We start from the raw sequence: 72,089 nt of genomic DNA on the forward strand, positions 1-72,089 counted from the left end.
ATTTTCAAAATCAGAACACACTATTTCTTGTCTTCTTAGCTCTCCCTCATACTTGTTTTCATTCTCAGTGAGATGAGTAAGAGCTGAAGAGTGGTCAGGCTCTTTACTCTGTTATTAAATACCTGGTTCTGTTGTTTCATAGTTTATTTGATACAGTAGAGTCCATAAGCCTCTGTGGTGCTATTTTTTTGAGATATAAGAATCACTATGTTATAGGGTAGTGGTATTGAGCAAATAAGATGAGTGATATAAAAAGGTTCAGGTATAATCTGCCTCAGAGTACACCTTCAAATTCAAGGTTTTTTTTCCCCTTAAAATCAGCAATATGAATTAACTAGGTATACTTTTAATGTTAGCACTATAGCTTTAAAATTTAATTTTTTTTGTTTAAACTTGTCCTTATTTATTCTTTATGTTCTATATCTTCATCAAAGACTTATTTGCCCATTTTTGAAGTAAGGAAGCCTGTTATGTTAAATCCAGTAGTGCGTTGCTTAATGATAAGATGCATCCTGGGAATTCATGGTTAGGGGATTTCACTGTGGGGAAAACACTAAGGCATATGCTCTTACAGACTAAGCTGACTACAGTGAATGTCTGGGTGGCACATCCTGTGGGACCACTGTCATGAGTGCCACCCATCACTGATCACATGTCACTAGGCAGCGTATGACTGCATATAAATACAATTGTTTATTTAATGACAATTAATTTCTAGAATTTCTGTAAATATATATATTTACAGTTTGAAACTGTCATCCCAGTGAACATAATGGGCATATCTACCTTCTCCTTAATTTCTGAGTGCACCCCGCTGATTCCTTCCCCATATCTTCTCTTGCTCTCTTTGCTCACTTATCCACAACTGCCTCTCATCCCTTTAGTTTGGCTTACACTTTCTCTGAATTTTTAGAAATGGAATTATGCATCACATACATTTTTGTATATGTTTTTTCATTTGGTATAATTATTTTGAAATTCATCTATTTTATTGCATGGATCAATGAGCCACTTTTTTTCATTCTAGGTATAATTCCCTTTTATGGACATTCAATTTATATATGTGTTAATCTTCTAGTGGATAGCTGGGTTGTCTAGTGGTTTGGATAAAGCTTCTTTGAACATTCATAGACCCAAGTATAAGAGACAACACTAAGTAAAGTTTGAAAAAAATTATAGGGAAAAATTATGGATCTTTGGTAAATATTTCTTAATTATAAATCAGAAAGCAAGAACTATAAAAGAAAAGGAACAATGAAATGTACTTATAAAATACTAAAACCTTTCACTTTTCAGTGCACATTGGTAAGAAAATGAAAAGGCAAGCCAACAAGTAGAAAAATGTTCTTAAAAGATATCCAACAGAGGATTTATACCAAGACTATGCAAACAACAATGTCTCAACTCAAGAAGATGACACATGATTTGATTTGAACAAAGAGGAAGAGCAAAGACTTGAACCTCATCAAATAAAGGTACATGGATGACCTTTACCTTTGTATGACATAAGTATGTATGTGTTCCACGTATTTAAACATTATAGAAATACAAAATCAATCCAAAATAAAATACCTCTGCATGCCCACTACAATGGCAAAGAGCAAAGAGTGAAGTAATTGGAGCTCTCCTATTGTCATCTCTTGTCATCAGCTTTTCTCCATGCTGTGACTCACTGGATCTGACCAGCACAATTGTAGAGGAGAAAAGGTTTATTTAAGGGCTCATGGTTTTAGAGGTCTTAGTTCATAGAAGGCCAGCTTCATTTCTCAGGGCTGGAGGTGAGAAATGAACATCATGGCAGGAGAGTGGTAGAAGAAAGTAGCTCACATCAGGAAGGAGAGAGAGAGAGAGAGGTATCTCCATTTGTCAGACATAAATATATACTCCAACGCCACACCCAATCCCCACCTCCTCTGGCCACACCCTACCCCTTCAGTTACTACTTGGTTAATCCCCACCAAGGAGATTAGGCTGATTCACTGATTAGGTTAAGGCTATAACACAATCACTTCTCCTCCAAACGTTCTTGCATTGTTGTCGCGACCCCCTTGCCCGCAAGGAAGACGCAACAACAGGAATCTTCTTTCAGCCGTTTATTCAGGTCCTTGATATTTCTTCTTCTTCCTCTCGGATGCCTCTCCCAGCCTTAATAAAGCATCTCAAGCCCCAATGCGAAGCTGCCACGTGGAGCTTTCTCATAGGGTGTTAAAAAACCATGCGCCAACTCTCCCAAATAAGGAGTTGTTTGTTACAGACCACAGCGGAGCCAGCGCCATCTTGTAATGGCGACCACAGTCCGCAGAAACGGCTCACCACAGTTCCCCCTTTTGTTTTCCAAAAACAATACAGGCGAGAGTAGAGGTCCTATCCCACTGTGCAGAAGTGGCTGCATAGTATGGCTCAGCCCCAAGGAGGGCCCTTCCCCAGATCTGAGGCCATATCAGCCGACGCCTTTTTTCGTGGGACGGGGCGTGGACGCGTCTAACCCGCATGCAATAGGACATGCTCTCCTTGAGGTCCACTTCAAGGATCACTCAAGTGCAGTGCCTTGCCTCGCATCCTGTATCGTGATGATGGTGGACGAAGGGGGATGGCTGAGGCTGAACTGTGGCTGTATAGAAATACGACGACAAACAAGTTGGCAACACCCTAAAAGAAAGGCACGGGTCTTAAGGCGATAGAAAAGCACTAGTGTGGAAACCCATCTGCGTGCAATGGCAGTAAAGCCGGCAGAGTGCAAGGGCTTTCCAACACTAAGAGAATAACAAAGAAAGACATGTCGATCCCAGTGCAATGTTCATAAAACTTGGGGTGCAACGACCATGTCAAAGATTTACTGTTTAATCTGCGCAAGCCAGACTTGAGGTGAGATGCCATTTTCTAAAGCTGCAAGAGCTTGTATGATCATAGCTTTATCTGGACCAATTTCCGGCCAAATATTCGCCAATGATACGGGAGGCATTCCTGGAATCATTAAATCATGAACCGGCATCGGCATTGGCCAAGCCCGTGCCGCTGCCCACCACTGCATTGGTGTCGTCCATGTCATCGGCACCAGCACCAGAGCCAGAGCACTCAGCAGAATGAAGATCCTCATCACGGGATTGCTGTGGTATTTCTTGTTGCTGAGTAGCTGGCGTCAAGACTCTTCTTGTCAGGCGTTCAGGGACCCACAATGGTTCCGTGCGATCCTGGGGAAAAACACATACAGATCCTCGTGCCCATGTCAGCACGGGGTCGGGGCCGTTCCATTGGCCCGTAAGAACATCTTTCCACTTAACATAGCCAATCACAGAGGGCTGAGGGGACACATGTCTATCGGCCGCAGAGCGACCGTGAATATCCAAATTCAAAAAATTAATGGTAAAGAGAGCTAAGGACAGGCGTTCTTTAGGAGTATGTTCAGCTCCTATTCCCCCCTTTTGTTTTTGTAAAGTTTCCTTTAAGGTGCGATGAGCACGCTCAACAGTAGGCTGCCGCATAGTGGCAAGCACACATAATTGGAAAAGTTTATCACTCTGGAGCCTGCATAAAGTAGCATTGGGGAAACACAAGCCCGAACAAGGCTAGCCCAATCAGAGGGAGTCATACAGTATCTAGACAGACTCTCCACCTGAGTTAGTGTGAAGGCGGCATCCACCCCATAAGTGCGCACAGACTCCGCCAGGGTCTTCACAATTTTAAAATCTAAAGGCTCATGGAATCTTCCCCTATTATCGTCCTGAAAAACTGGATAAGCAAGACCCATCTCAGCGTGAACAGCCTTCCATGTTTGAGCATGGAAAGCTCTCCCCAAAACACCCCCACCATACGGCGGTGGATCCGGAGGATCACATTTCTTGAGCCCCTGCTTATCTTTGCTCCCTTCTCCTACAGCTAAACTCCCTAGCTGGCGAGACAGCCTCCCAAGCTCCTCCTCCTCATTCTCCTCTTCCTCTGACCCACTTTCACATGGAGGTGTGCGCAGCGCACTGAGATCTGGATACAATCGCCTCTTCCCCTGTTTCACGCTCCGCACACTTCCATCCTCCCGAGATACCTCACTTCCTGCCGTCTCTGATTTCTCCTCATGTAATTGTTCTAGAACTTCCTGTCCTTTAGTAAGTGCGTCATGACATCTGTCCTCTGTGAGGCAACTACGGACTATTCTCCAAAGGGGTATCACCCCGCCCTCTAATATGCCCTGCTCAGAAGCAAAGTCAAGATCTTTGCCTAATTTATCCCAACTAAGTATGGTAAGGCTGCCTGAAAATGCAAACCATGGTGCAGCAATATCTATCTTCTGTAAAAATCTCTGTAAAGTACGATGCTTCACTTCCAGGCCCTTGGAACGTAACAGGCCATCTAGGGCCAGGAGAAGCGGACTTGAAGATGCGGCACCCATGACACAACAACAAAAGAAACACAGAAAACAAAAGACACAGACAACAAAAGAAACACAGAAAACAAAAGTGAAAGTACACATTGCAGCTGCAATAAAATATGAGGCTCTCTCTTTCTTTGTAGAGGAGCTGACCCCGCTTTGGTCGCGGATCCCACTTACTGGGACTATCCCCGCTTTGGTCGCGGGTCCCACTTACCTGGGACTATCCGGTGCACCACCCCTGACGACTGAAAGTTCTGGTTCCCGGGTTTCGGCACCACTTGTCGCGACCCCCTTGCCCGCAAGGAAGACGCAACAACAGGAATCTTCTTTCAGCCGTTTATTCAGGTCCTTGATATTTCTTCTTCTTCCTCTCGGATGCCTCTCCCAGCCTTAATAAAGCATCTCAAGCCCCAATGCGAAGCTGCCACGTGGAGCTTTCTCATAGGGTGTTAAAAAACCATGCGCCAACTCTCCCAAATAAGGAGTTGTTTGTTACAGACCACAGCGGAGCCAGCGCCATCTTGTAATGGCGACCACAGTCCGCAGAAACGGCTCACCACACATTGTCTCACACTTGAGCTTTTGGGGGGCACCTCATATCCAAACCATAACATGTATGTTGCTAGAGGGCATGTAAAATGGTACCACCATCTTGGAAAAACATTTGGCAGTTTCTTAGGTATTAAATATAAATCTACCATATGCCTGAGCCATTCATCCCTAAGTGTTTACTCCCCAAAATGAAAGTGTATATTCATACTAAGATTTATAGTTTTAAGTTAGAAGAAATAAACCAAACACAAAATACAGAGTTTAAGTTAAAAGAAACTAAACCAAGCTCACTATATAGAAACTAATATCTCGGAATCATTTGTGCTACGTAACATAAAACAGTACCATAAAGGATCATTCAAATTCTGAAGTCAGATTCTCTGTAACAATAAAAAGTCATGGGTCATGTTCATGTTCATATATTATTTTCTAAAATGTTTTGGAAATTAATGCTTTTAGAAATTATGGTGTAAAGGCAAAAAGTGGTACTCAAATATAGGGGGTTAAAAAAATCTAAACCCACTACCATGCCTTAAAACATAAATCATGCATGATTAATAAAACATCAACAAATAAAATCATTTTAAGACAGATAAACTAAAAGCACATAGTGCTAGTTTACTGAGTAGTTCCCAAATATTCAGGATTGGGGCTGAGGTTATGGCTCAGCAGTAGACTGCTTGCCTAGCACATGCGAGGCGCTAGGTTCTATTCTTAGCACCACACAAAAATAAATAAAATATTCAGGATTAGTTTTCAGATGCATTTCATGGGGACAATGTTCTTTGGTAGACTAATAATTAGGCTGACAAGTGAGATCTAGGGTTTAGGTCTATGTGTAGGACCTTGGGCATCATTTGGCCCCACTGCCATTCATATTGATTTTAGACTTTCTGATCTCTAGAATTTTCTAACTTTAAAATAATGATTTTCTGATAATCCAGCACTCTCCCTTGTAAAATTCTCTTTTGAGATACATTCATGAAGGGTGAAATATAGCTTACTTCTCCTTCCCTCCCTCTTTTAATTTATATATATATTTTTTGGTACTGGGTATTGAACCCAGGAGTACTCAACACTGAGTGACATCTCAGCAATTTCATAAGTTTTTTTCCTTCCTTCCTTCCTTCCTTCCTTCCTTCCTTCCTTCCTTTCTTTTTTCCTTTCCTTTCCTTTTCTTTTCTTTTCTTTTCTTTGAGACAGTCTTGCTAAGTTGCCAGGGCTGGTCGTCTTCTTTTTTTTTTTTTTTTTTTTTTTTGCAAAACCCCAATCATATATCATTGTTCTCCACACACTGATACATAAAAAACATTCTGTTACAAATATGGTAGAAAGATTAGTGAATCAGAAAATAACATAAAATAAAATAAGTCTTGCTGGAAAGTCAAACTGTCTCTGTCAGTGTTCAACAGTTTCTCAGCCCTGTCTCTGATATCCCTTGGGATCACCAAACCCATATCAGGCCTTGAAACCCAAGTCTCTGTTCCACCAATCTGGGCTTTAGATACTTCAGGATTGGCCATACTGCAGTCCCAAGATCTCAATGCTGCTCTATTAAATTTCTATTAAATTTATAATTTGGTTTATTGATTTGCAGAGAGACCACCAGGATAAACTCATGCAAAGGAGTAATGCCAAGATGCAGCATCAGCAAAATAATGGCCACCAGCACTCTCAGTAGGAAGACTCCAGGCTCCTTCAAACCTACAGGCACCCCTACACTGGACCTGCAGGTACCAGCTGGAGTCCCCAGACAGAGGCTCTTGTGGTGGTAAACCTGCTGGCACCCAGGCCCCCCGGGCCTGGCTGGTGTCCCCAACATGGGTGCAGCCACGTGCAACCAAACCTGGAGTCTCCTCCAAAGCAGTCCTCTGGGCTGTGGTAGCAGCGGTAGTGGCAGTGGTTGTTGGCAGCAGGCAGCAGGTCAGCAGTAGCAGTGGCTGCACTGGCAGCTACAACTGCAGCGTGGGGGCATAGTCTCCAGGCCATCTCCGGGGGTCAGCAGCAGTGTTGGCTTCAGTTGCATCTAAGGCAGTGGTTTCTTCTGTGGCAGTAGCACCCAGAAAAAAGACCGCCAGGAGATCTCAGGCTGGCAGCAGTGGAATCAGAGGAAGCAGCAATGATGGTAGCAGTGCAGGCAGTGGTTGATTGACAGGAGACTTCCAGTTCAGCCACAGGGACCATGGAGCTAGTGCTGGAATTCACCTCCGAGGTAACAGAGGGCGTGCCCAGAGTAGAGACCTCCCAGCAGGGCAGTGGCATCTGCCTTTTTATTTCTTTATATATTTGGAATACTTATCTTGTTGGAAGGGTATCTGGCAAAATTTTTCTCTCATTCTGTAGGTTCTCTCTTCATGGTCTTACTGATTTCTGTTGCTGTGCAGAACCTTCTTACTTTGATGCCATCCCTTGTACTAGTTCTTGGTGTGGTTTCCTGAGCTTTAGGAATCCTATAGAGGAAATCATTCTCTTTGCTTATAGGGAGGAGTTTGACCTTATGTTTTCTTCTAGAAATTGCAAAGTTGTTGTTGTAATTCTTGGGCCTTATTTCCATTTCAAGTTGACTTTTGGACAGGTTGAGATATAAGAATTCAACTCTCTGGTGGGTCTTGTGGCCTCACAGAATCTCTCCATTCCACATGCCCTCTTCCCTCAGCCTCTGTATTCCATCCTCCATTGTCTTCTTGTGCATCTAAGTCATGTCCACCAGCTGAGGGGTGGACATTAGTTTTTCCTGTCTTCACAGAGGTCACAGAACCACAGAAAATACCATAACTCAAGTGGTTTTATGTAGCTCCATTTGTGACTTCACAGTTACATAGGTTCCAAGTCCCCCATGAGGTTCACAGGGCTAAGGTCAAGGTGTCAGCTGGTCTTTGTTCCTTACTAGAGGCTCTGGTGAGGAAACTCTTCAAGGATCAGTATGGTTGTTTTGAGAATTCAGTCCCTATCTCCTTGCTGATTGTCATGAGAGAGCCACTTTTAGCTCCTGGAGCCCTCTCCCAGGTCCTCATATGTGTCCTACAGCACATCTCATGCTTCTTCCACTAGAACCTCTGATGTCCTCTCTGCTGCATCTCCTCCACCTGCTTTTCCTGTAGCATCTCTCAGACTCCAGGCAGAGGAGTATTTCAGCTTGGAATTTTACTGTGATTTGATTGGTCTACCCAGGAGAATCTCCCCAATTTCAGATGTTCACCTTAGTTACATCAATAATGTCCTTTCTGCCATATGATACAAAGTCTTCACTCTTCCAAGGATTAGGGCCTGGGCATCTTTGGAAAAATTTTTCAGTCCCCACTTCTTCTTGCATTGAAATCAGTGAGGAGCAGGATACAGCACTTCTGAGAAGGTGATAGGCAGGGAGGAGCCAAGAGTGCTGAGATGGGGTCCCTGGGAATGTCTACCATGAGGGGAATTGGGGGCTCCCATCTTATGCAGGTTAGCAGATATTGGGAAGGGGCAGAAGATGATCTGAGAACCTCAGTGTGGAGCACTTGTTCACCCCAGCTGCTGATCCCCAGGGAAACCCCCAAGGGAGGGGACTTCAGAGGGCCTGTATCTTCTAGGAGACCCATTTTCTGTTAGAGCTTGGAGGTGAGGACATCTTAAGAGGTCTTTGGAGGTTTGTTTTTCATGAGCTGAGATTCAGAAGGTGCCATGGGAGATTCCAGTGTTGGGGAGAGGGCATGAGAAGAGACAGGGATATACAGAGCCTCGGGAGGATGACAATGCAGGACATTGGAGGGGACCTACCATGGCTAGCCAAACAGGGAAAAGACATATGAGGTTAGTCCTGGGGGATTCATGCTCATACCATAGCATGTGAGGTGGGCTGGGAGAGGGCCAGGTACGGGAGCAGTTGGGTCTGGGCCTTTTCTCTGAAGATGGAGATGAGATGTGCGTTGTAGGGTCTTTTTTAATTAATTAATTAATTAATTAATTAATTAATTTATTTATTTATTTTTATTGATTGTTCAAAACATTACAGAGCTCATGATATATCATCTTTAATACATTAGACTCAATTGGGTTTTGAACTCCCATTTTTACCCCACATACAGATTGCAGAATCACAACTGTTACATACTCACATTATTACATAATGGCATATTAGTGACTGTTGTATTCTGCTACATTTCCTATCGCCTACTATCCCCCCTCCCCTCCCCTCCCCTCCCCGCTTCCCTCTCTACCTCCTCTCCTGTTGTTCAATTCTCTCCCCTTTTTTCCCCCCTCCCCCTTGCCCCTCATAACCTCTTATAATTTTGTGTATCATTGAAGGTCTCCTACCATTTCCATATGCTTTCCCTTCTCTCTCCCTTTCTCTCCCCCCATTCGTCTTTGTTTACTATTAGTCTTTTCCTCATGCTCTTCCTTCCTGTTCTGTTCTTAGTTGCTCTCTTTATATCAAAGAAGACATTTGGCATTTGTTTTTTAGGGCTTGGCTAGCTTCACTTAGCATAATCTGCTCTAATGCCATCCATTTCCCTGCAAATTCTATGATTTTGTCATTTCTTAGTGCTGCATAATACTCCATTGTGTAAAGATGCTACATTTTTTTTATCCATTCATCTATTGAAGGGCATCTAGGTTGGTTCCACAGTGTAGCTATTGTGAATTGTGCCGCTATAATCATTGATGTGGCCGTATCCCTATAGTGCGCTCTTTTAAGGTCCTCAGGGAATAGTCCAAGAAGGGCGATAGCTGGGTCGAATGGTGGATCCATTCCCAGCTTTCCCAGGAATCTCCATACTGCTTTCCAAATTGGCCTCACCATTTTGCAGTCCCACCAGCAGTGTACAAGTGTACCCTTTTCCCCACATCCCCGCCAACACTTATTGTTGTTTGACTTCATAATGGCTACCAATCTTACTGGAGTAAGATGGTATCTTTGGGTGGTTTTGATTTGCATTTCTCTGATTGCTAGAGATGGTGAGCATTTTTTCATGTACTTGTTGATTGATTGTATGTCCTCCTCTGAGAAGTGTCTGTTCAGGTCCTTGGTCCATTTGTTGATTGGATTGTTTGTTATCTTATTGTTTAATTTTTTGAGTTCTTTGTACATTCTGGATATTAGGGCTCTATCTGAGGTGAGAGGGGTAAAAATTTGTTCCCATGATGTAGGCTCTCTATTTACCTCTTTTATTGTTTCTCTTGCTGAGAAAAAACTTTTTAGTTTAAGTAAGTCCCATTTGTTGATTCTTGTTATTAACTCTTGGGCTATGGGCATCCTATTAAGGAATTTGGAGCCTGACCCCACTGTATGTAGATCGTAGCCAACTTTTTCTTCTATCAGACCCAGTGTCTCTGATTTGATATCTAGCTCCTTGATCCATTTTGAGTTAACTTTTGTGGATGGCGAGAGAAAGGGATTCAATTTCATTTTGTTGCATATGGATTTCCAGTTTTCCCAACACCATTTGTTGAAGATGCTATCCTTCCTCCATTGCATGCTTTTAGCCCCTTTATCAAATATAAGATAGTTGTAACTTTGTGGATTAGTCTCTGTGTCCTCTATTCTGTACCATTGGTCCACCTGCCTGTTTTGGTACCAGTACCATGCTGTTTTTGTTACTATTGCTTTGTAGTACAGTTTGAACTCTGGTATCGCTATACCTCCAGATTTACACTTCCTGCTTAGAATTGCTTTTGCTATTCTGGGTCTTTTGTCTTTCCATATGAATTTCATGATTGCTTTATCTATTTCAAAAGAAATGCCGTTGGGATTTTGATTGGCATCGCATTAATCCTGTAGAGAACTTTGGGTAATATCGCCATTTTGATGATGTTAGTTCTGCCTATCCATGAACAGGGTATATTTTTCCATCTTCTGAGATCTTCTTCTATCTCTCTTTTTAAGGTTCTGTAGTTTTCATTGTATAGATCTTTCACCTCTTTTGTTAGGGTGATTCCCAAGTATCTTATTTTCTTTGAGGATATTGTGAATGGAGTGGTTTTCCTTATTTCCATTTCAGAGGTTTTGTTGCTGATATACAGGAATGCCTTTGATTTATGCGTGTTGATTTTATAACCTGCTACCTTGCTGAATTCATTTATTAACTCTAGCAGCTTCTTTTTAGACCTTTTGGGTCTGTTAGGTATATTATCATGTCATCCGCAAATAGCGGTAATTTAATTTCTTCTTTTCCTATTTTTATGCCTTTAATTTCTTTTGTCTGTCTAATTGCTCTGGCTAGTACTTCGAGAACTAAAGTGAATAGAAGTGGTGATAGAGGGCATCCCTGTCTTGTTCCAGATTTTAGAGGGAATGCCTTCAGTTTTTCTCCATTTAGGATGATGCTAGCCTGAGGTTTAGCATATATAGCTTTTACAATGTTGAGGTAAGTTCCTGTTATCCCTAGTTTTTCTAGTGTTTTGAACATAAAGGGATGCTGTACTTTGTCAAATGCTTTTTCTGCATCTATCGAGATGATCATATGTTTCTTGTCTTTAAGTCTGTTGATGTGGTGAATAGCATTTATTGATTTCCGTATATTGAACCAGCCTTGCATCCCAGGGATGAATCCTACTTGATCATGGTGCACAAGTTTTTTGATATGTTTTTGTATTCGATTCGCCAGAATTTTATTGAGGATTTTTGCATCTAGGTTCATTAGGGATATTGGTCTGTAGTTTTCTTTCCTTGAAGTGTCTTTGTCTGGTTTTGGGATCAGAGTGATGTTGGCCTCATAGAATGAATTTGGAAGAGCTCCTTCTTTTTCTATTTCTTGAAATAGCTTGAAAAGTATTGGTATTAATTCTTCTTTGAAGGTTTTGTAGAACTCCGCTGTATACCCATCCAGTCCAGGGCTTTTCTTGGTTGGCAGTCTTTTGATGGCTTCTCCTATTTATTCCTTTGTTATTGGTCTGTTTAAATTGTGTGTGTCTTCCTGTCTCAATCTGGGCAGATCATATGCCTTAAGAAATTTATCGATATCTTCACTATCTTCTATTTTATTGGAATATAGGGTTTCAAAATACTTTCTAATTATCTTCTGTATTTCTGTAGTGTCTGTTGTGATATTGCCTTTTTCATCCCGTATGTTGGTAATTTGAGTTCTCTCTCTTCTTCTCTTCGTTAGCATGGCTAAGGGCCTGTCTATCTTATTTATTTTTTCAAAGAACCAACTTTTAGTTTTATCAATTTTTTCAATGTTTTTTTTTGTTTCAATTTCGTTGATTTCTGCTCTAATTTTAATTATTTCTTGTCTTCTACTACATTTGCTGTTGTTTTGCTCTTTTCTAGGTTTTTGAGGTGCAGTGTGAGTTCATTTATTTGTTGGTTATTTCTTTTTTTGAGGAAAGAACTCCAAGAAATGAATTTTCCTCTTAAAACTGCTTTCATTGTGTCCCATAGATTCTGGTATGTTGTGTCTGTATTATCATTTGTCTCTAAGAATTTTTTCATCTCCTCCTTTATGTCTTTTGTAACCCATTGATCATTCAGTAACATATTGTTCATTTTCCATGTGATGTAGGATTTTTCCTTCCTTCTTTTATCATTGATTTCCAATTTCATTCCATTGTGATCAGATATGGTGCATGGTATTATCTCCATGCCTTTATATTTACTGAGCGTTGCCTTATGGCATAATATATGGTCTATCTTTGAGTAGGATCCATGTGCTGCTGAGAAGAACGTGTATCCACTTGATGATAGTTGATATATTCTATATATGTCGGTTAAGTCTAGGTTATTGATTGTGCTGTTGAGTTCTATAGTTTCTTTATTCAGTTTTTGTCTAGAGGATCTGTCTAATGGCGAGAGCGGTGTGTTGAAGTCACCCATAATTATTGTGTTGTGGTCTATTTGACTCTTGAACTTGAGAAGAGTTTGTTTTATGAACGTTGCAGCTCCATTGTTTGGTGCATACAAATTGATAATTGTTATGTCTTGTTGGTGGATGGTTCCTTTTAACAGGATATAGTGTCCTTCTTTATCCTTCTTGATTAACTTAGGTTTAAAGTTGATTTTATTCGATATGTGTATGGCCATTCCTGCTTGCTTCCGAGGGCCATGTGAGTGGTATGATTTTTCCCAACCTTTTACCTTCAGCCTGTGTATGTCTTTTCCTATCATATGAGTCTCCTGAAGACAGCATATTGTTGGATTTGTTTTTTTGATCCAGGTTACTAGCCTATGTCTCTTGATTGGTGAGTTTAGGCCATTAACATTTACGGTTACAATTGAGATATGATTTGTACTTCCAGTCATGCTTCTTTATTTATTTATTTTAGTTTGGCTGGTTTTACTTTTTGGTTATTTTCCTCCCCCTTTATTGAGACACCTCCTGCTGTTAGTTTTGGGCACTATTTTTCAATTCCTCTTCTTGTAGTATTTTGCTCAAAATGCTTTGCAGTGCTGGTTTTCTTGCTGCAAATTCTTTTAGCTTTTGTTTATCGTGAAAGATTTTAATTTCATTGTCAAATCTGAAGCTTAATTTTGCTGGATACAGTATTCTTGGTTGGAATCCATTATTTTTCAGCGTTTAAAATACATTGTTCCAGGATCTTCTCGCTTTCAAAGTCTGTGATGAGAAATCAGTCGTTAACCTAATTAGTTTACCCCTGAATGTAATCTGCCTCTTTTCTCTTGTAGCTTTTAATATTCTCTCCTTGTTCTGTATGTTGGCTATCTTCATAATTATATGTCTTGGAGTTGGTCTATTATGGTTTTGAATGTTTGGGGTCCTGTAGGCTTCCAGGATTTGGCAATCCATTCCATCTTTCATCTCTGGTAAGTTTTCTAGAATTATTTCATTTAATATGCTTTCCATTCCTTTGGTTTGAGTCTCTGTGCCTTCTTCTATCCCGATGACCCTCAAATTTGGTTTTTTTATGACATCCCATATCTCTTGAATAGATTGCTCATGGGATTTAAGCATCTTTTCTGTGTTGACTATATTCTTTTCAAGTTGATAAACCTTGTCTTCATTATCTGATGTTCTGACTTCTACTTGATCAAGTCTGTTTGTAATATTCTTGTTTGAGTTTTTAATTTGGTTTATAGTTTCCTGCAATTCTAGGATTATTGTTTGATTTTTTTAAAGATCTCTATCTCCTGGTAGAGCTCGTTCTTTGCCATTTGAATTTGTTTGTTTAATTCGTTTTCAAAATGTACTTTTATTGCTTGGACTTGCTGTCTCATGTCTTCCCTAATATTCCTTTCCATTCGAGTTAGGTAGGCCTTGAGTTCATTCCCTATCCCTGCTTCTGATGTTTCTATGTCCTCCTGTAGGATTAAGTTGTCCTGTATTGTTTGTACTCCTTTTTTCCCTTGTTTTCTCATGTTGTCCACATTACTTTCCAGCTCTATTTGATTGCTGTGTTTCTGCTCTCTTCTATAGATTTGTTTTGGTTCTGTATTACTCTGTTGTTTCTTCTTTGTGTTGTTAAACTGTGCCTGCTAACGTGGATTGTGCTGGGAAGGAATTCCGACGGCCGAGCTCCAGTGACGTCACTACTCTGCTATGACGGGCCCCAGGTTCCTTGCTGGGGTGTCCTAATGGGGCTGTGTGACTGAACTGTCTCTGTTTGTTTTCAGCTCCCCGTCGAGGCAGGCGGGCAGTCTCCATCCGCCCAGTATCTCAGGCAGCGGGCAGGTGATCAGTCGAGGCGGGGGAGTGGACTTCAGCTGACCAGTTATGTGGGCAGTGGGCCGGCTGTCACCGGTGGGCGGGCGGTCTCTAGGCACCCCGTCCTGCGGACCGTAGCCGGCAGGCAGGCGTTCTCCTACCGCCCAGTTATGCGGGCAGTGGGTGAACTGTCGCCAGCGGGCCTGCGGTTTCCAGCTGCCCAGTCGCGAGGGCCTGGCCTCTAGTCCCCTAGTTTCTCCTGCTAGTCTTGGTTTCTCCTGCTAGACCAGATTTCCCCTGAGTGATGGCTCTCGGCAGTTCAAACTGTACTCTGGACCTGCCGTTTGTTGGGTGTGGAGGGTGTCTATTGGGGACCCCGGCACTCTATTGCTTTGTTCCCGTTGTGGGGGATAGAACTGTACCGCTTCCTTCCCCCTCTGATATCCGTACTCAGCCCGGGGGTCAGTGCGGGCTCATCCAACAGGATTCCACAGAATTGCAGCCACTTTTCTCCCTGCTTGCTAATTAATTACTTCTCTGCGGCGCCCCGCCTTCTTTAGTCGTGGGGAAGGCCGGGCGAATCAGTCAGCCCGGATCCCCGGGGTTGCACAATTGGCTATTGGGATCCCTGGCACTCTATTGTTTTGATTTTTTATGCTTGCCCCTCCCCCAGCGCTGGCTAGACAGGTTTCGTTTTGGCTGCTGATGGGAGAGGGAGTTGAAGGTCAGGTGTCTCTAGTTTTCCCCTAGTCTTTATGCAGGCTCACTCTGATACTCCCTCCCCTGGAAAGCCTAGGAGAGCCTAGGAGACTCAGACCTGTTTTATTGTTGCAGTCTGTCAGAGAGTGGCGGTGGATACTTCAGCTCTCCAAGATGGTGGCCGCTGATTGCCTTGGTGGAGTTTCCGTTGTGGGGGACGGGACTGTATCGCTTCCTTCCCCGTCTGAAATCCCGTACTCACCCCGGGGGTCAGTGCGGGCTTGGCCGGCCGAATGGCAGCCACTTTCCTCCCTGCTTGCTAATTAATCGCTTCTCTGCGGCGTCCCGCCTTCTCCAGGGCTGGTCTTCAATTTGCAATCACCCTTGCCTCAGCCTCCTGTATCTGGGATTAAAAGTATGTGCCACTATGCCTAATTAATGCTATTTCTTTATCATAATTAAGATAAATTAGAGTTGTGATCAATGTATGAAATGCTCATGTTAAAGATAATCTTAACTATATATACACTTTATAAAGAAGTCTTAAATGATTTTCATAAAGTAAAAAACAACTACAATTTGGTTTATGCTTTAACAATTTGGATTAGGTGCCTTAATTCAAGTTAACAATGGATATTATATAAAATGTACAAATGTAGCAAATTTCTTCATTTTTTACAGTCATTCATGTACTATATTAAGCTGTATAATTCGCACCCCAATTGACAGCTACAAAATAAACTGTTCTAGAAATATTAAGACTTTGTCGAATGATTCTCTCCATATGTTTCTGGCAAGTAAATAATTGAGGCTTAATATGACTGCTATCTTTGCTGTGTTTCAAAAGAATAAAGATCTGGTATGCTTTCTACTTTTTAAAAATGATCTTTGCAACATACATCAAGTCACTTATGTTTGAAGGAAGCCAATATTAATATTTCTTTTTCATCTCATAGCGCTTATAAAGTAGTTCAAAAGATTTTTGCACATCTGCAACTTAGATGGAGATACACTATGTCTTCTAAAGAAGTAATTCTAACATTCTCATGCTATAAGAATTATCCAAAGGGCTGTCAAACAACCATTTCTCCTAAATCATCTAGCTAATCAGCCAGTGATATCTGTGCAAGTCAGGGAAAGGAGAATTTGACATTTAGCAGTTAGTGGAGAAGGATGGTGATTCCCACTTCTTGTCGGTAATTCTTTTAGAAAGCTTACCTATGCCATCAGAAATTCAGGCAAACAATCTAGATGACAGCTTAACTATTTTATCAATAAAAATATGCCATGCCTCAAGTAAGCAGAGGTAAAGTCATTTGGCGGGTACATTTACTAGCACTCTGCATTAATTTTTTTTTACCCTGTTGGTACATCTAGGTTATATCATCCCTAATGATTATACCATATACTGTCTTCCCAGAACTGGGAAACCAACAGAGCAAGAAAAAAAAAACACAACAAAACAAAATATAACTTGATACAATTCTAATTCTCCTTATGTAAAATGAAAAATCTAAATACATGTTAAACAGGCGTATGTATGTTGAGTATAATTTTCTTACCTAGGGAAAATATCTTCTTGAATAACACTGAGGAGAGCAACAACCTTGCAAGCATTTGCTATTATTATTTTTTTTACAGGTGGTCTGATTTCTTTCTTTTCCTCCCAGCTATTTCTATGGAGCAGTGTTTGTTAGCATTTAGTGTCTTCCATTTGGCAGTAATAATCTTTCTAAGTTTGACAAGATTTAAGTAATTCCAAATTGTTTTCAAGGCTCACTTTCAATTCATGTTTGAAATTGCAGCATATGAAGCATGTAAAACACTTGTTTCAATGAGAACATGACGCTTGCATTTAGTATTTACACAATATGAAATAAATCATGTCAGAATTAATAAGGTCTAATTCTATTAATGTCAGAAAAGATTAACGTAGGTTCCCTCCTCTAAGCAGACTTATCCGATACTCTTTGAATTATTCTTGACAGTGTTAAAATTAGATGAAGCCTACAAATAAAATAGGCCAGCAAATAAATTGAAGTAATAAATTAAGACATTGTGTAAATAAAGGTATCTGTGGTAAGAAGAAACCAGATTTTATTGAAAATCCTTAGCAGATTTGTCATCAGTAACACACTTATTACTGTATCTCCTGATGCTTCTAGTTGCGTCTGAATGGAGCTTGTTTCTTGTGTGTGCTTTTTCATAGATGTAATCTTTATACTTGGGATACACAAACGTTAATGACGATTATAAGAGTCTACAAAACAGCAAGGTAACATAATTTAATCATGTAACAAAAAAGATTTTGCTCATCGGGTTGATTGGCTCCATCAAAGGTAGCCCAAGTGTATATCTTAACCTCACAGGTTTGTAGAGTTAGCAAAAATGAGAGGGGAGATTTAACTTAAATTATCCTTTTTATTTCCACATTTTTCCCATTTGTTCCTGTGTGCAAATTATGACTCAGGGGGATCAATTCCTCTAGGAACTGGGAAAAGTAAGATGTCTGTTTAATTTAACCTTTCACTGAACTTTTTCCCATCAAGCCATGAAAAAGCATTGCTTTCATAGACACATTTTCAAATACAGTGAGCATTACAATCAGTAGTAAGTGATATTATTCCTGTATATCATTAAGAAAATATAGATCAAGTCAAGATGACTGAGAAAGAGAAGAGGTAAAGACTTTGGAACAATCTATGAACCTTGCCAGGTTTTTAATGGACACAGTACTCAACAAAGGACATTATCCATATGTAATTTATTATTAATATTATTAAAGATATGAGTATGTACATTATTTCAAGATCTATGTGTATGTTCTAATTTAAATTCCTTGAAATATTTTATGTTAAATTTATTATAATCTGAAAAACAAAGCTTGTTAGGAAAACGAACTATAAATAGGTCATAATTTTTTTTCACCAAATAACCATGGGAATTTATTAACCCATGGTTTTGGAACCCCAAGTTAATAAACAACTTCAAAGCTTTAGTAGAAAAGAATAAAATATATTGAATATCTTTGCAAGGTTTATGAGGAAGTTACATGTAGTTTATATTATGATCTCATAATATATTTATAACATGAAATGTTGCTGAAGGATTCAAATAATTCTTTGTGGGAAAATGTGAGAGACACTTACAGAGCCAGTAGGTGAGGTTAGAGAAATACTCTTCTGCACAGAGTGGTGGGGTTGGGGACACTGGGGTTACATTAAATATTTATTAAGCCAAGTGCAGTGGTGCACGCCTGTAATACCAGAGGCTCAGGAGGCTGAGGCAGGAGAATCACGAGTTCAAAGCCAGCCTCAGCAAAAGTGAAGCACTAAGCAACTCAGTGAAACCCTGTTTCTAAATAAAAAATATAATGTGCCTTGAGGGCCCCTGAGTTCAATCCCTGGTAAAGAGAGAGAGAGAGAGAGAGAGAGAGAGAGAGAGAGAGAGAGAGGGGAAATGAAGTATTTATTAAATATTTACTTTAAGTACACTGCAATTCGAGGACCATAGATGAACTGGAAGGTATGTATGACATCACCACTGCCCTTGCTAAATTTGCAATCTGATACGATAGGCTCGATTTGCTGCATGCAATTTAGGTTTAGATTTATTTTATATAATTGGATAATTAATATGATGACTAAAATAATCCAACACTAAGCATCAGGCACTGAGAGCAGCTGCAGTAGGAAATAGTCACTGCCAAGGAACTTAGGACATAATATCAAAAATGTTTAGAGTCCAAGGATGGAGTGTGAATTTAACAAGTCCCCATTAGTAGTAGATAAGTAATGTCAGTGAGGTCAAAAGTGCTTTCTAAATTTACTCAGGTATGTGAAAGAAATATTCCACACAGGGCTGTTTATAATAGGGAAACTTGAGAATCATTTTGACTTTCAAAAAGGGTGAAATATAGTAAGATATAGTCAATTCGTATTATGTAATGAACTATTAATTGAAAAATATGTTTTCCAAGATAATGCTATTTAATTGGTTAGGAAAGTCTTTCTCTATATATGAACAGTAAAGATCAAAATCAGGGTGAAAATATTTATGTGGAAAATAATATTAATTTTTTAAAACTAATGGGGAAAAATCATATCTGGTATCAGGGAATGAACCCAGGGGTGTTCAACTACTGAGCCACATTTCCAGCCCTTTTATTTTTTAGTTTTAAGTTGCTGAGGTTGTTTCTAAGTTGCTTAAGGCCTTGATAAATTGCTCAGGCTGGCTTTGAACTTGTGGTCCTCTTGCCTCAGGCTCCTGAGCCACTGGGATTGCAGGCATGTGCCACTGCACTTGGCTTGAAAATGTTTTTTGAGTTAAGAAGATCAAGCGACTGCATCTTCAGCAATACGCACACACACACAGAGCACACACTTTCATACACATGCATACCCAGCACAGCTGCATGAATACACATGCACACACACTGACAACACATACATATATATCGTTGCTATTGTTGTAGACCTCAAAATAGAAGATATTTTCATGGATCAGAATCCAAGAAAGTGTTTGGATTAAATAGGGCTGAATCTCAGAGCCATGGGTAGCTTCTGAGTGTGCAAAAGGTGACAGGAATTGGAGTTGTTTCGCTGTTGTTGAGGTAAAGAATGCTCTAAGACATTGTGATTCCAAAAACACAGCAGGTGGACTAGGAGGTGGATCTGGACCCAGGACTTCACTAGTCTTGTTTGGGTCTCTCAGGCAGCTGCAGATATCTGGTGGCTCAGCTAGATGTGGATGACCAAGGGGGCCTTATTCACATCTGGCAGTGGTGCTGGCTTTCTGCTGGGCACACATCTCCAGCAGGCTAGACCTGGCTTCATTCCATGAAGCAGCAAGAGAGAAAATCATGCCCAGGTTACATGTAACCACATTTACTAATATCTGATTATTAAAGCAAGTTTCAGGGCTAAGGTCAGAGACAATTTTGGCAGGAAATGCATGGGAATGTGGGTGCAGGGGGCTGGTGTACATCTCATTGGAGGCATTAATGTATCACAAAAATTCTGATCATAGTGAAAATTCTGATATTGCATTAACTGTCCAGAGTAAGAGCTAGGCATCTCTGCACAGTGGAGGACAAAACTCAGGCACTTCTAAAAGAGGTGAGTACTTTAGTAGAGGAACACTGTGATTCTATACATATTTTTAAATAAAAGTTAAAATAATGAGATTTCAGGCCAAAATAGCCAACTTAAGGCTTAGCAGCTTAAAAAAAATTGTGTGTGTGTGTGTGTGTGTGTGAATGTTTATACAAATAAAAATAGAAGTGAATATGGAAAAATGCAATTTTCCAATTCACTAATTGAATAATTTCTTATTTGTGTCTTGCCGTGTTTTCTAACACTTTGATAATGACTACAGAGCTCATAGTCATAAAGAGATAATTTAAATACAAAAATACTAATGTCAGCAGCATTTGGCAGGATGCTGAAAGATAAATGAAATTTGAATAGTTGAAGAAATCGATGGTAGGATTTTTTAGGTCTTGAAGTGCTTGTAGAATTTAGTAAGAAAACACTGAAAGCTTAAATAAAATGATTCCTTTTTTTTAAAAAAAAAAAGACTTTCAGAAGTCTTTAGACACAGTCCTAGACTGTATATTATTTGAGCACCTTCTAAAAAATGCAGAATCCTACAATTTACTATAATAAATAATAAAACATTTTTTTTTTACTTGAAAGTAAGGGTCCCCAAACCCATAGATAGAACAATTATAACAATGGAGTTTTCCCAGGAAAATATTATCTGAAAGATCTAAATTCACTCCTTTTTGCCAAAGCATTGCTATTAGTAATTAATGATGAACATGCTTATGAATCTTCTAGAGAACAGGGTAGGACATTGCTTTTTCTGTCCTGACTGGCAACTCTTGAGTCAATTTGGGAAGGAATTTCAGCAGTTTCTCTATTCCTGGGTTTCCTCTGTTGTGACTTTGATTATTGTGCAGTCAATGTCCATTCCTTGCTCCTTCCACTATGAGAAGAGGGAACTTATCCAAACCAAACTTGAGTTGGACCACTGATCTACAACGGCTTATGCTATATTTGGAGATACAATGTAAGGAGAGGTTTTATGTGTTTGTGCATGATCATATGGTTTGGCTCACGTGCTCTGGTGGTCTGTCATAAAAATAGCACCTCTAAGTGGCTCCTACACCTTCAGCCATGGTGCACAACTGAAACATGTAGAGCAGACGTGAATTGGGTTCATAGCTTGGAGTAATTCCTCAACTAACAGCTCAGAGAAGACATACACAGTGATGCACAGGTTAGATCAGTCAACTAGTGATTTGCCTGCAGACGCACAAGCCTGGGAATATATGCTCACTGCAGTCAGTCAATTTTTTATATACTATTATTACATAAACTAACCAATAAATATTTTCCCTGTTCTTCAACAACATTCAACGTGGCCTTTATTATGAATAGAAAAACAAAACAATAACAACAAATAAATTCTGACCTAAATTAAGATGAGGTAAGGGGCTTAAGGGCAAAGTGTTTCATCATGTTACACACTGAACTTTAAGGAAAACTTTGAGCTTAAGCAAAGGTGAATATTATTATGCATTACTGAGTAGCCTGGAGCTAAGGTACTACTTTACTCTGCATTATCTGGATAGACACCTGCCCTTGGTAGAAAAACCCAAATTGTTTTGGTTCAGTAATAAAAATTGGGAAGATTTTCTAATTCCCTTTGCTAAACATTATTTCAGCATTTTTCTTAACAGAATGCCTTTATTTTATTTGTTTATTTTTATGTGGTGCTGAGGACCGAACCCAGTGCCTCAAACATGCTAGGCAAGCACTCTGCCACTGAGCTACAGCCACAGCCCCTATTTCAGCTCTTTTATTTTCCATTCTTCTACAGTTGGAGAAATGCACCCTGTTTTTTCAGAAGTCTTTAGACACACAATCTTAGACTGTATAAATTACCTTGTTATGCTGGCTTGAAATACAAGGCACCCGAGTGAAGGACTGCTGGGGACTCTTGGCCTTCTGGTTTCCTGATAGCTGTTCTCCTTGCTCCATGAGCTCCTGGTCAATGATCCCTCCTTCTCTACCAGCTCACTCACCAGCCCCATCTTTTAACCACTATTTATCTGAGCCCGAATCTTACTGTTTGGAGAGTAAGCAATCTCCTCCCAATGCATTAGTTCTCAAGGGGATTAAATTGTGGATCTCTATTAAATGAATGCCCAGAGTGACATATTCTTGCTCAAGGCTGCAAGCTATAATTCTTCATCTTTTCTCCACATTCAAGGTGTCCTGAAATGTTAGAATCACCAGTGCTCAGTGTCTTAAAATGTGTCCTTTTCTTTACTTGCATACTGTATTAGTGTGTTCCCATGATACTTATTGCAAATCATTTAGCTTTCCCTCTACTTTCATGAATTCCTCAGCAGAAATTTTATGTACTGGCTTTAAATTTTCTTTCCTTTGACCTACAGAGCCCTCTGTGTTTAACAAAATGTTTAAATGCTCTTGAGGTAATCCTAAAGACCAGGACTAGCAAGACTCTGGGATTCTGTCCCCTGAACTCCTTACCTTATTTTAATCAGAATGCTTTTATTCTAATAAATCATAACCATGAATGTAACCACTGTAAGGGAGTTCTGTGAATATTTCTAGTAAGTTAACACTTCTGAAAGTGGGACCCTGGAACTTGCAATTAGTGTCAGGAGGAGGATCCTTGTATTTTTTCTTTTGGTGTCAGAAGTGAGTGATCCTGGGGACTCTCAAACTTAGCAGTGATCATCAGGAGTGAAATTCACAAAAAAAAATCTTGAATTAAAAGATGAGAGGGTAGGTATTGATGAACCTTTGGCTCCTGGATGGCCATGAGATTGCCCATGATATGCAACCACATTTGTGTTACAATCATTTTTTGGAGGTAAAAATTACCAATGAAATTTATAAATGATGGAACAAACTTATAAGGAATTGGGTCAATGAATGTATAAGTAAATGCAAAATAATAACAAAAAATTCAAATATATAATTCATTGGTTATTGATATCTGTAATAGTTGAAATAAAAAAAAAACTGTTAAGAAAAATCTGGATTTGGGGCCAATTTCAGATTTCAGTCAATATAAGGTATAGTCTTAAGACTGGTACTAAAAAAAATAAAAAAAATTAGGTGAAACTACAGACTCCTAAGAAAATTAGAATGATAATTAGAATGATTTTCAAGAAAATGAGGAAAAACAACGGAAGACTCCGGGGCTTCCCTCCAGTTGGGTGGAAATTTTGAAGTAATTATTAAGAAATTCCAAATGCTGATAGGACAAAATAAAGGTCTCATGCAGCACTCTAGTTGTTTAGGTAATCAAACCGGGCTCCTTGTTGATCTCCAACAGAGAAGGCTCTTTCGATAAACTTTATTTATTTACTCCAGATTAGGGGAATTTAAAAAGCTATAAGGCAAATATGTCAAAATGAAATCTGACTTCAGATTGCCTGAATCAATGATCATACATACTAATCTCTATAATCATAATAAGGACTGAGGAAAGGGCAGGATTCTTTGGTTTGACCTCCAGTTAGGTAAATGTCCCTGAGTGGTAGGAAGAGGATTTTCTAAAACTTCTAGTCAGAGTGTCCTGTACACTATGATTCCAAAACCTGCTGAAGTGCTAACAGAGGCAAAAGTTAGCTTGAGAGAAGATAAGGACTCAGTGTTGGTGAGATATGCTAAAATTTAGGATGAAATTGAAATGTTTGAACAAATCTTATGTCAATTCATATTGTCTCATTTATCAGAATATATTATGGGGATGAATATCTTCTCTGCCTAGGGAATACTTCTCATTTCTATTATTGCAAGACAAAAGGTATGTAAATTCATTCTTTAGGAAATATGTCAAGTCAGATTTCTCACTCTCACATGGATTTTGTTAATTTGCAGCAGTTTAGGATACCTGTTGGACATAAAGCACTATATCCCTGTGTGGACAGCAGAGTGGGCTTAACAAAAGCCCTTAAGCACAACTCAGTGGTGTCTGCCAACACTTTAGACATGAAAATCTCTCCTTGAGAGACAAAATACTGACTTTCTGTTGGATGTTAATTAAAACTGTCCCTATGACTGAAGAAAATAAATAATCTTAAAATCTGAAATACACATCTTGGGTGATGTCTGAGAAACACTCTAAAGGAGAAAGTAATCCTCAGATGAATTCTCTAATAAAATAGAAATGGTTTGTACAGGGTAATGTTCTAGGATCACTTCTCTGTTGATCAAAAAAAGATGCTTGACTCTTGATGGTGGTTTCAAAGTAAATGATACTATTTTCTTAGAAGACCACCTCATGAGAACTTACGGATGAAAAGGTAAAAACCAGTCAACCCAATGGGCTGCATTACATGGTATTTTTATGGCAGGTATGGAAAAAATTGGACACTAAGTAAATCCCTGTGTTCAGATTTTTACCTACTCATGGACAGTAGCCAATTGCTATCCATATGGCCATCCAGGACAATAGAAATATGGATCATTCAAGAAGTAGGTGGGAAATGCTTCTTAATGTAAGCAGTGTATTAAATTAGTATTTGTTGATGCTCAGGATCAGAAGATAATTGGGATTATTAAGTGGATATTTTAATGTACTTGCTTAAGCCTCTAGTATTCCTGAAATGAATGGGTATGGGGGTGCTCTAACAATGGAGAGATGGATTGAATTAAGACAACATTTCTCATGAAACTTTGGAAGCACAAAATGCTAACAAAAACTTATGATTGCCAATAAGAGATATAGAGATTGCAGATGTTTATGGGGCAAATTGTCTGATGTGATGACCCTACCACAAGATGCAAGAAGCCAGGTAGCCCCAGGAGGATACAAAGGGGTCCTGACAGGAATAGAGACCTACTCTGGAGCAGACTGTTGCATACTTAATGTAAATGCAAATGCTTGAAGTACCATCAGAGAGCTGGAACAAAGATCCTGTGTCAACTTGGACCACCAAGTTACATTTTGTCAGGCCAAGAAATTTACTTTCAATCTCTGAGGAATGAAGAGAATTACAACAGATAACTGAGATAACTTTTGCCTCAAATGGGTGGGATAAAGGCATCTATCATGAAATCCCTGATTGACCCACTCCTTCATGAATGTGGGCTCATGCAACATGGGGGACAGCAATGGAAGATCCCCATGAGACAGATTTTCCCTCTGAGTGATTTTAAGAAGAGGGGAGCTGAGACTGGCATGATTGTACAAAATTTCCCCACATCTCCAAGATGAAGGCTACAGCTCTGAATTCTGGCAGTGTGGACAACCCCCTAGCAAGAAACTTCACACCAGAATTCCTAAAGGCATGGCAGAGTAAACTAGGCATTCAACCCTTCTGGCAAAATTGGAATTGACAGACCATGTAGCTGTACTGCCTAGAAATTGAAACAGCCCACTGGTTATAAACCTGTGTAACCCCATCATATTTAAGTGGGAGTCCACACTGAGATGGAGGCTTTTGTAGATTACTATTGATTTACTGCTTGTAATTTGGATTAGAAATATCTGTCACTATGAGCGCCATGCTTCACCTTTAGGAGATCCTTGTTTGGCCCACTCATTCTTTGTTTCATAGCAATGGGTTGGTGAGAGCAATTTTGAGATGTGTTTATAATTTTCAATCTAACCCATGGGAAACAAGTAATTAAGTTTTCTGTGTCTATTTTTTTTTAAAGTTCTAATTCCTTGAATCTTTTTATTTTCTTCTACTATATTTAGAATCTTCCAATTTTAGAATCTCAGGTCATCTTAGTAACCACAACAAATCAGGACATGGGCAAAACAAAAGGTGAATCTGTCGTATGCCATTCCTCTGGCATTGGTGGTTGAAGTGTAGCTTTTCCTTTCATTGGGGAGTCAGAGGGGCTTCAGAGGGTTCAGATTTGTCATTTTCCCTAAATTGTGTCCTCCCAGGGAGCCTAGAAGTTTGCCTGAACCAAAGCAGAGGGTTTTGGCAGGACATGACTTTCTCTAGAGCTACCATCCTATCTTGACAGCTGCTTTTTTTTTTTAAATCTTTTTTTCTCTTCATTCAACATAAAGCTTGACAGATGAATTAATTTGTCAGCATTTCTTAAGTTGCAGAGATACTTCATTGATAAAACATTTCCTAGAATTTTTAATTCACATTTCTATAGTTTGTTATCTTTCCCCCTGCCTTACAATATCTCCTTTTACACACAAAAATGAATACATGAACAAAAATTTGGATTAAAAAAATAAAATGTAAAAAACTAGTTGTTAGAAAACTTGTACTGAAATCCTTGCAGGATTTCTAGTTTGAGCTTATTTCTCAGGACTGTATCATATGAAATCCAGGTTTTTTAACTATAGAATCATTTATTCTGGAATGGCATGGGAATCATGACCCTGTTCTACTTCTCTTGAACCAGATTTTATTTACTCTCTGTTGAGTATAAAGTATCATGCTGATCATATTCCAAAGGATTTCTATATATGCATATGAAATTTCCTGTAGAGGGGCTGGGGTTATGGCTTAGTGGTAGAGAACTTGCTTCACAAGTTCAATCTTCAGCACCACATAAAAATAAATAAATAAAATAAAGATATTGTGTCCTTCTACAACTAAAAAAATATTTAAAATAATATCCTGTGGACATCATTCTGATAATATGCTCATACACATTGACAAAATAGCAAATGTGTATGATCCAGAAAACAGACCAGAGCTCTGATTTGACTTGAGTGTTGTCACATGTATGGCCAGCCCTGATTCATTACTGTCACTAAGATGATCTCTAGTTCTAAAATATAATTACTCCAAAAATACTACAAGACATAGAATTAATTCAAGGGAGTATAATTGCTGCAGTCTGGCTGGGCACAAATCACGAGCCACTAAAGCAGGAACAAACTTTATTTCTAAACTCTACCAGCACACTCCACACACGCTCCTGGAGAACTCTCCCGAATGCCACCCACGCAGCTCCTCCAGGAACACCACACACCAAGCGGAACTCCCTCCCTCCGGCTGTGTGGGCACTCATTCTCGGAACCCCGGGAGAATTCAACGGGAACTCCAAAGTGGCCGGCGCCCAACGCAGCAAGAGCCATCCTATTACTGGACAGTAAAGGTCTAATATACAATTGAATCAATCCAGCATCATCTTAATGGCTGGCCTCTCAACCATTACTTCTGGCAAAATGCCAGGGGCCATTCCGACTCGACTGTGGCTCTCAACATATAATTTTTTTTCAAAATTGCAAAAATACAAATAGATTAGTTATGTTTAAGCAGCTAGATTTGACCTAGAAATTCAAACTCATCTGAAAAAAAATAATAAAAATGAAAGAAGCCAGGCATGTGGTGCAGAGCCATAATCCCAGGAGCCTGGGCGGCTAAGGCAGGAGGATTGAAAATTCAAAGCCAGCCTCAGAAACTTAGTGAGGCCTTAAGCAACTTAGTGAGACTCTATCTCAAAATTAAAATAAATAAATAAATAAAAAGAAATGGGGATGGCTCAGTATTCAAATGCCTTGGATTCAATCCCTGGTTTAAAAAAAAGGGGGGGGGGTAACACTCTGAATTAGAGAAATACAAATTTAAAAAAAGAACAGGAATGTCACAATTTATGACTGAAAAATACCCACATAAAACCTGAAGATGATAAATAAATAAAAATTTTAAATTTCATTAATCGAGATTATAACTAGGAATGTTGTGGTTGCCACACAGGATGAGATATTGAGATACAAAATGGTAGACTTGTTGCCAGAACAAATAATCTGAATAGTTTTTAAAACTCTGTGATATTCATTTAATGACATAATATAAAATTACAATTAAAATGGCCATTACTTTAAAATATTTGTGAGGAAAAAAATCTTATTTACAGTTATACCTGTTTGGTTACTTATCCCTCTGACTATCCCAAAAGAAAATAATATGTTCATTAAACTGGGCTTAATCTTCCTTATAGAAAATAGACTTTTTTTGTTGTTGTTGTTTTTAATATAAAGATAAAAGTAGCAGTGATCAGGCATTGAAGTGTTGTTGGAAATCTAATACTAAGAACACAAGTTTAACCAAGAAATATGAAAAGGACTTATTTGCTTTTATTAGGAGTTTATTCATATGTTATAAATTCTCTAAATATAGGTAAATACCAATTTGTAATACTTCATAACTAAAAAATGGAAGAATAGCTATAGAAGAGTATAAAACACAAATATCTAACATATTCACGGAAATACTCGTGGAATAAAATAAATAATGACAATAAAATCCCTTCTGGTAAGCATTTTTGTAACCTGGTTGTCTCAGTAAACATGAAAGATTGACTTCCCCATCTGAAAACCCCAGTATCCACAAATATACCACACATTGCACTGCCAATCATTCCCTGATAGCATGACACAAACTACAGAAAACCAAAATAGTTTTGATATTTATAGAAAGGATCAATTTGGCTTTGACCCTGCCCAATCCTTTCACTAATGTTTAATAACAATTTATCCTTTAAATGTTACTTAATTTAGCCTTAATTTATTTTTGGGCAAATGAGTTCAGTCAAAGAGCAAGTGTGTATCCAATCAGAACTCATTTTCCCTTCTTCATTCCTTCAAAGATGCTACAGCAAAACTCATTATAAAGGTGTTATCTTTATATGTCACATAATTTAGTTAATTTTGTCAAAAAATAAAACAAAAAAATATATACCATCTATTCTCAAAGACATCAGGCTTCTGATATTAGTGGAAGAATAAAGTAATTATGTGAACAATTACTCAATTAATGTATTTTAAGAATGTGTTTTTGACCATGCTATGTATAACACCAATTCCTCTTTATCTACAGTTATATCTACACATATTTGACAAACTAGTCAAAGCAAAGAGAAATAAGGAGGAGTTGGAAATCCAGAAATGATATTGGAAGGAGTGAGGACTGGAGGCCGTGACTTCCTAGCTCAATCATGCTGTTCAACACCCACAGCTGCAAACAGAACATGGTTCTGGGGGAGATCACAGCCTTTGAATGAACACATTCAAAGCTCTGCATGATAAAGTTCTGGATTGGAATTGAAACTGGAGAATTTTAATAGAAAACCTGGGGAGCATAGGAAGTGCAAGAGTAAAAGAATCTATATTTAATAAGCCCAGAAGCTAAGAGGAAATATTATATCTACCTGCCAAATATAAACAGGATAATAAAAATAAGAGAAAATCATAAGACATGAAAGATGCCCTGGGAGTTTAAATTAAATAGCAAAACTGATGGTTCAATACAAGGGTAGAAAGATAAAGTTAGGGGGAAAATCTTTTTGAATTAGTATAAGAATAGAGAAAGAAAATAATTTAAAACAATTGTATATAATAAAATAAGAGTATTATTCCACTATATTAAAAACCCTGCATGCATTTGTGTGTGTGTGTATGTGTGTGTGTGTGTGTGTGTGTGTGTGTGTGTGTGTGAGAGAGAGAGAGAGAGAGAGAGAGAGAGAGAGAGAGAGAGAGAGAGAGATAAAGGAGATAGATTTATGAAGAGAATCATACAAGTAAAATGCTAGTTTGGGAAGAACCTAAGAATGCTATATTGAAATTGTGCACCAGATATCCAGAAAAATGAATGCAATGATTTAACCAAAGATATATTTTTGTGAAATCTGTAAATAAAATAGAAAGGAAGAAAAGACTAATAGTTTTGCAAATAAAAAAGCAAGTAAAAATTTAAAAAAAATTCCTACTTGTCTACTTCAATGTATCCTGAAGAGATTGTAAAAGTATAAAATTCTGAGTATGGGAAGTATAAATCATATAAAATGGGAAGCATAAACCATTTATGATTTATAAATGGTATTCTATAAATATTGGAAATATATTCAGAAACACTGGTAGCTGGAACATAATGGACTATTTCATTAAGTTCTGGAAGAAAATTATTTTCATGTTAGAATTTTGTGCTCACCAACTTTATCCAGTAATAAGAAAGGAAAACTCTGAAGTAATGATTCAGAAGGAAGGTAAAAAAGGATATTGTCCACTGTGATGATGAAACCTACTTCTAAAGAAAGAATCCAAAACCTTCAGGAATCAAAGTCCTCTTTCTAAAAATTCACATTTAATAGATTTTATTTGGGGGTAATTTTCGACTTACAGACAATTTGAAAAAATAGTATAGACAGTCCCCACCTAGCCCTCACTGCCCCGTGTGAGCACCCTCCATGACCACGGAACAGGGACCCAACCTGAGGAACTGGCTTCCACAGTCCTCTCCACTGAATTGCAAGCTTCATGCAGATTTTTCCACCTTTTTTCATGCCTCTTTTCTGGTCCAGGATGCAGACTAGGCTCCCAGTGTATACTTGTTGTCATGTCTCCTTAGCCTGTGGTCCATGACAATTTTTTTCCCCTTGTTTTCATGACCTTGACATTTTTCAAAAAATCTTTTTCAAAATATATTTCTTCCCAATCACTTCCTTCTACCTTCACTTCCTCCTCTGGATGCCATGCCTCCTTTATATCTGTTTGTACCCCAGCCAAATAAGTCAACTCTACTTCATTCCTCACATAGTATCGCAAGGTCTTTTTTGTTTTTCGGTACCAGGGACTGAACTCAGGGACACTCGACTAGTGAGCCACATCCCCAACCCTATTTTGTATTTTATTGAGAGACTGAGTTGCTTAATGCTTGCCTTTGCTGAGGCTGGCTTTAAACTCGTGATCCTCCTGTCTCAGCCTCCCTGGCCACTGGGATTAGAGGCATGCACCACCACATCCAGTTCACAATATTTTTGGTTTTTAAATAGATTCTCTCATCTCTCATTTCACTAGCCCACCCAGAACTTTTTTTTTTTGTACCAGGTACTGAACCGAGTCACATTCCTGGCCCTTTTTATTAATTCTTTAAATATTGAGACAGGATCTGGCTAAGTTGCTTAGCGCCTCACTTAATTGCCAAGGATGGCTTTTGAATTTGAGATCCTCCTGCCTCAGCCTCCTGAGCTGCTTGCATTTCACACATATGCCACTGCACTAGGTCTGCCTCAGGATTTTAATGGCTGCTTATTGCATTTAGGATTGAATAAAAATATTTAATATAGCTAATAATGCTCTGGTATCATAACTGGAATCTTTAGAAGTGGAATTACTTCCTAGAACAATTTGAATCAATTGTCTCCCTACTCTCCTGTATTTTAAACATGGTGGCCAGCTTTTATTCTGTTGCTCATGTAAAGTTCTTTCTTTTTGCAGGATTTTAGCCCTTGTTCATAACTCAGTCTGATTGACTGTTCTTCCAATTCTTATCCTTTATAATTCTTTCTCAAACTTCATGCATCACAGTATGCTGGACTTTTGATGAAAGCAGTGATCATGCCCAGTTTAAGACACCAGCATATAGCATGGTACCTAGTACACAGAAGGTATTAAAGAAATTTGGCCGAATAAGCAAATAAGTAGACAAATAATCATTATCCCTCTTTGAAATGAGGTTTGTTATCTCTGAAGAAACAAAAATCAGGACAGCTCTTTTATATAAATTGAAGAAAGCCCGTAGTCTGACAGCTCTTTTATATAAATTGAAGAAAGCCCGTAGTCTTGAGAAACTTATAGTTAATTTGAGCAACACCTTGGTGAGATGCAAAGCCAAGGACACTATGAATCCCTTTAATCTTTGTTATGTCCTCTTTTGTCTTTTGCCCATTCACTTGGTCTTTGTCTTTTGACATGTTCTCACATTTAAACATCTAACCATTATATACAGATTTAGCGCTGCCTCAAATGACTCAGATGGCTAAATTGAAATTTTTAAAAAATGAACAATTGTGGCCATTCCAACTACAAAGGATTTACAACTGAAACACCACATTCCATCTTCCGGTGAAGTGAAGATTCAATGATGGCTGCATGTCCTTTCTAGTTCTAGAAATAATTTCTTCCAGGGAGAGACAAGGAAGTAGAGTGTGGTATGCAGACATATGTTACTATATGGATGCAAATAGAAATTTTCTAGTTAGAACTCATGATGGTAAGATATTTTTATTCTTTTTATTAAAAGAGATTTTAAAAATGTGGACCAGAGGTAAAGCTGGGCAGGGACTCACTATGAACCCTCCCTTCAGGTTTGTTATGGTGTATTCCGTTCTCTCTCTGAATGAACATTCCTGTTGCTTTCTCCTCTTCTTTCCTCTCCTTTGCAGTGTCATTGTCATTTCGTTGTCTCATCATTGCAAGTCATTAGAAAGCAAGTTTCCAGTATCAAGATCCTTCGACCTGAAGACTTCATCACCCCCTAAGAACAATGCCATCCTCTCGCATATCTAAAATACAATGTTCAAATTCAGGAAATGTACCATTATACAATACTATTATGTGTTAGAAATTCCATATTCTTATTTAACTAATTGCTCTATTAACGTTTTTATGTCATTCTCTTCCAATTAAAGATGCAGTCTAATTTCACTCATATTTATCTAACGTGTGTCTTTCATCATTCTCTGGAATAATGTCTCCATCTTAGCCTTTTATGACATTTATAGTTTTTGAAGAGTATACACCAATTTTCATTTCAAACTGTCCTCTGATTCATGACTCCTGCCATATGATGAGCCAGAGTAATTTGTTGTTTGTATATTTGTTGGCAGAAATGCTACCTGAGCCATGTACCATCAGCTGAGCACATCAAAGATGCATACTGGACGGATTCTTAGGATGTCAGAGGATGTCATGGTGGTTTTTCTTCAGATTTCTCCATTATATTATTCCCTTTTCCCCATTATCATTAATAAGCAATCTCTGGAAAAATATCTAGAGACTATTCAAATATACTGTTTCCCAGCAAATTTTGTAGCAAAAGGTTTTAGAATTCCTTGATCACACCTGGTTGAATCGCTTATTACCACTGTGGTTGTTACATGGTGATTTTACTCCTTTGTCATTCTTATGGTTCATTTGGTGGCTCTAGACAGTAAATAAAGCTTTTCTTTCCCATCACCACTTTTTGAAGTTAATTTAATTACCTCAATATACATATTATAAATATTAAGTTATGGCTAAAACAAGATATTCTACACATCTGGTATTTACTATGGTATGTCTCCCCCTGGAAAGAAAACATGGCCTGAATTTATTTCTGATTTTACTAACTTGAAGGAGATGTTTGAAAATTATATTACAATTCTAAATCTTAAAAAATATGCATATATATGTATATCTAAAGAAGATTTTATATTTAACATCTAATTTTTCAAGTTTTAATATCTGTAACTATTAAAATATTCAATATGTATTTGTGTGGCCTCAGAAGTCCAAGTAAAAGTGGAAATTCTCTCTTCTATGTTTTAACAGTGGCCAAGTTGATTAATTGCAATTGGCCAAAAACTGGCAAAAAAATTTTCTAACCCCATTAACTTATTTTGGTTCTCATTAAACTTTTAAAGTCACTTACTTTCCCTTGTCTATTTCAAGCTTATTTTCAGCAGTGTTTCTTCCCTGGCAAGCATATTTGGAAAACGCACAGATTGAGTACCAGTGTGGGAGGAATTATACAGCTAAAGAACATTCCATGAAACAATCATGGGTATTCCAATTTGTTTCAAGATTAATTATAGTTCTATAATTCCCACATCAAGGCAGTCTGTGGGTTAGAGACTGGGCTGAGAGAGTTGTCATCCTAGTAATGACATTTAAGGCAAATGATTTACTAATGCAAAATCTGTACTATTTTCAACCTAAACTTTAGGAAAAGCCATATAAGCATTAAGAAAAATTAAATTATATAAAACACATTCCCAGCAAACTCTGCCCTATACATTGTAAACCTATGAGAAAAAAAAATCTGGTTGAAAAGCTGAGGGCTGATAGTATAACCACGGGAACCATTTAGGAATGATAATTTTAACATCATTACTAATTCTTAACAAGAATCCTGAGACAGAATGAAAAATTATTCTGGGGATAATACAAGAAATGTAAAACAGTTAAGCATATATTACAGATTTAAAGGCTTAATCCCATAAACATTAATATATTGGGTTGTTTCTCTTGACATTGTTCAAACAATAAATTATATATATACAAAACAATTTGTTACTTTCAGGCCTGTCATTTATAAACTGTAAATTTTAAATTGAAAATTTTTAAGGATAGTTTACAATTCCACTGTGATTTTGTTAGAAATAAAATATTCAAAAAAGTAAAAAGCATGATAAATGGTCACTTTATCTACATCTATCATCCATGTTTGATATGTATATGCATATGTGTGCATAAATATATCTCTATAAATATGTGAGCATAATATATCATTTTTATTGAGTACTTGCTTGCTGAGCACTTCACATGAATTATGATTGCATATAAATTTTGCCATTTAGTCTCTGTAATAGTCCTAAGAGGTGTCTAAAACCATTGTCCCATTTTGCAGTCAAGGAAAGCAAGTCAAAAGGTGATTAAGTTGTTCAGAGCCAGAACTAATGGTACGACCCATTGGAAAACAGACCATACGGGTTACATGTCATGAGTTTTGCTCTTAAAATGTATTTAATTAAGTGAATTAGTACAGACATATTTCTCTCTTTCAAGGCACAGTTATACCATTCACACATATGGATATTATGGATATTCATATACTTTATACACTTTATACACTCACCAAAGTCATGTGTACATGTACACTCACTCTTTGTTTTATCAAGAGTATAAGAAGATCAGGCAAGCTAAATAGGCCATTCTGGCATATAATTTAATGGAACAATAGCTGTTTTGTGGTGAAACCATTGTTCTGTTGGTCAATATAATCTTCAAAACCTGTAAGGATCAAGATTGTGAGGATGGGAAGCAAAATGCTACTTCATGGTTTATTATGGTAATAATGGAAGAGGCTGGTCTTACCTCTGTCCTGTGGTGCCCATTTCTTACTGTGGTATTGACAGCAATATATATTTGTTCTAGATTTGAGGTTCCAACAGAATCTTTTAGGATTAACAACTAAACTCAAAGGATGTTTCCCAGCTGGTATTATAACTGAGTCTCCAACAGACAATGTTTTCACTCTGTCAAAGTCAGCTGTTTTTTAGCATGATGAGGCACTTGGTGATATCAGTCAATTTCATGGCTTTCCTACCTCATTTTCTTTCCTATTAAAGGGGATTTGTTTGTGCTGATTAGAAGGTTTTCTCAAAGTCCATGGAAGTTAATTCTGGCAGATGTGTTGTAGAAAGTAAAGGAAAATCTATATCAACATGGATAAGATGAAGAGGATCTCTTTTCATATTTTAAGAAGCCCGATGTAGTCAACATTCCATCAGGTAGACAGCTTTTTTTTCATGGAATGGCACTCCAAAGGTGCTCAGCACTAGCCTCTTCTTTAAAACAATAACAACAACAAAAACAACAGAAAATTGGGCATAAAAAATGTCAATAGCCAAATAATCTTGGTAGGTGAAATAGTATGTCATTGACCCAATGCAAAGCTTCCAACCATACTACCACAGCCACTTTGTCTGCGAACTGTTAACTAATCCTGGGTAGCTGTGATTGATAGAGAGTGTGTATTACCCTTTCCCCATAATTCTTGAGAGCTATTCTGCATGGAATGCTTTCTGCCAAACATTTATATGCAACAGAATTTCTTTTCATCCTGCACACATTTCAAAAAGGCTAATGCAACTACCTTTTCCAAAAATATCCTTATTCCTGGCCTTTGTATTCTTCCTAAGATTCTGATGACATGGCCACCCCATTAACCTTGGCCTATGGGCCAGCGTAGGACATTATTTCAGGCTCATAAGAAACATACAACCAGATAGACAACCTCAGTTCCACACTGAAAGGCTTCTCCTTTACTGCCATTGTCAAGGCTAATTCTAATTGGAGCTGTAGTTGACATTCATGTTCCATTGGTACTAGCACGCCACTTAGAGCCCTTTTTACAATAAGGCTCTTTCTTCTTCTGTTGGCTGATGTTGGGAGCTCCCTGTGATGCCAAAGAGTGCAATTGGACAAGACTACTGAAGAAATTTTTAGTCCCTTTAATATTTTTGGTTCTCATTAAACACATAGTTTAATGGGGAAGCAAAGGAGAAGGAACATGTGTTGTGAGAATATGAAATGCCAGATTGTGAAGTTTTTTATCTTCTACATTTGCCCCAACTGGTCTCAGACATATGATTTCCATTTAAAAGTGGAATTCTGCTGTGTACACTCAACCTTATGATTCAATAAAATAACACTCAATTCATGGTGTCCGCCTTAGGTTTATAATCAACCCAAGTATCAGGACCAGGTGTTCAGTTTTAGAATCCTTGGAATCAAGCCATGTACTAAGAAAAGTAAATTTAAAAAAATAAGAAAGGAGCAAAGAAACAAAAGGAAAGATAGTAACTGTGCTATATGAGATGATAGCTATATTAGTTTATTGGATTGTTGCAATTTCTGTATATATCAAACATCATGTCGTATGCCTTAGAGATGTACAATAAAAAAGTTAGGACAAATAAATTCACTTTTGCATCCTAGGTTGCACCCTGAACCCCAAGCCCCAACACCCATCCAAGGATAACAGACACATTTTCTGTTCCTCTGTCCTTGCATTGTGATCACCTAGTGACCTTGCCATCACTGAGAGAGCCCTGTGTTGTATTCCAGTTGCCAGATCTTCAAGGCTTCCTGTACTTGCACCTGTTCTTTTCATTTTTAATAGTTTAAGTATGTTGTTCTCATCTAATGAGCTGGCCCTACCACGTGTGGATTAACCTATTACTAATTATTAGTTCTCTTTGGGAAACTATTATAGCCTTCACTCCCTAGGCTCTGAGACACAGTAATAACCATGATAGACAAGATTTCTTTATACACTAAAATATTACTCTAGTGGGTGAAGAGATAATAAATGCATGATAACTAATAAATTAGATATTTACAAAGATTACTAAGTAATCACAAAAAATAAAACCATGCAATGAGTTGACCCATGTCGACCCATGATTACACCAGAAAAAGGGAGCTGGAAAAGCTCTTCAAAGGACTGTTATTGACTTGAGCCAGCCACGCATAGACCTGTCCAAAAATTCTGTAGACTTTTATGGTTACAGTTTAATGATTCACCTTTGAATAAACATTCAAAATTAAGCCATTTTTCAATAATTAAAATAATACTAAGTGTGAGCATTAATTCTTATTTCTATATATATGTTTTATTTACTCTATTCCTATGATGTAGCCTGAGTGCTCCAAATTTCCAGAAAAATTCTGATATTCCCAAAGACTAGGACTCAGGTTGGAAATTTACCAGAAGATGAGTTACCAAAGAGAACTTGGCAGACAGAAGAATAAATGACTGTTTTTGCTTACTTCCTAGGTACCTCAGTTCACTGTTTCTGCAGGAATGTGCTGGGTATGAGGTTGTTTCAGAAATGTGGGTTTTGCCAGCATATACAGCAAAGACTGATTTCCCAGCAGCTTAGGAGAGGAGAGGATGGAAGCCAGCAGCAGATACTGAATCTATCTATGCACAGAGATAGGAGGATGAGTTATCAGGGGACTAGTGGTAGGGGAAAAAGAAAATGCAGAGCAGACAGCCTAGAAATGGGGCAGGGGGTGCAGAAGTAGAACCAAGGACAGCTCTGTAGGTTGCCACTCAGGAGTGGTCTTACTGGGCAGATGATGTTGTAGCAAACTGTTGTTTCATAAATAGAGTTTGATTCCATCTTTTGAATCTTCAAAATGTTTAAGCCTCACCTTCCCTCTTGCTCTTGTGCCCCACATCTGGACAAGGTGAGAAGAAGCCCCAGGTGTTTTCCATTTAGGTGCTGGTAAAACATTCAAAGGAGGCCTTGCCCAAGGTCATTCTTACCCAGTGCCACCCGCCAACCACAATAAACCCTGCTGTGGTCCTTGATGGCAAGCCATGAAGCTTCACCTTCTTTATTAGTTATAAAATATAATTGCCCACTGATCCTGCTCTGGCTGCTCAGTTGACTCCTCTGTGCTCCACATTAGGTAATAAACCTCCCGGTAGACTCTTGAGGTGAATAAAGTAGTATTAGATTCAACTTCAGGCCAGGCTTTTGAGTAGAGATCTGTCCCATCTGCTGGGGTGTTCTCATCCTGGGACAGCAAGTAAAGGAGCTTCCTAGTGTGGCCGGCATCAGAGCAAAGTGAGGGGAAAGAGATGAAGAGCAAGGTTGGACCTTCATGATGGGATGAGGGTCTTCGTGATGGGATGGGGGTGTTAGATTACAGGGAACTTTGTTGGTGCCTTTTAAAACATTGCTTTTTACTCTGAATGGAATAAATAAATTCTGATGGGGTTTTTGAGCAGAAGATCGATGTAATTTGCTTTTGTTTATTTAGTTTACTATAACTCAGTTTAGATATCATTTACACTCCATAAAATTCCCTCTTTTTCAATGCATACAATTCAGAGGTTTTTAGTATATTCCCCCAAATGTGGAATGTCTCATGAATTTCCTGTCATCTTTCCATAGGGACCATGCGCATCTTCTTTGCATGATCCAATTTTAGCATATGTGCTGCTGAGGAGAGCACTTGATGCTCATTTCTGCAGAGTCACACCTACTGCTGAGTTGAGAATAGACTGCAGAAGATCCGTGGTAGGAAGGGGGGGCCTGGGGAGTGCATATGCAATCAGCCCCGAGGGAAGGTTGTGGTTCCAACTAGAGAGGCACTGGGAAACGATAAGGGTGTGTGAAACTCTGGATGTGTTTCAAAGGCACATTCAGCAGGATTTCCTGATGGGTTGGGTGTTACCGATGTCATTCATCTCTGTTCATTATTAGAATGTCTCAGACAGGAAACAGGAACCAAATGGGCAATTATAACCCAGGAACATTGAAAAGAGATGAAACTGCTTTGACTTCTAGTGATGGAAATAAATCAAATGGGATGCAGGTTTTATTAAATGAAGGATGGTCCCCCACCTTCAAGGCAAAAACACTAGACACATATTTAAAGACGGTGGGTTTAGATTCTAAATATCAGAGAACTAGACTCCAAAACTTAAGAATGGAATTGAGAATTTGTTAAGAGCTCTGTTAGCTTTCCATGACTATAACAAATATCTGACTCAAATTGACAGAGAAAACATATATTTTGTCTCAGGTGTTCAGAGGTTCCAGACTTCGTTTAGGTGGAGACATTACTTCTAGGTCTGTGGTCAGGGTGCTGGAAGGCAGGGGTGGGGAGAGCCCTATGTCTGGAAAGAAAAAAAAGGGGGAAGAGGAGGGGCTAGGGTCCCATAATTCCCTTCAAGGGCATACTCCCAATGATCCCAAGACTTTCCACCAGGACCTGCCTTTTACAGGTTCCAATTGATCCACTCTTGGAGTTAAGTGTCCAACCCATTGACCTTTGGAGGACACACAGAATCCTATTTATAACAATAGCAAATGACTTAGGACCAAGACAATGAATAAGCACATGTCTGTATCCCCAGTAAATGGTGACAACCAAATTAACTTGTGTCTAATCATCATTTTAGAAATTTATAGCACGTAACTAAATTTCGTCTGCATTTTATATGTTTCACTATCTCTTTTTCTGTCTTTCTGTCTGTTTATCTCTTTCCATTTCTCTTTATCACTATTTCTCACTCTCAAGCACGCTTGTGAAGGCTGTCTAATTTCACTGAGCAAAAGAGGAGAGTTTCAGGTGAGTTAGGGATTAGCAGGCAGATGTGGGGCTCCTGGACTGTCGGTCAATACCAGTGTTCATAGCCCAATGTGCCTCTAGGAGTCAGGAGACTGCATGAAGGTCCAGAACTAAGAAGCCAGGATGGAAGGTTTGAGGACAATCAAGGTGGACAGCTGCCCCTCCCCCTATTTTAGAGCTTTTGATCACCAGAGGCCTTATTTTATATCACAATTAAAAAGACTTGAAAAGCACCTCATCAAACAAGCATGCAAAAATGAAAGCCATGGAGGGCCGATTGGGTGCAGTTAATTTTTAATTATACTCTCTCTCTGCTCTGGCTTTATTTATTGCCAAGCAGCTGGAAGGATAGAATCCACCAGAGGGTAAATCGCTAGTTCTCTGTGAACAGGAATTTCTTTATAGTACATTGTTCAAAAATAGATTACAAGTGAGATTGACACGATTCTGAATAGCTTGTTTTTTCCTCCTTAAATGTCATGGTAATACAATCCTGTCTCAACAAAGCCAAGGTCGTACAGGAGTACACAAAAGCTGTAGCTCTTAAATTCTTCTTTCTTGCTCCCACTTGAGGAAATGTGTTCAAATCAAGAAGAAAAACATCAATCTTTACATTAAGAAGAAAAAAAAAAACAATTAGGAAAAGAATCTACTGGCCTCTTTATATTCAGTTCAACAACCACACCCTTGATCATTTGGGGACTTAAAAAATAAGGCAAATTGTGTGGCTAGGAAAGTTCAGATCTATTTTAAATCTCCTACAGGGCTCTTCGCCAAAACACTGTCACCCTTCGCTGGAACTGTAGCAATCTTTGCAGACTTACGAAATACTTCAGACTGGCTGCATTCCATAGAGACGATGCCTTATAAGGTGAACAGAAATCAGAGCTTATCCAGGATGTTACTATACTATATGGGATGCTGATACATGACTATATGGAGGGAGGCATAAAATTATGAATAGGAAAACTTTTCTCTCTCTCTTCCTTTAAGATCTATTGATCGTGGGTAAATTTATGCTCAAAAAATAAAATCAAGAGAATAGTAACTATTATCATTCCAAATTCTCTCAGAGCTCAGATTCAGGGTAAATCTTCTGGGATCACATGCATTCTCAAATACAGATGAAAACAATTATGATCATTTCTCAATAACATAGAAATAAAGCACAGTGCAAATTCCTTGGGAGACATGTTGAAGGGCTGAGAAGGTGTGATGTATACTTAAATACATCAGCACTGTAGGTTTTTATTGTATTTGTATCGTGTTGCATGCTATTTATCAACAGTAAATCAATTTCAGTTTCTCTGTAAAACGAATATTAAAAAAATCTAGTATAAAAAGGTTCCGATTCCATCTCACCTTTCAGATGAGACTAAATGGAAGTGCTCAGATCAAGAGTAAGATTTTCTCTTTCTTGAAGTTTTGGTTTTTTGTTCTTAAATACTTATTTTTCCTTTTCTGAAGTGGCTTTGCTTCTTGGTAAATCTGCCACAAGGGAGTGCTTTATCTTAAAATAGACTCGATTTAAAACAAATCAATAACCTGAGTACTGAGCATTGGAATTGGTGAATACTGGTAAGTTCACTTCCATAAAGGTGTTGAACTATCCGTTTTTAACCCAGTTTAACATCTACTCAAATCCCCAGATTGGTATATTTATTGTTAGAGCATTTGAATGTTTCCTTTATAACAGCTCAATCCAGGGATGATTTCTCCCATATGTTTCTAATTTACTCGCACTTAGCTCATCGAAGTCTGGTTTTGTAGAGGAAATGTGATGTCCAAGAAGCTGTTGGGAGGCACTTTTCTTGGAGAAAGGAAGTAATGTTCTTTTATTTTATAGTTCACAAACTGACTCCTAAAGATGTGAATGCATTTCAAATGTATGAAATCACCAAGTTCAAGTATGTTCTAAGATTGGCAAAGGAGAGCTTCCATTTCTAACTGAAATGATGTCACAGTACGAAGCCAAGGCAGACAAGCAAGAAAACCGTTAGACAAAGGGGCCAGAAATTGAATTTCCAGTATTCCTTTCTCTTCAAACTGCCTTTGATTGAGGCCAAAATGCCTGTTTATAGACATTGTCAACCCATGATGTCATATTTCCCAGTAATTCTAGAACAAAGTTAAAGTACTTTGAGCAAATTTGTTTAATAGTCTTAAACTCATTTTAATATTTTAAAGAAGATTTTATTGCTCCATGGAATCCTTCCAATCCTGGATAACAGCATGTTTAAGTTTTGGAAGTTTTGTTTTAGAAGGTTTCAGAGCTGCTGCAGAGACAGTGGAATGTACTGTGGAGCTCAAAGCCTTTAGAGCCACAGTCTTTGTTTCTTCTTCTTTCTCAGCTGTGTGATTTTATATAAAATATTTTGTCTCTGTGCAAAAATTTCTTCAAATATAAAACGAGTGTTTAAACTCACCTGCAATTTTGGTGAAAAAAAGTAAAATCATCTTGAAACTACAGGAACAAGGGTTGGAAGTGCAGTGTCTCAGCACATGCCAATCTGCTTCCTTCTTACTGTGTTCATTAAGAAATCTCTCCACCTTTATTGACAATTAATCTGTGAAAGGATCTTGCCAGAGAAAATAAACCCGTTTTTCAACACATTTTTGGGAATAAAATTCCTATGGCAATTGAGATACATTATTTATCTGGAGAATGAGAAGTGTTGAATGGAGAGTGAGACTACGTTTTGAACGGGAATTTGAGTGTATTTAATTCAAATTTTGATCATACAAGGTAGGATTTGGACCTCCCTTACAGAAAAAAAAAGAGAAATTCTGAGGAGCTTCTAGACTTGCTCCTTTGTTTCTCTCACCTGGGTGCTTCTTTTGTCACTGATGTGTTGCCTTCAGCATCTTATCAGGTACCAACAACTGTGGGCTAGATGCTGGTCCAGCAGAACCACTTTGGAGAAGAATGCCCCTGTGTGGATGTGTATTCCACTATCAATCATGCTCTGGAAAAATGGCAAGATTAAAAACATGAGTGAATATATCTATATTCATTTTATCAACTTTGTGTTTCCCTGATGCTTCAATGTCTGCACAAACAGGCTGTAGGCATTCCCTGCTCCAGACCACCTGGTGCACCATTGTGATAAGTTTGGTCTCTACCAAAGGTTCCCTTTCTTGCCTGCCCAGCTGGGACCTAGTACATTCAAAAGCACCCAAAACCTCCTCATGCCTTTTGAAGTTTACTCCACTTGATCTTCAAGAAAGTCACTTGCGTACAAGTCCTCACTCTCTCAGCTCCCCACTTGCTTGATTGAACCTCATTCTTGAGAGTTCCTCCATGAGGTCCTCTGTGCAGCCCTCTGTCTCCAGGACTTGTGAGTATAATCCTTGAACTTCATACATCTCTCTAGGTGCAATTTTGACAGCGCATTGGAGTGATCTTTAAAGAACCCCAAAGCAACACTTCTTCCCTCAACACCGTGGAGTTTAATTTTTCAATGTCCATTCTTCCTGTTAAATTCTGAAAATTCTCTTAATTTACAATCTCATTGAACCATATTAATCTTCTGTGCTTTGTTTTGCTATATCAAGGTACAGGAGAGTTGGTCAGTGTGCAGAGACCATGGAATCTAGCTAACTTAGCCTACGCACATGTCACCGCTGTGTGTGAGATGTGTTGGCTTATCTGCTCCCTGTCTGACACCATGCCCAATTCCTGCCTTCCCACTGCAGTGATGGCTGATCTCCTGCCATCCCCCAGGACTGCTTTCATCCCTGTGTTCCTTGAAAGACCATCTATGCCTTTGAACAGTTTCTTGCATGTGTGTCTTACAACCACATTCTGCTATTTGAAATAAAAGTGATTTCAGTCCAGTGTCTATGAGTCCCTTCTCTACCAGCTTCTAACATACATGTGACCTCACCCTCTCTCCTTCTCCATTGTTTACTTCGGAGGAAGAAATACCTGTCTGCAGTGCTTGGATAGCAACATCCTGTGCATAAGACACCATGCTAAATTCTGCATATATGTAAACTAATCTCATCTTTAACACCAAATTCCTTTACAAAGCTCATGTAAAACTAGGCAAAGGAGCCAACACAATTAGAACTCAATTTCTACTGCCTCATAGGCCATACTAGGCATTCTTAGGCATAGGCTAATAAATGTTCTTCCTTTTACTCGGAATTCATCAATTTATGATTTTTAAAATACTTGTAGCCATTGATTTCCATAAGAGTAATTCTTAAAACCTACTTTAAATTCCTTTTTAAAAATAAATCCTACCATTTTATTATGGTTTTTTTGTATTCTCATTAGTGTTATGCAATACACTTAATTGAGCCTATTTTCTATGTTCCAAAGTGACCATAACAAAGTGAATTTAAAAGTATTTTTGCCACTTATCCTCCTCCCTTTGGAAAGTAAACCCACAAAGGGGTTTATCTTGGTCTACAAGTAATGAGAAATGCACAATGAGTACAATTCTTATTTTATATTTCATATGGCTTACTGTACCCATACATTTAGACATATTCCACAAAAGACTTTTTAAAAAATTTTTATTAAAACAATCACATTTATCTCAAACCATTCCTCCAGAATATGGTCATGTTATCAGAAAATCTGTGAGCAACTTGTCCAGCTGAGAGAGTGGAAACTCATAACTCACTGTCGGGCCACTGGTGTACTGTGCAAGCTGAAATTAAAACCGTGTCTGAAGACAGATTGACATTCAAGGCCAAGTTTCTACCATCTCCTACAATTGATGATGGAATTTAGCCGGACAGGCTCATCTAGACAAGTTGAAAAATTATTTCATATCCTGAACTCAAATGATTAATAAGTATTTTATTCCTCTCAATAAATCACAGATTTATTGAAGATATATGAACAGGCTTTTCTATGTCCAAAGTGCATCAATAAAGAATTTTATATATGTTAAGGAAAAAGTGCCTTCCAAGTTATAAATGTTAAACACGTTATTGAATTCCTAAAGGAGAATACTAGAATGTCGTCTCCATCAAATGCACTGGGCTTCCTTTTGCTCTAGTAATCGTGCAAAATCAGGAGCTGTTTCTAATGTGTTCTGTTTCTCTGCCTCCTCCATCACTATCCAGAAAGAAGCAACACTTTTGAAGAAATAACCAAAATTTTCAACCTTGGCTTCCATAGATCATTTCAAGCAATGTAAAATCTCAAAGTGGGACTTATACATTATGAAGGAAAAAGAGTGCAGTAGACATCTCTCTCTTACAGAAGGATACACACTACACACAGCTGCACAATTTACTTCCCAAAGTGATAGAATCCAAGGAGCTTAACAGTATCATAACCATAGTTAAAAAGAAAGTCATGAATACAAAAAGCCCCAGAACTTTATGAGAGATTATGATAATCTTCTATAAACTCATGGTTTTTCCTCTGCGCAAATAAAATTTGGAAGGATCATCAGGAAACAAGTGCATATTAAATTGAACAAAATGCTATTTAAAATATATCATGTATTTATTCATGTAACATTTTGATAGCATTTTTTATACTAAAGCAGATTATGCTCTATGACATGAGTGGGCCTCTCAGTCACTGTAACTCCTTAAGAGTGGTGACTGAGGTTTTCCAAAGAACCAATTCTTCCTCATGACTACACCAGAGAAATCCTACCTGCATTTCTAGCCAGCCTGGCCTTCCCAGCAGAATTTCAGACATGAATGAAAAATCATAGTGAGACCCTCTCTCTAAATAAACACAAAATAGGGCTCGGGGTGTAGCTCCGTGGTTGAATGCCACTGAGTTCAATTCCCAGTACCCACCTCCCCAACAAAAAAGAATGCAAAATCATCTCAGATCTGAATGTCCAGACTGTTGACTTCAGACCTGCCAGCTCTCCACAATCCAGTGAAACAGTTCTCTAAAACAGATGATAAGTCTCTCTCACTGTCTCTGTCTTTCATTAGGAAATATTTATATAGTAACTCTTTTTTCCCTGGGGAACCTTGACTGATAATGCAATGATTCAGAGGGAAACAGGAGGAACCAGGGATAGAAATAAGGTGTTTGATTTCATATATAGATTTGATGGGGAAGTTTGCTGGCATGCTTATCATGTAGAAAAAGTCCACAACATTAAGGACACAAAAACCTAAATAGCAGTTTTATTTTAAAGTTGCACAACACAAGAAAAAAGTAGATCATGTGACTTAAAAGAAAGGGGAAAATCAATTCAATAGAAAGAACAAAGAAAATAATTGAATATTGCAAAAGAGTAAGATGGAGCCTCATGACATTATCTTCTTGAACACTGATTCACCTATGATATTCAGAGGACTTGAAGGATTTAAGAAAGAACCAACAGGAAAACCAACAAATATAATTAAAATTCTTACTCCTCCTTCAAAGGCTGATGGGTAAGAAAAAAAGTGAATAGGCAAAAAGTATAGAATAGTTTAAACAATGTAATTTATAAACTTGAAATATTGCATTCATACAATATACTTATATACATAAGTTATATATTTGAAGATGTACAGGTTACAAACTACATTTTTGAACATTTATGAAAATTAGCCATATAAATTTACCAAGGAATTTTCAAAAAAATTCCATCAAGTTAATAGTATGACTGTTTAAACAAAAGTATACCTCAAAAATCTTCAAATGATTTTAAAATATAATGCTATTGAATTATTGGATTCACAGGAAATCACAAGAGCAATTATAAATATTTTATATTCAATGATAAATTAAGTACTACCTACAAAATTATGAGGGAAAAAATAAAACATTTTTGAAAGATAAATTGATAGCTTAAATGTATTTTAGCAGGCTTAAACACTCATGAGTTTGGAAAAAGAAAAAAATCACAAATGAAACATATAATAATGATGGAATTGGGGCTGGGGATGTGGCTCAAGTGGTAGCGCGCTCACCTGGCATATGCAGGGCGCTGGGTTCGATCCTCAGCACCACATAAAAATAAAGAATAAAGATGTTGTGTCCACCGAAACCTAAAAAATAAATATTAAAAACATTCTCTCTCTCTCTCTCTCTCTCTCTCTCTCTCTCTCTAAGAAAAATAATAATGGAATTGTAAAAATTAATAAACTTAAAGAAAGTAAAATAATACATTTATAAACTGGAACACCTAAATTAAATAGATAAAAATTTTTAAATATGTAAGTAGAACATTTTAAAGAAGACATTGAAACCTCACAGGGGCTGAAGGGCGGACATAGCTCAGTGGTAGAACACATGCTTAGCAGTCCTGGGTTCAATTCCTAGCACACACACACACACACACACACAAAATCATGTGTCAATGAGTAAATATTAAATAAATTAAGGAGCTAATGAGATAATGAAAACATTGCCTTCTCCCAAAGCACCAGAATCTTATTTTATTTGTAAATGATCCTAACCTTAGAGGAAAAACAGACAAACTGGAAGTATAGAAAATAAAATTTGTTTTATACCTTGCAGCACTTGAAATAAAGTTGTCAACATAATGCCTTAATGCCACCAAGCATTTTAGTATCTTTTTTCTACAAACAGGACATTATTTTACATAATTTCAATATAATCCTCAAAATCAAGAAATCAGCATTGATACAATGATGCACTATTATCTAAGCCTCAGGTCCAATTTATTCAATTGTTTCCATGATGTTGATTATAGCAAAAATAATCAACTTCTAGTTACACATTATTTTCAGTAAAAAATTCGTCTCAATTCTTCTAAAGTCTGGAAGAGCTCCTCAATCTTTCCTTGATTTCCTTGACTTTGATGTTTTTGAGTATTTCTGTTGGGTGTCAATTTTCCATGGTTTTCACATAAGCCTACATATCCTGCAAATAAAGATACTGCATGTCTTTGTTCTAGACTATTATTCCAAAGACAACTGTATAGAAAGCAGCTTCAAAAGAAAAGAATAATTTCTCCAACTGGAGCAAAGGACAGGCATGCTTCTTGCCCATTATAAAAGATTCAGGTTCCCTAAAATCATGATTCTTCCCATGTAATGCATTTCACTGGATGAACAGGTGTTAAATGGTCCCCTTTGTGCTGCCTGGAAGAAGGAACCTTATGCAACCATGCAAAAGCTGCTGCTCTAGCTATTGTTATTTCTGTGCATAATAAAGTCTTTGTCTTTGGCCTACAAGTCTGATGTCTTAACAAGCTAACATTTTCCCTTTTAAGAAGCGTAAAATCTTGGACCCTCACAGTTCTTAAAGCTCAGAGGTCAGTTTTTAATAGAATGTCTCTCAATTTTATTTTGTCAGATATTTTCTTATGATTAGATTTAGGGAACTCCTTAATTTGGATATATATAAACATTATACCATGCAAAACTTCTGAAACATTTGCATTGTGTTTAGGAACAAGATAAAACTGTTCACTATTACTAGTGCTGTGTTAGTGACAATCAGAATAATCCTTATTTGCAGATAATATGTTCATTTATATGGAAAAGAAAATAAATCAATTGTTAGAATAAATAAAGCATTATGAAGACCCAATATTACATCATTAGGTTTTCAATTTAAAATTGGTTTATTTAAATTCTGGGTGGATTTTTTGTCAACTGCCACATCATTTTACCCAACTTCTGATCTGAAGGCACTATAGACATAAGTGACATGACCGCTGGTTTGGTCACTTCTCCCTGGTGGTGTCATTCTGCAGCTATTAGCAACAGTGATGGGAGAACCTGCCTAGTAGATAAAGACAGGGATACTATCAGGTTTAGAATTCCCTATAGGTAACGCTTTCTTAATTTGTGGGAGATGGATTAAAAATTAATATTTTAAATGTATTGAACTATGAGACATTTATAATTAATAGTATTGCTAATTTGAAAATACATAACATTTCTAAAAATTATTTTTAAGTAGTTTATTCTGATTTTCATGGACAAAGTAATATATGAAATAATACTACACTGAACTACTTTTTAAGAAGTCATTGAATGCTTTTTAATGATATGGTTCGTGAGAATGCAAGGGAAATTCTATGCTAAATAATGAGGTTCTGGGGCAGTGATGGTGATCTCTCAGATTTGTCTCTCTGCCAAGCTTGAGTGAGTTCTTTCAAAGCAGAAACTCAAATGCAACATTCTGGTTATCTTTGTGTAATTCAAAGAGAGTGTGTTGAAACAAAGTGACATCTTGTCACTGGCTACCTTCTCATTGCCAGGCAACTTACCTGGAGAAAAGTATGGCAGTTGATTTGAATCAGGATCCTGGGAGAATGTTAACTGATTCACTTTGCCCAAGTTAAGAACTGTGGATACTGTAGAACTGAACGCCTCAGTTGCATATCTACAGTGGTCTCAGCACCATGCGATTGTCACACCTACTCATTCATTGTGGACAGGTGGAGTTAGCTGATAGAAAAGAGTGTGTGTTTTTCCTTCTTTACTCCCCTTCCCCACCAAAGTAGAAAAGTGGGATTCTCCTTCTTCTTTTTTTTTTTCTAACAAGGACATAGTCAGTTGTATTAGTCAAACTTGGAGTCTCTCCAACTCCGAAGCTTACATCTAAATTTAGAACTAATGAGCTCTCTGTATGTACCAAATTAGAAAGCACATATTCTCTGTTAGCACAGAGGTATTCAACAAAACTCTACTGCCAACAGGTATGTTAATATTGCTTATTTAGTGTCACTGGCTCACAAAACCCTGTCTCTTCTTTAAGTTCCTGGAAAAAACAAACATACTTATCATGGCAGAACAACAAGTTTGTAAAGAAAATCGGTTTCTGAGAGTCTTAGAACTCTCCATTTCATGGGCTTTTAAAGATCTTCCAGCTCAGTGCTCAAGAACTTTGTGATCCAGCAAGAATGCCTTTCAGAACACTTTCCTGGGTGATCACCCAGGCCTCCAGTGCCAGGGCACTCCAAGCCACCTTCCAGTGACTCTATTTGAAAGCCCAGCTTGGCAAAGAACCAAAAATTTTGCTATTACTTCCCCAAATATTTCCATTTTGTTCCTTGGTAAAACACAGATTGATGCCTCTTTCACGTGATATTTTTAAAATACTTGATGACAGATACCACGTGTTCCTCTCCTGCTTCTTATCTCTTCTACGGGCCATGTCTCCTGTCCAAGGCTAAAAGCTTCACCTGCTTAACCCTTTCATACATATATCCCCATTCCAAGCTACAGCCTTATCCTGGCAACACTTATATTATATTCGAAATAATACAATTTTTCTAACAAAGTTATCATGATTTTTAAAATGAAGATAATTGTTCCCAAAATGTGAAAGATGGATTGCCAGGAATGAGACTCGGGGCCTACCTACCAGCTGCGTCCAGGAGTAAGTGATTATTAAAATAGTCCAGTTGAGAGCAAACCCATGGATATTTTACTTACAGAATAAAAGGAAGTAACTGGGTTTGAGGCTAAGGAGATGAAAGATCCAAGTACTCTTCACAAGCTTCTTTGAGAGATAACTGAAAGAAGATGACATTAATTTTAAAACAGTATACAAATGGATAGAGCAATCTTACCTTTAGGAGGAAATACATACCACTTTGAATATATATTTTAAAGATGCTTATAAAAACTCTCAGGTTGATATGTCTATGGAGTAATTAAATATCTGCATGCTGTTTATGTATTAAAACATCTGATAGCTTGTCCCTCTTTTCTGAATCCAAACCAACATACCCTACACTTTGTAAATTACTATGTTCAAATGTAACTGAATTATTTTTTAGCACATTTTCTGACCTCTTCCTCTGAATCACAGTTATAAGAACTATCATTCAGCCAATCTTTCAAGTTGAAAAACTGTGGCTTTATCCTGTGGCTCTGCTTTTTCTTTAATATTCAATCAGTTACAAAATTTTATCAACTAATCTTTTAAAAATACCTATCAAATTCAAGTGCTTTCACCATTCTATTGCCATTTTCTTTGCTCCATCACTTGTTACTAGTCTTCAATATTTTGTGGGTCTCTCCCCCACACCCTGTCATGTGTTCTTGCCCAGGAGTGTTCTGGAGCTATCTAGGATTATTATGAAAGCTAGCAATCGCAAGCTAGCTAGCAATCGGCCCAGTGATCAATGCCTAAGAATGTTTTGAGCCAGTAAAATGATTGCTAGCTTGAAATTCACCATAGCAGTGTTATTCATATTATTGAAATTAACAAACACTACAAATTAGGTCTTGGATGATTTTCCATTTTCCCCCCTTTATCAGAACACCACCAATCTTGCCTTTATAGTCTGTCTACTCAACTGGTGTCAAAACTATTTTTTCTAAAAAAATAAAAGAAGGCATTTAATGTCAGTAGGCACTATCAAATAAATTGGAATGCTGTTTCTTTAAGTGTAAGGTCATGACTGAAATAATGGTGAACACTGAAGTCTGCTTAAAGCATGTCCAGAGACATACACTTCTTTGCAGATATTGAAAAATGGTAGCCACTCCTGTCTTGGTGAAACAGGAAGTGAATTCAGCTTCAAGGACGGTGGAAGATCTTCTGCTATGGAGTCTCGTATAATGGTTCTTCAAAATATAACCAACAATTTTGATTAAATGTGTTCATATGTCTTGGGTCTCATTAATGAATTGACATCTCAGGTTGACACAAAGAGAAGATGGTGATTCCTAATCTTATAGTGGCATTCTTTCTTCTTTGTGTTCTCCAAACCTGATTTGTTTTTCTGAATTGAAAATAACCACAGAAGGTAGGAGAGCTCTGGTAAATTGATTTTCTGAAAATCAGAAAAAAGAAATCAAGCTTTTTCAACTTGCAAGGCCAACTCTGGCGTTTCTGAGATGGGGACAGAATGTTAGCCAACATTCCGTGCCCTTGCTCAGTTTTCCTCAGATGACTACACACACTAGAAAATTAAACTTCCAGAGCATCCCTGGGTAGGCAGACGATTTCTATGTGAATTCTCAGCTAGTTTTAACTCTTAACCCATGATGAACTTTACTTATAAATGCATCATTTATGAAAAATTGCTATGATAATTTGATCTGGTCTGCTTCAGATGTCTCTCTATCACTCCATGCCAGGCCACGCAATTTTTATATTCTTTCTATTAGAAGTCAATCACTGGACCTGCTCCTACAGCTTATAATCACATCAGAACCATTATGTTTTGGTGGATAATCGTTCACATATTTCACTGCCTTACAAGCTCTGTTGGTTTCCTCTTGTCCAAGGAAATGTTGGCTTGAAAATATTGTAAAAATAAGAATTACTATGTAAGAAACTCTGTGATGGGGACAAAGTATCTGCACAATTTTTCCCATTGAAGTTTGACGATTGGTTTAAAAGTCAAGATAATAGTCAAACCTCTTAGTATGAGACATAATGGCCATTTGCCATCCAACTGTTGTATCTTAACAATACTTAAAATCCCATTTCCAGTTATACCTATCCTGTGTATCATCTTTGCTGTGGTGTCTGTTCCTGTCTTTGGGGCATTTTTTAGTGGATTGCTTGCTTTCTTATTGTTGAGTTTAAAGAGCTATTTGTACAATTTGGAAATAAAGACCTTCTCAGTTATGGTTTCCAAATACTTTTTCTCAGTCTGTGTCTTGTTGTCTTTTCTTTTTTTCAACCTCCTAACAGTGTCTTCTATGGAGCAGAAGGTTTTAGTTTTATTGAAGTTGATGTCCACCAATTTTTTTCTCTCATGTTTCTTGTTTTTGATGTATCTAAAAAGTTATCACCAAACTCAAAGTCACCAAGACTTTATTCTATGTGTATTATACCTTTACATTTAGGTCTAAAATACAATTTGTTTTGTTTGTTTGTTTCTTTTGGGGGGAGGGGGGCTTGAAAGGTGTGAGTCTGTGTCTAGACATTTTTTTAAATGTGGATGTCTAGTTGTTCCAGTCATGAAATAACATTTGAATAGAATAGCTTTGTTTTCCTTATTTTTAATGTTTTCTAAAAAATTAATTGATTTTAAGGATATTCTTGCATATCAAAAATCACTCAATATTTTTATTTTCAGATTATATAATGGTTGTGTGGGTCTGTGTTTTTGGACAAATGATTCAAAATTTATAAAGAAGCATGCTATGTACTAATTAACCCAATCTTTTATTGAATTTGAATGCCACTAAATTTTAAGTAGACTTTGAAAAAATAATGGAGTAGAATAAGTGTCTGTTTTAATCCCTCTCTTTCTTAAGACCCTTTTCTTCTGCCAAGATCCCCTGAGGTATTAGGAAGTTCACCCTCAAGACCGGATTGCTCATAGTGGTCCTTCTTACTTCCTCTTATTAGCAGTTTCTTATGAATGCAGCCTTACCACGACTTTATTCATGGAACAGAGCATTATATAATTTCTGTCCTCTAATTTTTATAATGTATGGCTATTTTATTCATGATAATGAAATATTAATACAAACACTAAGTACCCTTTTATTGAGTAATTACTTTATATGCTTATCTACTTAATCCTGAAAATTACTATATTAGGTGGATTATATTGTTATATCATTTGTGTGGATGAGGACCCTACTGCTAAAAGGAATATGTAATTTATCCAAAGTCACATAGATAATTAGGGCCAGAGTTAGATCTGGCCTAGTCTGACTGGCTCCAAAGTTCTTGGTCATAAGCTCTGAAATCTGATTAAAGGGAAGGAGGGGCCTTTTTAAAACAGTTTCTCAAACAAAAGGAAAATTTTAATGCTAAGAATTCTGAAACTTCAGAAATTTGATAAAAGTAAGAGTATTGTGGGTCTGTATCTATGAAATAAATACCTAAGGTTTTATTTATTTCATTTCTTTCCAAAAAGATGGAAGGATAGGTTTGGAGTGAAATTAGGATGAAAAAAAGCTTATTATTCATTCTGAAGCTCTGAAAATAATTGTAATTTTCATAAGTAGATAGCATAAAAAGTGTTCCTGTCATTTCAAGTTTATTGTGAGTTGCTGCATGTTTCTGGGATGATGTGGTTGTTTGTAAGTAATGCATTGCCTCAAAATAAGCATTGTTTATAATCATACATCTCATAATACACTCTTATTTATAAAAATAAAACAAATACTTTTTCTACTTTTTGAATATTTTGAAATCCTTGCTCTACTGATTTATAATTAGTGAACAATCATAAAATTATGCATAACTCAATACTTTAAAATCATTATTTGCTTAGTCTTTGAAATGGCATTCAGTTCTGGTATTTAAAAATGGCTTTGTGTTTAAATATGAAAATTTGCAAGCAATTACTTCCTTTAGTGAACTAATTACTGTTCTATTTATAGCTAAAATTAAACACAGCTATTTCAATTTGAACAGAAAGTTATTTTTCCCACCCCAACATAAACAAATACATAGAAAGTTTCCTAGGAAGTTTCTAGCTGCTTTTCCCTGTGTGCATATTACTTTGTTCAGTTTGTATTTAGGACTTCTGGCCTGATGGTTAGTAATCTAAGTTTCCTCTAATAAAGTTTCAATGCAATTGATTCAAAAGAGACAATGTTGTCGATCGGGCCATTGATTTTTAAACTTCCCATTCCCTTTGCGTGTCACGTTATTAGTCAGTTTCAGTAGCTCCATTGGAAATATGCTAATTAATAAACCCTTCTGATTAACTCCTTGATATATCCTTGACCCAATTATCATTACAGCAAAAAATTTAAAGTCCTTCATCATATTGTACAAGTAGTCTATAAAAAGTTCAATAGTCATCTAGAAACTTGCAGCACTATTATTTTTCACACATTCAGATAATATTCCACTTGGAAAATATTCCATTTTGAATACTATTCTGTTGAGCCCCATGAGGCTAATAAAACCCACATGTAAAAATCCCCTAGGTCTGTTTTTTTTTTTTTTTTGGTAGTAAAAGAGCAGCACATGAATGAGGATTCTGGAAACTGAACATCTCTGGCTTGGGAAAGAGAGATGGGGTTCCCTTACTGACAATAACCCTGCACACCCTGGTAAATGCCAGCAAACAACTTCTCTGCAACATCAGTTGCCTAATGAGAAAAATAAATGCATTAGACAATATGATATCTTAGATTATACACAATTCTAAAAGTCTTTCATTCTATGATCTCAGTCCATTATATGTCTTTTAAAAAATATAAATCACTCATTGCAAGTATGTTAAATTTCCACCTGATCTTGGGTCAGCTCTATTCCTGCACCCATGGGAACTTTCCTAGGAGTAGGGCAGGAATCATCACCTACCATTGCCCCATGTTTAAACTCTTTATAAGAAACAACAGGGGCTGGGGTTGTGGCTCAGTGGTAGAGTGCTTGCCTAGCATGTGTGAGGCACTGGGTTCAATTCTGAGCACTGCATATAAACGAATAAATAAATAAAGGTTCTTCAATAACTAATAAATTTAAAAAACTCAACTCTGATTAGCTAAGGTGTAAAAGAATTTGTACAAATATTGACTAATTTGTAGAATTTTCAGGAGCATTTAAGAACAATGCTTAGAATCTATGCAGCTAGAAACAAATTAACATTCAACAGCAGAACTTGGTGACTTATGGACTTATGGACCACAATATCACTAATACCAAAGGAACTGAGGTTTCATAGCTCAGGTTGGAGGGTAACTTGTTTAAGGATCTTAGCAAAATAGCAGCCTTAGAGGCACCTGACTGTGGGTTAGAGTAATATAACCAGGTTTAGACAATGCTAACTTCAAAACTAAAGGGCCCCACCTAGATAAGCATGCTTCGTTTTTTGATAGGAGGTGCAAGGTGTCATCACTAGTTTTGACCTTGAAGCAGATGTCTCAGCATGATCCAGAGCATTGGACCCCTAAAATCTTTTTTACCTACTTGAGGCTTCTTAGTTTAAGTAAAATTTCCTTCTCACCGTCTGGTGCATAGGAATCTTATGAGAATACTCAGAATACATGCTGCTTCCTTTTTCCCAGATCCTATTAACAGGATGTCCTTTTTTTGTGTGTGAACTGGTTTAACTTTCTGCAGAGTATTCTAACAGTCCTGTCCCTTTTCAACTGCATCAAGACAGAGCAGGGGAGAGTTAGTGTAAATGTGGGAATAGAAGAATGCATTCTGAAAGGATGAGTAATGCTCCCAATTTTCCTTCTGGTAGGAACTGAAAATAAAATATTTTCCAGATAACAAGGTCCACAGAGGTCCTTAATCTGTTAGACACCACCCTAAGCATAGCATTGCAAATGGGATACCATTTACAAGTTTAAGAAATTCTGTCAACCTTATCATTTATACATGGGCCCAAAGCGTGGCTTACAAGGAACATTGGTAAAGACCACAATTCCTGTATGCTCAAGTCTTTAGTGGTGGCATGAATTTCTGCCATTCCCACTGAGGTAATGTACTGCTTCTGATTTGTTATCTTGGTGAGGAAGGGACAGTTTCAAGGGCTTCCACTTAGCATCTATAATTGCTTGTAGAAGAAATTAGAAGTAACGTGAAGAATCTTTGAGCTGCTAAATATATGGATCTAAATTATATACTCAGGGACCTGACCAATAAGTCATGGTGTTTCTGGAGACCACAGAAGCCACTATGAAATGGGCAGGAGAGCTACCATAATCTCATAGTTCAGCCACCTCAGAAGATACTCATGCCCACTCTCTAGGGAAGGCGAAGCTGCTGTCTCCTAGCAGGGGCAAGCGTGCTTTTGCTGAGAGCCCAGAGAATTCAGTAGAATCTCATATTTCAAAGTTGTCAAGAACATCAATACAAGCATTTCCATCCAGTCCAGGTCTCCTGCTTCTCTATTTTTAGAGATATATTATTAGTGTAGGAAGCTTTAATTGTTTTTCCATAAAATCAGACCTCAGAAAACAAGAGATGAGGCTCTTTTCCAAAGACACATCGAAGTCTATACTTTCCAGGCTACACTTGAAGAAATGGTTGGCTGACTTGAGCTTATTACTGTCTTTCTTCAGCACATTGATGGAACATAAGACCTACCAATTGATATTCTTTATAATGACCTTCCAATGCTAGAAATATTGCATACTCACTTCTCCTGCATGTTCCTATCCTGATTGATCCCTCGTGAGAGATTTAATAATCGTGAGGCTGTAGAATACCAGATGTCCTTGTTACAATATGGCTTTGAAGACCTCAGATAATGTTGTATTATCCTGAGGATCTGCTTCCAGAAACTCTTCAAACATCACTGGGAAAGAGAATCTCATTACAATTTTGGTAGTATATCCTACTTTGCATTTTTGGTGTTCATTGGGAAGAAAAGTAAAGGGTATATAGAGATATGGAGATATTTTGATAAAAAGAAATATAATAGAACATAAAAACTAAAGAATTAAAGCCAATATGAAAACTAAAGAATTAAAGCCAAAATTTCCCACCTTCTGTTTCTAAGACTAGTCCTCTGAAGATATATATGGTCTACACTTTGTTATTTTTTACTTTGTGATGATGTAAATCTGTATGTGTAAATGCATGCCTTTAAATATGTAGAATTCAAGAAGAGATTAATTAACAGAATTCCCTTCAACCTGTTTCCACTTCCCTAGAAGGACATCTATGTCAATCTTCATCAGAGTCTCTAGGTAGAAGTAGGCCTGCCTACAAAGACAACTGCCTCATTCCCTTTACTCACCAGCAGGGCACTTTAATAGTATCTGGTATTCGTGCCTAACACTGAGCCTGAGAAACCTTTAGGGACACTGAGGCACAATTCCTGGCATTCTAATGGATGTTCCTAATAGGAGATACAGGAACAGACTCATATTGATTTTAGGAAGGGCCTGACTTTTCAACAATGCTGCTCAACATAGGGTGCAACAAGGTTTTAATGAGTGAGACCAGAGGCAACCTCAGTCACCTTCCAGAAACAATATGAGTTCACTGTGAGATTTCATAGGCTATTTTTCTTTCCTGAAGCATCGCCAGGCCACAGCTTTATTCCTTCTACTCTGATGTCCCCAGGACTGGTTCTTCAGGCTACTCTTTTTATTAAAATGTGGATTTGCATGCAAAAATGCCTTAAAAGACTACCATCTTCCAACTGAATTAGTGGTAATAATTATAAGAAAATCTAAAGTCAAAATTCTAAAATGGAAACAAGAATATCCAAAATATTTTCTGCTTCATGCCAGGTTAGGAGCCTCCACAATGCCATGTTTGCCAGTGATGTATCCCATCTGTGATTTTTGCTTTCATTTTAAGAATATTTTCTTTTAGAAGCTGAAAGAAATGAGTAGGTGAATATAACAACTATTTCTCTGAGGCGAGGCTCATTTTGACAATATGCCATGTGCTGATCTGAGTGACCACATTCTGGTGGAGGGCACTAACTGATCAATCACTCTCCAGGCTTTAACTGATCTATTATGTGGTGTGGCAAACACACACAACCACACAATGTGTGACTGAGCATTTCATATTGTTATTAATAATTGCTACTTTTCAATGTCATAATGATGATGTTGTAAATATAATTGTATTGCCGGTAAATGGTTTCATGTATTTTGATCTTCTTTTGTTACTTCTGCTTTACAATATGTCTTTCTTTTAAGTAGGGCAAATGTCTCTTCTTATTCTTAGTTTTGAAAAAAGTTCTAACTGAAAATTCTTTCATGAGAATTTCAGATTACAGAATGATCAACAGCTGATATTCGAACTGAATTATGGTACCTAGTGTAAAGTGGGCAGACCTGTGTTACATATTAAAACCACCAAGGAATAGCAACCACAACAGAGGTAATAAACATTAGTGAACCTCTATCTTTGGTCACACCAGTGTTGGTGTATGAATTCTGACAGATATTAAGGTTATACACATGCCCAGTATGGACTCCAACTCATGAAGTCTGGTTAAGCTACTGTTATTGCTGAATGTCCAACCTGCCAGGAAGAGAGAATAAGGTTGAGCCTCCAATATGACACCATGTCTCTTGCAGACCAACTAGAAACTTGTGAAACTGTTCATGTTTGATTACTTTCACCTTTTTATTTAAATTTGAATCAATATAAAGTAACATTTTGCTTTGCCTTTCTTTCTTTTTCTTTTTCTTTTTCTTTTTTTTTTGCCTTAGAGCATTCAATTTGTAATTTTGAGAGTTTATAGAATTGTGTATGTACTGAAACAATATTATGTAAAATGTTGTTTCAGATCAAGAAACACTTTGTAGCAAAAGATATATATCAGTGGGCATATATTCTTGGGATACAAAATAATTTCCTGCACTAGCCAGAAACTGCTAGTCTTATAGATCAATAGGGCTCCATGACCGGTATGCCCAGTGACCCATCCAGGACAGTTTGTCTTCTCATTTGTACAACTATGGTCTCTGCATGGTTACAGGTATTAATAATAAGAAGTGAAATTATTTTATTAGGCAATGAGGCAGGACCCATTAGCCTTTAAGACATGACTGCATTCGTGTCCTTTTACCAGGAGAAGAGTAGGTGAGAAAGAACTCACCATCCTAGCAAATGTATAGATCTAACAGTCTAACATACGGAGGAGTTGAGCTACTGTTGTACAATGTGGGTAGAAAAAATACTTTGTTCTTCAGTTCTTGTCCTTGGGCATCTCTTCTCACATCTTATCCAATTTTGGTGTTAAATGATCAAATGCAATGGCAAAGCCTAAGTAGCATGTGATGGCCAGTGATCTTGAACATAACAGTTTGCATCATTCTAACAGGTTAACCCACAATGGCTGAGGTGCTTCCCTAAGATGAAGAGAATCAACCATGGATATAGAGGAGGAAAATGATAAAAATATATTTTGATTTAGAGAGGGAAATAAGGAAAGGAAATAAGAAGTTAGAGCTATAACTTCCAGTGAGCTTTCCTGATTTAAGTTTCTTTGAACAAAAGAGTTCCAATGTTAAAATATGCAAGTAATAAATACTAGCTATTCCTAGAGTGGACATTTTTTGACACTAAACTTTACTCACAATGCTGGCTGAGATTTAAATGAAACACTGTATTTTTAAGAACATACATTTGTTATTATCAGCATTACTATTCATAGTTTGCCCTGTTCCTTTAATATATCTCATTTCTTTTTCTCTGTATTCCAATGGGCAAGCCATGCATTTTGCCTATTTCCAAGTGAGTAATGTATACACAAAATACTTGTTTGTGTAGAACTTCTGAGTTGATAAAATGTAGTAGGAACTGAATCCAATAGAAAGAGATCTCTAGTTTCTATAAGAAGGCATTTTAAATGACCTTTAAATATTACAAGGCTGATGGATGGACAGAATAAAATCTTTGCTGGTTCTTTCTCTCTCAAAGGCAACTTCCTCTATTTCCAGGGCTCGGTGTTTTTAGAGAACATGTTTATAAGCTCCCATTCATATAGACATGTAGTTCAGATGCCCTATTCAGGGTCCTAAGGACCATTACTACAGAAGTGAATAGAGAAGGCTGGACATACAGTATTGTGGAAATATTGTTCAGGGAGAAAAAGCTAATGTGAAAATGGCACTTAGCGTGAAAACATGGAGAAAGAAGAGTGGAAGGCTCTTCTGAAATGAAGGACAACCTATCAAGGATGCACAGGCATGATGAAAAAGATTGTCTGTGGCCAGCACAGCTTTGAAAAAATAGAATCTTTAATCTAAGGAAATGGTCTTTTTCTTTTCTTTTCACAGTTATTTTCTTATTACTCCAGCAAAACCACTAAGTGCCTTGCATGCTTTGTATATGCCTTGCTTTTAGTCCCTATGTGATCTCCTTTATGAGAATCAGAAACCAGGTGGCCAACTACCTGGAAGTGGTGCTGGGGCCATTAGGACTCAGACATCAAAGCCAAGGCCTCCATTGCTGCAGCTTTTTTTCCCCTCAGGAATGTGTTGTGTGGTTGCTAATTTGGCCTTGGTGCCTTTATTTACAGGACAGTGCACGGTTTTATCTGCAGCTGACAAAGAGAACACATTGTATGAAAGCACTAAGAGTCCTGGCATTTGGTTTGAGGTCACACTGCTGTGGCTCTGTGGGCAGCAGATCCTAATGTGTTCAAAAACCTAAGGATGAGCTGAGGATTCTTGCAAAAAAAAAAAAAAAGGAATTCCCAAGGCAAATAAAAGATAAATCAAGAGAGCACTTATTTGCTGTGTTTTTATTAGAAACATCCAAAGGTATTACCCTTCTCTTGTTATCTAATCCATTTTTCATTGGATCATCTGATATACAGCAGGTAGAAATGCATTGTCTATAAGCAAAGATAATTCGTATCACATTACTACAGAGAACAAGAAACAAAACACCTTTGCCATGTATTTAATCTTCTATGAGTTGGCTGTAAAACTGCAATATTTCTGGCAAAACTACTCTATATTTTGCTTAGCTACAGAAGAGAATTTTTTTCCCTTAAGAACCTATTTATTTGCTTTAACCTGGTGCAATACACATGCTTTCTCTGAGGTTCAAATATATAAGCTTAATTTTAAATCAGCACACAGCAACATTACATATCAATGGGCACAGCATGATATTTCAATACCCTTATGCAGTGCATAATGATCAGACATGCTAATGGGCATATCTGTTACCTCATGCTCCATAGTTTCAATGTAGGAACTTACTTTGTTCACCCTCACAAAGCTGAACATAAGACCTTATACTTGTGAACCTGATGAATGACTTTTCTAATTCATGACCATTTCATCAGTGTTAGATATCATTTTGCAAATGTATATCAAATGTCTCAAAATGTCACAAACGATGAGCTTTCTGTTAGGTTCAAAGTGAGGGGTTAAGAAGGTTTTCTGATTTGTGTGCTGAAATGTCTTAATCTAGGATATTTTTTTCTTGGTACTAAAATTGCTGACAGATGCTTATTTTCTTTCATAAGCCATGTTTTATGTAACCTGTAATTCATGTTTGCTTTTTCTTCCCTCCTAAAGGACTCTAGCAAAGTTAATAGGAAAAAAAAGTCAGAAGATTATTCATTATCAATGCAACTTGAAAGCCAGTGGCCCAGGTGTCAAACTTTCAGTAAACTGCAAATATTTGAACACATGCATTAATGAGCAGTAAGTGCTTTGATTTTTGGCAAATGTTCTAAGAAGATGAGAAGAAAAAGGAAGGAATAAGGATAAAAGGAATGCAGAAATTTCATAGTCAAATATAGCAGTGTGTTTTATCATGTCATCTTTTTCAGTAAACACTGATGTTTTCTTGAATGATCACTATACTTCGACAAAACATTACCATAAACAATTTATGTGGAGAATATTTTATAATTCAAAGTATCACATCAGTTGATTACTTAATGACAATTAGAAGGACTGGAGAATATTAGCATTGTAACTTTTAAAACATGGAAATGAATTCTTGATGTTCATTATTATAGAAATAAATTGTCTTTTCTAACACTAAGCTCACACATCTAACCAAGTAATACTCAGAAAGAATCACATAGAAATCTGATACAGACAGATATTGAATTGAATTCAGAGCTCTGAGATTTTACAGCACTTAGGAGGTAGATGTGGTCTTAGTTTAGGAAATATTTCCTTTTTAAAAATTTATTTGTTTATTTATTTTTAGATGTAGATGGACACAACACAATAACTTTTGTTTTATTTTTTTATGTGGTGCTGAGGATCGGACCTGTGTCCCGCCCGTGCGAGGCGAGCGCTCTACCGCTGAGCCACAATCCCAGCCCCAGGAAATATATCCTTGATAATAAAATTGCTGACAAATGCTTATGATAATTTATAAGTCATGTTTTATAGAACCTGTAGGTCATTCATTTTAATTAGATTGTCATGGGAAATTAGAGAATTGTTTCTGCCTAAGTACATATGCTATTCCAAGATCTTAAATAAAATTAGAATTTTTCTGATTTGCAAGGAAGATTCTCTCTGATTTAAAAGGTCAAAATTAGTGTCCTATGGATTTCAGAAAAATCTGCAACCAATAGCTTTAAACATTGTGGTTATCACTGAAGAAAAATTATGAATATGTGACAAAATTGCTAAATATTTTGTGCTTTATTTCATGTAATATGTTTTAGAATTGATTCACATTTAAATTTTCCCAATGCTTTTTCTGGGAATTAACTCTAATTGTGATTCAAAGAGGGATTTCCAAGGTTTTCCTGTTTCACAATGAACTCTAAAATATTTTTAATCTTTACTTTGAAAAATATTTGTATTTTGCTTAGAATCTCTTCTTCCAGCTTATTGAGAAATATTTCATAGTCATTAAAGTTAACTTTTTAAAAAAATGACAAAAATGTATTTGATTACCTCATCAGCAGAAAAAAAATGATAGAAGCACAATACTAAAAATCAAAATGGCAAATTAAAAAAGTATAAATTTTAATAACTGCAATTAAGTAGGAAATATCCCATTTGATCATGGTTCATATAAACTACTTGGTAAATTATATATATGCATATAACTATGTATATGCATATATATAATTATGTATGTATATAGATGTATGTACATATATACGTGTATATGTGTGTATATATATACATATATATATATATATATATATATATATATATACATACACATACACATATTTAACCTATTTACCTGCAAAAGTTCTCTTCTAGTGATTACAATTGATAGCAACATCTGAACAAAAAAATTATTATTATCTCATTTAAACTTATAAAATTTTGTGGCTCAAAGTAATTGATGGATATACAATTCAATATTCTTCTTTCCCAGGTATTTGTGTGCATAATATATAAAAATAAAACTCTTAAAATAAAAAATAAAAGAAAAATAACCCAAATAAATTTGAGCAAATGATCTGAATGAACAATTCTTCAAGAAAGATATAAAAGTTGACCAGTCGGCATCTATTAAAACATTTAATATCAACACAATAGTCCCCTCACCTTATCTGTGGTTTTGCCTTCTGCAATTTCAATTACCCATGGAAAATTTAAATCTGTAAATATTAAGTAAAAATTCCAGAACTGCACAATTCAAAAGTTGTAAATAAATAATAAAATTACAGTAAATTTTCATTAAAAATATTCTTCTTTCCCCATGAGCTATAGATATTTAAATAGACATTAGTATGTGTGTTTGAAAAAAAAATTATTATTCTTTAATATTTAAAAGCAAATTTGAGGTTGCCCTTTAAAGATTGCCCTTTCTAAGTAAGGAGCATTTATCCTTTCTTTAGCCATGGTAGACACAGGCTGAGAGTCTTAGTTGAAAGCCTCAAATAGAAATGAGCAGGGTAATTATAATTAGTTAAAAATGAGTAATTCTTAACTGATTACTTCCTACAAGCATAACTAATCTAATGTTTTGGTTCCCATGAAATAATGGTTAAAATGCTAATTGTTAAGGCTTTATTAGAACTTAATTGTTATAAGTTTCAGCTGAGTTCATTAATTATTAGCCATAGTGAACCCATTTTTGAACAGAAAAGCTTTATTTAGCAGGGAATGATAAGGACAATGTAGTAGAGACGCCCCTTGCCCTGCCTTCCCTGGCTTCTTTCTATTCCTTTCAGATATTATACATCAGGGAAGGAAGGAAGGTGTTTTAAAAATAGACCAGTCAGGCATGGTGGCACATGCCCATAATCCTGTGGCTCAGGAGGCTGAGGCAGGAGGATCATGAGCTCAAAGCCAGCCTCAGCAACTTAATGAATCCCTAAGCAACTTAGTGAGAAACTGTCTCTAAATTTAAAAGGAGGGAAGGCTGGGTATGTGACTTAGTGTTAAGCACCCCTGGTATCCTCCACCAAAAAAATAAATAAATAAATAAAAATAAAATATGCACCACTTAAAATTATGTCTCATACCCTGGGGCAGGAGAGGCAAACCTTACAAAACATTATTGTTTATAGCAAAGCTGCTAACTTATAACAGTATTCTCCATATTTTATTTAAAGAATACAGAAATAGACATAAGTATAAGAGTGGAGATGGCATATAATTAAAACGGAGAAGTTCCAGTTTCAAAGTGTTTATCTACATAAGAGAGAAGAAAATAGGGACAAAAACGTGTCTGCCTTTGGAGCAGGATAACCCCAGCTTCACTGCCCTGGGACCAAAGCCATCAGCAGCCCTTCCTCCTGGCTCACAGGCACACATTTTCAGCAACCCCTTTCCCAGGCTGGACTCTGAACATTCCAATACCTTCTTATCGTGATATCCTGCCTCTTCATTGATGGTCACTTTTCAGGGGCATAAAGTGACTACTGTTTTTTTCTTATAAACTCTTCCAATTCCTTCTCATTATTCCTTATCATCTTCCCCTGTATGCTCATCCATCTCCCTTTCCAATGTTCACACCCAACAGATATTTGTGGACATTTATTATGCTTTTCCCTGGTCATCACTTAGGAGAGTTATTCATATTGAATTCATTTAACATGTCTTCATAAATCAAAGCAAACAGCCCCTTCATCATTTTCATTGCATTTCCCCAAACTCCTGTCAGGTTTTTCCATGTCTTGCACACACAATTAGGAATACAAAGGCTAAAAATAAATAAATAAATAAATAAATAAAAACTGAGCATACCAGCTACACTTAGAGGCTTCAATCACTTTTCTTGCTCAAGGTGATTATCTTAAGGTTGCAGTTTCAAATTCCATGAACTCCCTGAAAAGAATGTACTGCCATATGTGAGATTTAATCCCCACCATCCATTGTATGGTTGGTTAGCTTGATAAGAGCTTTTATTCCCAGCACAGAGTTAAGGATGCTGAAACCTCAGGTAAGTCTGAAGTATCATGACAGATACTTCTGTTGCATACTGCTTCTTTTATACCTGACTTCACTTTAACATATAAATATATATGCATTACTCCTTTTGTAGAAAGTTGGATTATTTAGCTCCATGACAGAGAGCCTCTGAGTTCAGTTCCCAGGAACAACCCTTCACACACACTAAAAAAAAAAAAAAAATTGCATTACTTTTTGGAGCCAGAGATATTTGTGATAACAACAGTCACAAAGAACAATGCTAATCCCTAGCATTTGTTGATGTTTAAGGAAATACTATTCTCCCATTTCTTAACATATTTTTTGTTTGAAGCTAAGTTTTCCCTTTAGGTTATTTTTTAAGGTTCTTGCTCCCTGATGTGTCAAATAATAATAGCTATCAAGTTAAATAAAGCAAATATTGCTACAATGAATTTTACTTCAAGTGTATTTCCTCTTTTGAATATGGGTCCCAGGAAATCTTAACTACCACATATGAGTCTCATTATATTTCTGTTGGAGTGCTGTAGAATGCTTCATCTCACAGTCTCAGTTAAACCTGATAACAATCTCTCATGGTAGGTGCCTTCTTGCCCATTATTTTACAGATGACTGAATGGAGGCACATGGAACTTACTCAGCCTAAGTTCTCTCATGTATTTCGGGTTGGAGCCTGGCAGTCCAACTCTAGATCCCATGGCTTCTAGGACTCGACACTCTTGAAACATCTCTCAAAGCAATGCAAGTGTACTATAACAAACAGCAACTACAGTAGCTTATTTCATGTTCTAGAACCATTGCAGCACACCTGATTGCTGAATCCCAAATCAGAGAAAATGGATTATATTCATGCTTTTAATTAAATATCTATGTGGTTTTATAATGTTCTATGCACAATGCCAATAATCACATACATTTAGTCCTCTGTTCCAAAACTTTATCCTCAAAGGTAGTTCCCAATCTTTCCCCAATTAACCTTCTCCCATGACTAGCCGTGGGTTGTCACTTTCCTTCACAGGAGCCACAAGAATGTGGGCTTGGCCCTGGACCCAACGGGATCATTCACTACATACCATGTGTACAGCCCAGCATTATGGGGCATCTGTGACAGTGCTGCCACTACCGAGCCTCCCTGGTAAGACTCTGGATGAAGGAAGCTGTCCTACTCAAGCCTGTTCTGTTGCCTCTGTGGGTGATACTAAATGACATTGAAGTCCAGAACTCAGGTGAGACTGGCCAAGACCTTGAGGAAATCACCTGGTGTTGCACGATGCTCTCTGCTCCAGAATGAGCCACTAATTCCTCCCACATGTTGCTCCTAGGGGTCTTTCTCAATAAACTTCCTGTGCATTATTTCAGGATTTGTCTGTCAAGGAAAACGACCTACAAAGACATTCAGCCATTCAACAGCAGGAGATTTTTCAGATATGAGCTATTGAGTCTTCAATAGTCCTGTGCATTGATTGGAAATTGATTGCTCTCCAGTACAGATTGGTTCCTGAAGATGGCCTTAACATCAGACTTAGCTATACCCACATTGTTCAAAATAAAGGCTTGGATGCAGTTGCTTGGAAATACCGTGTTCCTTCTATAATTCCCCCTTTATTGAAGATGAGAAGAAGGAAGGATTCATATGCCATCCTTAGGTACATTTCGCGTGGGTAAACCATGTGAATGGCATCTTTCCACAGCCCCCCAGAAACTCTGAGTACCTGAACTTGGCCTCTTTCTCCTCGATTGGCTTCTTCTGAGAATCACTGCCTGATCAATTGCTTTAAGAAAGTTTATCTGTAGAGGAACCTGGCCCTTTCTGGGTCCCTGGGCTTTTCACATACTTTCAGCATCTTCTTTGGGGGATTTTGCAAGTTCAGTGGTTATTATAAATGAGTTAATGCCTGTCACCCCAGCTTAAAATGTTAATTACCATTTCCTCATTTGATGAATCACATACTGATTCCTTTGCTGTTTTCTTTAAGGTCAGAAGTATAGCCTCTCAAATCCCACCCGGGCATCATTCTTAATTGCCATCAACTGAGCTCAGAGGTGGAGAGGTAGATTCTCCTATTGCTGTAAATTACTTTGGTGAATCATTTGATTTGTCCTGCCCCACTTTCAAAGTGCGGCTTATCCACAGGAGGTATACGCAGCCATCCCAACATACTTTTCAAAGGGAGAATAGAGATAGATCTATCATCCCAGAGCTTTTTGATACTTACAGAATAAAACCAGATTCCACAACAGAGACAAGCTATCTCCTCACAGTTCCCAAGATCATAACAGAGCAGCAGATTAGAGTGTGTGACTTCTGCACTACTCTGAAATCAATAATGCCTTATTTGGGTTGTGTTTTACTTCAACTTAAACCTAATGGCATCTTCAAATATTCACTTCTTTTCCCTAATCAAAACCAGGTGAGTGATTCAAATATCTTCAAATGAAAAGAAAATTAGTGGCATAATTCCTAATTGTTTTTAGGCAGGTGCCTTGGAAGAAGTCCATGCAGATTCCATTAACTATTCATAACTTTGGTGTCCTGATTTATTTTAAAGTTTACTTTATCTTTTAAGAAACTAATTACCTGCAGAATAGTTTAGCATAGTTGTAAACATAGAAAGAAGATGGACAACTGAAAATATTTAGTACAACATAGACTGGGTAATTCCAGCAAAACCTATTCATTCCTTGTTCCTTGCTGTGAGGAGCTCCAAAATCATGGTTTACATAGTTGTCCTCAGGACGTGTTCCCAAGATTTTTAGAAATAGTTTCATTTGCTAACTACCTATCAGTGGTTTAGAAAATCTTGCATTCCAACTGGTCAAGGCCACTGCCATCTGCTGAGGGCGAGCCTTCCTAGTGGCAGTGCTTTTGCTCCTGGCCCGTGACTAGTCTTAAACCCTTCCTTTTCATTGGCTCACCACCTGCATAAAGGAAGGCTGTTCTGGTTGATTTCTCCTACCCACCTCCCAAATATGTCAATTGCTTCCATCTCCTCTACTGCTACCTTAGTTGGAACTGTTATATCTCCAACTTAAATGATAGGTTTTCCCACGCCTTACCCAGTACCATCTCCAAAACTGTCCACACTCTGCAACCAGAGCATCTATTTAAAATTCAAATTCACCAGTGACAATCCTCCCCACTGCTTGCCACCCTTGATGGTTATGTATTAATCTTAAATTTTTTAAAAAAAATTCTATTTACTTTTTGGCTTTATCTAGAATTGCTGTTCTCCACACCCTGCACTACAGTGGTGCTGGTCCTCTTAGTACCCAGAGCACCCCTTACTTTCTTCCACCATGAAGCTATCCTTCTCTTCAGAGTTACGATTTTGAAAGTCTTGAATGGTTATTGCCTACTTGTCCTTCAAACTCTCAGACAGACATCCAGGGCAGCTTTTTCATCTTGGTAAGTTCCCTTCATTGCTAACTAATTTCATATAGCAATCATTTTTTTAACCTTGAAAACATTTATCTCAATTTGAATTATACATCCATAAAAACAAATCTATGATTAATGTCAGACTTCTCCTCTAGACTGTGTTATTGGTGACAGGAGGTTACAAGCTGACCTTGTAAAATAAATATAGCATTTATTTCTATTCTGAATTTCTATGATGCTACCTTAAGTGATTATCTTAGTACCAGTGAGTCATACAGTACACATTCCTTAAAAAAAGAGGAAGAAGATTAGTCACAAATGTTTATCAAGGAATTATTTTCTTTTATACACAGAACTTGAGCATAGTAGGATGGAAAGCATTAACACTTTCACCATGTTTCTTAGATGTCATCTTATATTTAATTCTCTCATCTATTTATTGTTTTTGAAAAAATAACTTTTTATGAATATAAATATTTTCTAGTCAGTTTCATATTCCTGAAAAATAAATGTTATTGTGATTTCTGTAGATTCATAAAGGGGCTCCTCTCTAGTCTACATACATCACACATGTCAGAATAACTCACACAACATTTCTAAATATATCATTTCATGAGCTTCCCCCACAGACCTAGATGACAAATTCTTTATTTTCAAGAATTTTTTCAAATCTCACCTTCTCAACAAGAGCACTCTCCTCAACATCACTTTTATCATTGAGATACTGATTATCCTTACCACATTTAATGATTTTTTTGCTTGGACTTCTACCATCCTATGTAATTTACTAATTTTCCTCTTTTATTCATTATATATCTCCCTTGCTAGGATATAAATTCCATATAGGCATGGAGCCTTTTTTGTTTCACAATGTTTGTAAGCACTAAGAACAGGTGTGTAGGTGCCTAGTACACAATTAGTGTTAAATAAATACTGATTAATTGAATGAAAAAAAATTCCTTTTCAAAGAGGGACTTGATTCTGCCCAAGGGTATCTTTATCAAAGATAAGTCTATGGTATCTTTATTAAATCAAACTATTGCAAAAACGTGTTCTCTTTTTTGAATTAATTCAGATTTTCCCTGAAACTCAGATGTCTTTCACTATTTAAATAAAAAACACTATGAGATCAGTTCGTTTTTATTTCAATCATATATCTTTAAATACTTTTCCACTCATTGAAGCTGTAGCTTCTCTCTCAATAAGCTGGAAACTTAGAGCCCAAGGTGATGTACACTTCTCTTTTTACAAGATTATACATAAAGTCATATATACTTGCCTTTCTAAATTTTTGTTAACTAAAAGAATAAGAGCAACAAAGACAAAACCATTATGTTTTTTTAACATATCTTGGTGGGAATCATCTAACCCATCTCTACTCATTACTTTAGGCTGCCATAACAAAATCCACAGAGTGATGACTTCAACAACAGAGATTTCTCTCTTACGTATCCATAGACTGGAAGTCCAACACCAAGTTTCAGGTACCAATCCTATCATGAGAGACTCATTCCCATGACATCTCTCAATCTGATCACCTTTCCAAAGCCCACTTTTAAAGACCATCACATTAGGGGCTAGGGCTTCCACTCAGGAATTTTAGGGTGACACAATTCAGGCCATAACCATCGAATGTTTTTTCTTGGCATCTGCAATTCTCCATGGTGTCATTAACCTGATATTGTTTAAGCTCTCTATGTTATTATGTAAATGTTTAAGCATAATATAATATTGGTAAAAAAAAAGCTGAACAGAGAATGGAAGCAAGTAAACTAAATTTGAAAACTGAATGTAAAATTACCGACTTTTTAAAATTTGATTTTGAGTAGGAAAACTGGGTCACAAAGTCACCATTTACTCCTGCCCTGTTCCCAAGGCAGGATCTCAAATCCTTCACGGAACATTGCCATTGTCCTCCCCCATGCTAATGCATGACCCAGAAACATTCATTTTCCCCAATTAACCTTCACAGGTCTTCATTTATAAGCTTTCAGCTTTACTCTTCTTTCTAACTAAAGAGAAAAATATTTTAATAGAATCCTAAACTGAAGACATCATCCACAGACCCTGTAGGATAAGCTTGGCAGATATTTTGGTGGCTGGCACACAGTAGACCCTAAATAAACAGTTGGATTCATTAAATAATTGTTTTGCCATGTCTATGCAAAACCGTTTCTAAGCATTTTAGCTGGAATGGCTGAGGGACCTGATTCTGCCCAAGGGAAGGAACAGAAATTTGGTGGGAAAGTTTTTATTCCTATTAGATAAAATTGGGAAACTCATCCATCTCCTTCCTGCCTTGAACATAGACAAGGTACCTGAAAATATCACAGCCCTGATGGGACAAGGTAGCCAAGACACAAGGAGAAGATAATGGGTATTATTAGGAAGCCTGTCCATAGCCTTCATATCCCCAAGGCTTCTTGTCAGCTCTTGTCAGGAACAGATGCATCCCTAATGGGGACAGATTTTATTCAGGCATTAAATCTCTGCAAAAAAAAAAAAAAAAAAAAAAAAAAAAAAAAAAAGAAGGTGGCACAGTTTGAAAACCTTATTAGTAACATTGTTCATAAACAGCATTGGAAAGAAATATGTTAAAAAAAACCTCAAAAATACTCAAGTAACAGCAGGGAAGAAAGAAAAACATTGTAATCAAGTGCAAGTGAGAGTATGAAAATTTTAATGGAAAAAGTAGCAATCTATTTTTAATGTCTGCATTATGTTTAAAGTGATTTGTCATTTATTAGCAAAGCTAGGCTAAAGTTCATATCGAAGTTAATGCACATATTCATCCTTAATTATTAGCGGCGATCAATTCCCTACAAAAACTTTTTCTGCTTGCCTAATTGAGCATGTCCATTCCAATCATTATACAGCCATCCTCTTTTTTTTTTTTAATTTGATCAGACATTTAAAGAAACAGTTAACCATAAAGACCTTTGAGAGCACTGTGTTATATTCTGAATTATGACCCAAATTGCATGGCCACAAAATTATGAGCATGACTTTGATTCATTTGAAATTGCTTCATTAAAGAGAGGATAGGTGGTGGCCTCTATAACTTCCATACTTGAGCTTCCATCAAAACAACTTTTCAATACTCTGATTGAAAACTGAAATCAAAGTCAGAAGAGCAAGTATGGCAATGAATTTCATAGTATAACTCCAAGCAGGAACCAAGCAATTAAAATGGCGAGTGATGAGAGTAGTTATTTTATTTTTTATTTTATTTTACTTTTTTTTTTTTTTTTTTTTTTGCTTAGGGGGCCAATGT

This window comes from Spermophilus citellus (genome assembly GCF_964194105.1).
Source record: "Spermophilus citellus genome assembly, chromosome: 6".
Lineage (NCBI taxonomy): Eukaryota > Metazoa > Chordata > Mammalia > Rodentia > Sciuridae > Spermophilus > Spermophilus citellus.